We start from the raw sequence: 53,333 nt of genomic DNA, 5'->3' as shown, positions 1-53,333 counted from the left end.
CTCAGTGGCATGAAAGAGGTCTTTCTTAGCGGTAGTGAATGCGAGACTTCAGTCAGCTATTCAATGGTTTGTAAGCAGCTGTCCTTGCATGGGGCGCGTAACGCGTCTGCAGCAAATTTAGCTTGTTATCTGAAGGGAGTTCCTGTCCCCTTGATTAGACCTACGTTCCAGGTGCTTTCAAACAGCAGCTATGTTCTCCTCATTGGTGAAGACTGTTGTGGGATGCGAGCCGGAATGGTTTATGTTGTTTCGGTCTCTAAGATTGCTACATGCTGCGGGAACGTACTGTTTCCCCTACTAAAATAAAAGAGGTAGCAGACATTTGGCCTCACATTGCTACTTCTAATATGAATTTTGACAAGTTGAGCAGATTCAAGGCTTTATTGTTTCAAAAGCATGTGGCCCTTACATCTGCATGCGAGACCTCCGCACTTCAGGTGGCGAGCCCAGAGGTGCCCTCCCATGCCCCCAGGGACACCCCCTGCCACCCTTGCCCACCCCAGGAGGACGCCCAAGGATGGAGGGACCCATCCCAGGGAATTTATGGTAAGTTCAGGTAAGTATTTTTATTTTATTGTGGCATAGGGGGGCCTGATTTGTGCCCCCCTACATGCCACTATGCCCAATCACCATGCCCAGGGGACAGAGGTCCCCTGGGCATGGCCATTGGGAAAGGGGGCATGACTCCTGTCTTTGCTTTTTCAATCGTCTGTTTGAAAATGCCACTTTTAGAAAGTGAACATTTTCTTGCTTAAACCATTCTCTGACTCTGCCTGTTTGTGTATTCCCTGTCTGGGTCAGACTGGCAGTTGGGCAGTTTGTGAATCCCACTAGACAGTGACACAAAGGGAGCTTGGGTGTAGCATGCATATCCTGATGGGCCATCTGGGCTAGAGTGGAGGGAGGAGTGGTCACTTACACCTGAATGGGCTGTGCCTGCCCTCACACAATGCAGTCTCCAACCCCCTGGTGTGAGTCTGGAGCCAGGCCTGGGGAAGGCAGGATCTTATGAACAGCAGAGACTTTCCTTTGAAGTTTGCCTACTTCAAAGGCAGAAAAGGGTATAAGTATTGGATCCAAAACTCCAGATTTTGAGATTACTTCTGGAACTAAGAGGAACCTCTGCCAAGTAGAAGAGCTGGAGGAGGAGTACTGCCCCTTTGCCTGTGACTGTGCTTTGCTGGGTTGGCCTGCAGTTGCTGCTTCTGCCTGAAAGAGGACAAAGATTGGACTTTGTGGTATATTCCTGCTTGTGAAGAATCTCCAAGGGCTTGGACTGAGTTTGCCTCCTGTTTTGAAGTCTCAGGGCCATCAAAGACTTCCTCTGCCAGCACTTAGACTCTCTGCTGAGACTCCTGCCCTGCTAAGTGGTGTCCTATCCAGTCCCTGGGTCCTTAAAAGGTGAAGTTGGTAGAAAAAGGCTGAAATCCACACACAGGATGCCGTGCGTGGAAAATTTAGACGCACCAGCTGCAACGCAACTGTAAAAACGACGTGTCACCCGCCTCACAGCTGGAATTAACGCACCACCTGCATCGCGGTTTGGAAATTGACACCTCATCTGCATTGCAGCTGGAGAAATAACACAACACTGACTTTTTCTGAACTGGCATGGTGTCCATTTTGTACTGTTTTCACTGTGTTACTGTGTGTGTTGGTACAAATAATTTACACATTGCTTTTGAGATAAGGCTGACTGCTTGTGCCAAGGTACCAACGGGGTGAGCAGGGGTTATCTAAGTGTGTATCTCTATTGCCCTGACGAGAGTGAGGGTCCCTGCTTGGACAGCGTGCAAACTGACTGCCAACCAGAGACCACATTTCTAACAGAGAAGGTCAAGTTGTGCTCACAGTCTGAGAGGCACATCAGTGCTTGTTTCAATGTTACACCACTGTCTGGCACTGTTGTATAGCTGGTATTTCTGAAAGCTCTGTTGAATCCACAGAGCCATCAGGGTGAAGTAATGTGATGTCATATGTCCAGCAACTTACGATGGTGAGTTAGAGGTTTGGGGATTAATCATACTGAGGTGTCTGCATAAAATCAGGTCATGTGGTTAAAGGTTGAGCACAATCCAGAAGCAAGTAAACAGCAGCAGGATTGTGATGAGAATTGGCTCAGGGGGTGCGAGTGTAGTTAGTGTATAAAGAGCTACCTCAAGATGAAGGAGTCTGGTCTCGGGACGGGGGTGATTTTAAGAGGAAGATGTGTAATGTCAGGATGTGCTCAGAGAGAAAAGAAGTTTGGGCTCAGAGTTTTGTGTAGTTTTTTAATACAAAACAAATGATGCCCACTTTTACTAAAGTTTTGCTTGGGTGTTCAACCAACTCAATATGATGCAAAATATAGCGACAATTCACTTACCATGTGAAAGGCCTGCATGCTTAGTGCTAAGTTGCACAGCAGCACGCACATCTGTGAAAATGTTAGAGAATGAAAGGAGTATTATTTTATAGTTTATTTTTGCTTCATCTGGGAGATCACCTTCGTGGTTTGAGTATCTGTTCTGCAATCACTTGCAATTAGCCAGGATGTGCAGGGGTCCAACGATTTGGCACTTGTGTCAGGCTGTTGACTGCCAGAGTTTGCTAAATACCAAGGCTACCTAGTCTTGATTCCACCTCATGCCTCTTTTTTATTCCATCCTGCACTCTTTCTTCCCTTTAACCCTACTTTCTCTGTTTGACTTTGTTCCCATATCATTCTATTCCCCCACTCTTCTCCCTTTCTCTCTTTTCTGTCTGTTTCTTTTGCTGTGGGTCAAAGTATGATAGTGAAAAATAAATCCAGGGCCCCAAAATAAATGCTAGTGCCTACCACCTGCAGCCACTGGTACTGTGATTAACTATTACAAAATGGGGCCTTAAACCTCAGAAACACTGAGCAGCCAGGCTGCGCAAATCACTGCCTTTCCATGTTCTTCCGCCAATCAGCTGTTTATATATATATTTAGTAACAAAGACCGTTACTGCTGTCTCAAAATGCTTTGATTGGAGGGGAAGAGGGTGTGAAGGACAGGAGTACACAAACGAGCATGGGATACTCCAGGTTGGTTATGTAAGTTTCACTTCTAGCTTTTTCTTGTAATGTTTGATACTACAGGCTCAATGAGGGAAAATCATAGCAGTTAGTGTGTGACTGGCCAGACTTAGGCAGCTGACCAGGCAGTCATGAGAATGACAACTGATGGAGAAAGATGGGTCTGTAAACCCTCGAGCTGTGATCTCATTGTGGTTTTTGGACCTCCTGGTCTTACCCTGCTTTAAAGAGATGGGTTTTCAGTACACTGCTAACCTGTAGGAAATCTCCACACCTCAGCTCTATAGGAAGGGCACTCCTTACAGAGTAATATTGCATGAGAAGGGATATTTTGTCAGGTTTTTGGTTGGAGCTGGCTGCATGGCCTACAAGTCGTGGGTGGTTGGTTTCAGACATAATGATGATGTTAATGATGATGATGGGGGTGGTATAGAAAATACCTCAGAGAGGTACCCTTGAGTGTGGCCATGTAGATCTTTCTCAGGATTGATTTACTTAACTGGGTTGCTGCACTGCTTTTCTTAGACCTTTAAGCTGCCTTCAACCCAGTCACCTATGGCACTCTAGTCCAAAGATTCTACAAAGCCGGCATTTAGGGGACTGCTTTCGACTGGATCACATCCCACCTTCAAAACAGGACTAATGTCATCCACACTCCCCTTTCTCATCCAAACCATACATCACAAAAGCAGGGGTCCTTCAAGGCTTTATCATCTCACCCTTGCTTTTCAACATCTACATAAAGTCATTACTGGCAATGATCAATGAATTTCATCTCACATGCTATTACTATGCAGATGACACACACATACTTCTTAAACCGGAAAGCCCCGAAGACATTGGATATTCAGAACTCCGCTGCCTGACTACGCATAGATGTAAAGTCACAATCCCACATCTCCTCTCCCTTGAGGGCCCAACATTGGTTACTGGTTGCCAGAAGATCCACCTTCAAGCTGCTTTGCATCATCCATAAAGCAATACATGGAACAGGACTACTTTTTATCTAGAATAAAATTACAAAATACATACATCAGTGGAACCTCTGATGGACATTGGCACCTTAACTCTAAACCCCAATATATACAAGAAGAAAACCATGGGAGGTACATCTTTCTCTGTCCAAGCAGCAAAACTATGGAATTAATTACCCCCCAAACATAAGAGTGACAGATAACTATCATATCTTCAGAAGACTACTCAATAATTGGCTCTTTCCACATGACCACCACACTCAAACACAAATGTACAGCTTATGCCTGTGCATGTAAATATGTATAATTTAATTATATGTATGTATTTAGATATGTGCATTTCGTTTGCACAAATATATATACTACTTATGGTTTAAACATATAGATATTCTTTAGGTCTGCCTAACATCTATCTATCTATATATATATATGCAGTGACCTATATAATTGTTAAGCATAAAATAATATATAAATATATATATTAACCTTAAGTTATATATATATATATATGTATTATGCTTAACAATTATATAGGTCACTGCATAGTTTTCATATAAGTTATTTGATTAGATGCTTTTGGGTCTCTGTTTATTTTATTTATCTATCACAATATGTAAATATGATCATAACAATTGTATTTATAACTGCTTCACCATTTAAATACTGAGGAAAACATAAAAAGAAAACACATATATAAAAGACAATATATAAAAATACACAAATGATGTACAGCAACATCTGAAAGTCTGAATTTCAAACTATCTCTCCATACTTGACGATATGAAACTGCATGGAATACAATTTTATATCCCTTTATTATTCCTTATACAGGTATACCCTTTCTATGTAGTTATGTATCTGTGCATGAACTACTTTACTCCTACTGTGGAATGAAAAGGCCTTCAACTCCTTCCAATGCACTACTCTATGTCTCCTTCTATACTTCTCTCAATACATCCCAGTCCCCAACTCTCTGACCCATCCCAAACCTCATTCTATTACCATGATCTCCCTAAGATCCTTTCTTGACTCTTCCATTTTCTATCTTTCCTTGACTCACCCCAAACTTAATTCTAACACTATGATTTCCCATATAACCCTTTCTAGATCTTCCCTCCTACATCTCTCCGTGACTCACCTCAAACTTCATTTTATTGCAATGATGTCCCTAATAACTTTTATAGACTCTTCCCTCCTCTATCCCTCCTTTACCTCATCCCAAACCTCATTTAAATAATATTAACTCCCAAATAACACTATCTAGAATCTTCCTTCCTCTATCCCTACTGTATCCTATTCAATCAAACTAACAGACTCACATGACCAACCCTCAAATTAACAAGTTATATTTCCCTGTACTAATCCTTTGGGTTTCGGAGTAGTGTGCTACTCGTCGAAAAGTGTTTCAACTCCTCGTCAGCAAGTGCTATATAAATACAATTATAATCTTTCTGTTATGTAGAGCCGAGGATGAGGCTGTGGTGGGCCGGCAGGCCTGTAATTCAGGTTTCCTATAAATGCTTCAAGTGGTCACTTTGTACTACTCAGGTAGATGTGTCCAGCAGCACAGCTACTCTGTAACAACAATACTTTGGGGCATATTTATACTCTGTTTGCGCCGGAATTGCGTCGTTTTTTTTACGCAATTCCGACGCAAAACTAACTCCATATTTATACTTTGGCGTTAGACGCGTCTAGCGCCAAAGTCCATGGAGTTTGCGTCATTTTTTAGCGTGGACACCTACTTTGCGTTAATGATATGCAAGGTAGGCGTTCCCGTCTAAAAAAGTGACTCCGAGGCATGTGCGCCGTATTTACACTCCTGGGCAAAATTCACGCCCGGGAGTGGGCGGGTCAAAAAAAATGACGTCCAGCCGGTTTTGCGCTGTTTTTTAGTGCCTGGACAAGGCAGGCGTTAAGGGACCTGTGGGCTCGGAAGGAGCCCAGAGGTGCCCTCCCATGCCCCCAGGGACACCCCCTGCCACCCTTGCCCACCCCAGGAGGACACCCAAGGATGGAGGGACCCATCCCAGGGAACTTAAGGTAAGTTCAGGTAAGTATTTTTTTTTTTTTTTTTTGTGGCATAGGGGGGCCTGATTTGTGCCCCCCTACATGCCACTATGCCCAATGACCATGCCCAGGGGACAGAAGTCCCCTGGGCATGGTCATTGGGCAAGGGGGCATTACTCCTGTCTTTGCTAAGACAGGAGTCATTTCAATGGGGGTTGGGAGTCGAAAAAAATGGCGCAAATCGGGTTGAGGCGAAAAATTTGCCTCAGCCTGACTTGCCCCATTTTTTGGCGCCCAAGCTCCATATTCCCCTACGCCGGCGCTGCCTGGTGTACGTCATTTTTTTTCACGCACACCAGGCAGCGCCGGTGGCTAACGGCGGCTAACGTCATTGAATAAATACGGCGCCCGCATGGCGCTTCAGAATGGCGTTAGCCGGCGCTAATTTTTTTGACGCAAAACTAGCGCAGTTTTGCGTCAAAAAGTATAAATATGGCCCTTTATCTTTTACAGCACGATTAATCATTGAATCCAAATCCGAACACTGATTTTTTAAGTAAAATATTTAGTAGATTTTTATTGACATATCTAACAATTCCAACTTGTAGCTCACTTTAAAGGATATTTGCAAGAACAAAAAGTTGAGGCCAGATTTCCAAATGACTCTGTCAATCATTTTATTGTGTGCAGACATTGTCCATTCTCAAGGGCTCATTATAAATTTAATAAGTTAGAAAGATCACACATGGAACAAACACTCGCAAAATAAATTAAATAAATTAATTAGAAATATTTTTCCACTCTGCAAATTTCTGAATCGCACAATAAATACATTCGCAACATAAATCCAGCAGATGAGATTGTTACTCGGAGCACAAATTATATCACATCACACGTTCCCCACTCATATTTTACAACACACATTTAGCTGTTTCAGAAAACCCTTAATTTGGCTGATGTGCATTTTATTTCTACAAAATATTTGGCAGGCTCAAAATGAATGGAATGTTTTAGGTTAATGTAGCTTTGGTCTAGATGTCCCCTGTTTTGCTTCAGTCCTTTTAGTTAGATGCTTTTGGTTGGAGCTCATTCCACTAAGAAGCAAGACCCAGAGCCATAACATATAGCTCAGAAAAATTGGAAAATCTTAGGCCCATATGTATACTTTTTTAGCGCTACATTTGATCGGCGCAAACTTTCAAAATACAATTGTACTTTGTAAGTTTGCGCCGATTTTGCGTCAAAAAATGACGCAAATGCGGCGCTAAAAAGGTATAAATATGGGCCTTAGGGCCAGATGTAGCAAAGGGTTTTTCCCATTCTGTGTCAATGGGAAAATGTGTTCGTACATATGGCCCTTAGTTCGTTAAAAAAAACTTGCACGTTTTACCGTTTTAGACTGGTAATACTAATATTGGCAACGATAAATCGAGTCAAATCAGAGTTGCATTTTATCTTTAGATGGTTGTATAAAGTCTGAGCGACCAACAACTGACGTCAGATCATTACCGACACTGTCTCCAGTCATTGTTTATTATAAAGTAAAGTAAGATTGCAACATTCAGAACACATTAGGTGAGCACATGAATGTTCAGGACTGGAAACAGTGTCTGTAATGACGTATGAGGAGGGAGTTACCCTAGCGGAACCTGAGCCTAATCGAGCACTTCAGTGCGCCCTAGTACTCAGGCTTTCAGTCAAGTTTCGTCAGCTGCTTGGAGGGCCGCCCACAAATGTAAAGTTGGCCGCCCATTCAGCGGTCTTTTTTCTTCACAGTGGCTCCTGCCTTTGTGGTGAGAATAGCTTCAGTGAACAAAACACAGTGATGGCCGGTCCACCATGCCATGGTGCTCAAGATGGCTCTCTGTCCTCGGAAAATAAAAGAAATTAGTGTATCTGATGCACTCTGAGTTTTCCTTAGAGTGTGGAACACATTTTTGTGTTTTCGTTTGTCCAGGGCAGCTATACAATATATGGCAGACCCTGACAAAAAAATAACAGACATGGCATAGAAAGGCTCACCTTTAATAGGGCAGGCCTGAGTCACCAGCTTCACTGACTGTCACCCGCCAGAAATGGCAGAGCCACTGCAGTTCCACGGTCAGGAAAACCACAATCGCCCAATAAGAGTTGGGGGATGCAGGAACTTTCGGAATTTGAAAAGTTACTGAGTTTTGGCAGCTGCTTCACTTCCTCCCACCTTTAAATCATGTCCTAAGTCTTTTTGCTGTGACAAAACGTTCTTTTTGATCATTTTGGGGTAATGGACACTTGCTATTTTTTAAATTTTATAAAAATTCCTCTCACATTACAACATTATTCATGGTATGTCAATAGACATAACGCTGCTGGGCCAGATTGAACTTATCCCAGTGTGTAACAAAGGCCCCCGCGGTGCGGGGAGGGGCCCGAGCACACGTTTAGTCTATCTTTTTTTAAAATGTTCTTATATAAAACCTAAATTAATTTTTAATTATAATTTGCTACTTGCATAAGAAATTCCCTGTGTTTCACTTACTGCACATGCAATATTTTATATTGCTATCAATTCCACTCATGGGCTCCAATTTTTGAAGGCACAGCACATTTTACTTCAGTGATCTTTAGATCTACCAGGTCATTTGGTTAGTTAGTGGTCCCCCTGCTTGAGATTTCTCTAGTTTATCCGTGGTTGTTTTTACTGTGTTAAACAAATTTGAGAATTTTCCAAAGTTCGTTTTAAGAATCTGTGATAAGGTTAACTGATTACTTCTCCATTTTTATATAACCTAGTACTACATTTGCTGTTTGTGCTATTAAATTTCATTGGTGGCTCACATCTAGTTTAGTGACCGCGGTCACACCCTGATATTTCATTGAGGTAATTCATTTTAACTATCCATCACTCATTTTGGAATTACATTTTGATTTTGCAGCATTACTTATTAGTTGTTGTTTTCGTTCTCAAATCTTAGCCCAATTAAGGTCAACCGCATTTGGGTGATAAATTAGTTCGACACAGTTTATTTTTAGTACAGCCGTTTCAGTGCTTGCTGAATAGTGTAATTTCTAGCAGGGATTATTTATTTATTGTATAATTTTCTGATTAATAATTGATGGAGAGTCTAAATGTGAGGAGCAATATTTCTCCTCATCGCAAACAAACTGATAGCAATAAAATACTACTGGCTTTAAGAAAGGATCTGGCAACCTTAGAAAAAAGCAATTCAAGTTGCAGAAAAGGTGTAATGTGTAAATATCTGTGTGTAACTTCCAGGGAGGAGTTTGGAATATTGGCATGGCTGACACACCCTTATATCCACCCAAGATTATCATAAGAAGCATCTAGTATGCTTACTTAAACACCAAGGCCCAGATTTAAGAGGGCCTAGCACCTCATTGCACCACATTAGCCTCATTTTCTTTTTTACTCTAAAGTGGCCCAACGAGGCCAAAACCGCCGCACCAGATTAACACAAAGCATGCATGCATTGCGCCACTTTCAAACCCCTTGCGCCACATGATGCCCGCAACAGGCAAAGTGTATGCAAGGGGGACGTTCCCCTGTTGCGGGGCAGGAAAAAATGGCACAGAGAAGTCTAAACGATTTCTTTGTGCTATTTGTTGCGGCATTTTTAACACCTGCACAGAGCAGCCATCAAAAGGAGGCAAACCATTATTTATAACGGGCCTCAATGTGCTTACAGGATTAACGTCAACAAATTTTATGTTAATCCTGCAAAGCGCCAAACTAGCATCAAAAAGTCTTATGCTACCTCCCTAACTACTGCCATGGTGCGCCATATATTAAATATGGCGCACACATGGTGCCGTTAGGGCGGGGCGCTAAGGGGCACAAGAAAAGTGTGCTGCAGTGGATGCAGCACCACTTTTCTTAAATCAGGCCCTAAGTATTTAAGTGCCAAAAGACAATTGAGATTGTTTTTAGTGCTACATTATTCTTTCTATGCTATTTGGACAATGAGTGCAAGTCAAGAAAAGGTGCAGGGTGGTGTTCATAGACATCAGGGTGGATATTAGTGCCCATTTCATGCTCAAGCACCTTTTCACAGGGTTTGTGTCATTCTACATTACTAGAAGCAATCGTAGTCAGGATATCGTTATATGCCATCTGAATGGAACAACAGCATCAAAGACTTGAGTCATGAGGTGTGGTAAAGCAAGTTATGGTTCGCCTCTTAAGTGAAAAATAGCATACAGTGGGACTTGTCCCTCCTCTATTTAATATAAAGCTGTCTCTGTGGGCTTGTTCATTTACAGTGATTCCCTCTCGCTAAATCGAGAACACTGGCTATCCATCGAGGTTGTGGAGACAGAGAGTCAATCTCTCCCAGAGGTAAGGATTGACACCGTGCAGTCACACTGACATTAGGATCCCTGCAAATGTGGTCAATACAGCATCGGGCAATGCTCTGAATCAACCTTGGAAGGATCTCTCCAAGAGGAACATCATCAGTATCTACTAATGTATTGTTAGAAAAACTACAAATGTCATATAGCTTGAAAGTTGAGTTATTTGGGATTTGTTCTTTGGAAAAGACTGGTTGATGTTTCAACGTAGGCCTATTTTTACCTTCCTTAGGATCAACAGTAGACAATTACTCACCTTAGAGCAATAAGAAAGAAGAATTTGATTAAGCCTCTTTCTTCTGTAAACCTTAAAGGCTTTTTGTGTGAAGTGCACCACCTTATCAAGACAGAGCCTACAACTTCTGTCTAAGTATGATTATAGCTTTTGTCTTGACCTATTGGTTGCCCTGACAGATCATCAACTGCCAATTATTGTTATGTGTACTGTGTAGGTATTGTGCAATAAACAACTGCAGTCATCACAATAGTGCAGAAATAAAAATAATAAATAAGATCGCTAGCGACTAATATAACAAAGCTGGAACCAGAAATACACAAATAAAATGATGTATTCTGCATCCAGCACCTTTGGCAGTAGAGTGTGTGATCAAGGACCAGAAACACATATTACGACTGCACTCGGACTGTGGAAGGATCAGTGAAGCAGTGGAACCTTGTGTCTCACTTGTGATGAGGCGCTCATGCATAGTCCTTGTGCAAAAGGGCTCCCAAACCAGCCCTGGAAGAGCACCAGCAACATCACTATTCAGTCTGCCTCAAAAGCACCATTCTTTGCACCAAGATATCCCGCCTTCTTTTTGTGTCTCATCCACATTTTCTTCAGTATGCTTGACGTCCCACTGGGCATGCGCTCCAAGAGGAAAGACGCTTCTGTTCCCTCAGGCTGGGCCTGCTCTTCTGTAGTGTTTCGATGGCGACATTCAACAGGTCTACAGGTGGCAGGAAGAAAACGTGAATCATCATTTTTTGCAGTTCATGGTGTCTTATCCTGACCAGTACAACAAAAAATTACTAAAATGAATAAGTTGAAATAAAAGGGCATAGAAGGCGTCCCCTACAAGTATGGTAAAGTATGGTGCAAGAAGCCTCACTTATTCATATACTCCACTGATGGGTTTAACTATATTGACAGGTTGGTTTAGTTTTCAAGGCACTTTTTAAGTATAGTTTCCACTGTTAATCATATTTAAGAGAAAGAGATTAGTTCCAAAAATAGTTCTTCTAAACGTTGTTTATTTTAAATATTGTTTTACTGTTTTCTGTACATTATATTTAAATCATGCTTAAGATATAGTTCAAAAATTCTTCTAAACATTGTTTATTTTAAATATTGTTTTATGCTTTCTGTACGCTTCACATTTCAAAGGCCAAACACAAGAGGATCTACTCATTAATAACATAGACAGCTGATGTGTGTTTCGTGATTATACCACTGTATCGCAGCTCCTCATTTTTTAGGGTCGAGCCTGCGTTGCATGCGCTAGCGCATGCGTATCGCAGCGAGACGCTTTAGTTATTAGAAAAGGGCTCGGAGCCCTGTCGTCGTCACGTCAGTGTTTTTCATTGGTTTGTGGGCTTGCCTAGTAAAATCTGCTTGCTTTCATTAGTGGAAGGCATGTACATGTCATGCCTTTTCCGGTGGTTAGCCCTCCTCGAGCGCAGCGACCAAGTACAGAAAACATGCGAGGCTCGCTGTTTTCTGTCGGATCGTGGACTACTTTTTCTCTATTTTCCTAGCGCGATTTCGCTTGGCAGAAGTCGAGTGCTTTACACAGTTAATTTCACTTTTTCAGGTTACGTACATAAAAGCACTTTTGCCGATAGATGAAAAGTCGGGTTAGGAGTTTACAACACGATCAGCTCTAACATGAGCAAACGCGAGACCCGTTGCATTGCAAATGCTTGTTTTAAAATGCAGGGATGTGCTGTATTTAAAAGAATACGGCACACCCATGTGCTTCCCCCTGAGCCAGCGCTGTATTTGCTGCCGTATGCCAATGCAGCAACCCTTACAGCGTTGTACAGGAATGGCTGTGTTGAGGGGGAGATTGTTTTTGTGCAGGTGGAACACCTTCCTGCACAAAAACAATCTTAAGTGGCGATTCGCAAAAACAAGGAGAAATGAAAGCATTTCTCCTTCTTGCACCCTGCTAACGCCACCCCTTGCATCACGAAAAGTGACTGTCCAGTCACGCTAGGGGCTCATAAATATGCCACTCAGTGCTTTTGTTTCTCCTAACTTTTCCCGCTTTCATGTGTGCTGCACAGTGGAGAACACATCCGGAGAGGGAAAATTTGAAAGTGTAACTAGGCATAGTATTTTGTACTGGAAGGGTACCCTTCCAGTGCAAAACTTATGCTACACATCACACACACACCCTTGCACTATGGTGCAGATGGGTGCGTGGCACTGGCCAGCATGATTCTGCGCCTGCGCTAAGGAAAGAGCATGATAGTGCCTGTAGATATAGAGTTTTCCTGCTCTTTCCCTGTCAGGCAATGCAGTGCAGCACAGCAACTTTGGGTGCAGTGCTGCGTTCTGTGACATCTTACTAAGTCTGGGCCTTTATATATTCCTTGAACTCATTACCTAATTTTCTTTGGTAAAATGAGCACCCTGATATGGTCCTAACTCTAGGATGACAGCATCCCACTCAACATCACAGTATGAAGAAACGATGAATGGGATGATGCCATCATTACATTTTGGACCTTAACATGGGTACCTATGTTCGCTGAAAACTGTTTTTTTTCTCATGGTTTGTATAAATCTATAGTTTGAAGGAACTACCGGGCTCTCATGAATACTAAAAAAAAATGGCTATAAGTAAAAGCATTTTTAGTCTGCAAAGCACACATTCTCAAAGCAATCCCTGGTACTGAAGGGAACTACTTTGTGTGTGGAGGTGCTCATTGTGAAAGAGCAAAATTTTGTCAATCACAGTGAATTAGCCAATGGCAGAAGTGGGCTGACCCACTAACCGATGATGTAGTGGGTGGAATTAAAATGTGAATTACACAACAACACACCAATGGTTGGCTAAAAGCCTCTTTATGAAAGTGTATATATATTTATATATATATATATATATATATATATATATATATATATATATATATATATATATATATATATATATTTAAGTTTAGTCAAATCTAGACATCTTGGCTAACATCAGACGTAAAAAAGCAACAATGTTAGGCTATACTTTGTGCTAAATTTTTGACCCAAAGCAGAAAGCCTTTGTGCCATGAGAGACTTTCTTACAACGTACGTTTGTGTTTCTTCTTCAGCAAAGTTACATTAGTTGGGCCTGAAGAACAATGACACAAGTGGGGCATGCGAGGGCCGTGTGCAACTCTATTGTATTTGGTTTGGAGTTATGGGAGATGCTCTAGGTGATGGGAACTAGTCTGAGATTAGAAAAATACACTCTCTGCCATCGTTTCAAGGCAACAGAAAACGTGTGTGGTAAAATATGTTGAAAGGTAAGAGGATTTTGCTATGCACCTGGAAAAGTGATACAAATTCAAACATTGACTGCTACCTGTGTCATTTAGGCTCGTTTTCCTAAGTATAATTTGATGTATAAATAAATTAGTCACGAATCTAATTAGGTTTGCAGAAAGATAAGTGTTTTGGTGTGTATCTTAGATATATAAGACACCGGGGTCTTTCTTACGGTAAGGGTCCGGGGGACACAAATGGTGTTTGGCCCACGTATTGCACCTCTGGGACACTTTGATATTAGAGAAGGGGCTGCAGATACTTGCGCCGTCCTTCTCTAATAATGGTCACTCTGGCTGGATCAGGAGGGGCCGTACCCTCATCTGCATGCGGTTGTGGTCCCAACCAAATGAGGAACCACTTTGTCTCTGTGTGCAAGCACACGGACAGACACGGGCAGCGAGAAGGGGGCTCACCGATTGTGCGCCCTCAGAGCTCCTGTAGATTTATTGAATGCTACCTTGAATGAAAAAGTGGTGTCCTGATTATTACGTACACATTTATATTACACACAACTGTCGTTTGCATATATATGAGGTGCTTTGCATAAGCATTTCTGTCAAATGTCAAACACATTTGTAGTCCTCAAGTGTATGAACAACAGAGCACAACAATAAAATGATGTTTCAGGCGATTGAACCTGAAGTCCTGTGTTTGCACAGATTTGCTGACTTCATTGTAGGGAATGAAGACATTTTTCTCTTGCAGTTCATTGTGCCAAGGACGTGACCTCTGACCCGGGCCACCTGCTAGTTTTAATATTAGCGGCGGACTTCACAAGGCGCATGTGTATTCTTCTCAGAGACACTATTGCGGTGAGGGTACATCAGGCCCTTGGAAAAGTGCCAGGACAACAAACTAACTTACTGTTCCGTCAAAGGGCCGTCCTGCGGAGTCTCCTGAACTGGGGTGCGCTGCGTCATCATGTCAGGAATAGCTGAAGGAGCCTAGATCAAACAAGAAGCAATATTTGTTGAGTTTAATTTGTATTTAAAAATGTGTATGGCACCAATTGATGCGCAAAAAAACACCAAAAGGCAATCAACAACTAAATTATTTTGAACACAAACAAATTAACTTTTTGGCTAGCTATACAAAGCCTTACTCCCCTTGCGAAGTATTTCATATCATAAATACAACTAATTGGCTTGAAAACAAAAGCCAAAGCCAAAAGAGAATCAGACGTTGTGTTTGTAATATATTATCATTGTAAGGCGTGCATTGTAGAAAATGCCGCCCGGCATGGAGTGGTCAAGGCTTCACTAACTGCAACATCACATTGGCAGCTTTTAGACAGTCGCGTGTCTCCAGAGGTGCTCAGACGTGGCCAGGTCAGTTTTAGGGGTTTATTTGCAGGTTGGTGGGTATGATTCTCCTCCAAAAAATCGGCACAGTAAGCTGTCTGCCAAACTCACAGTTCTCCAGTGGCGTAACAAAACTTGAGAGGGCCCCCCATCAAAGTACATTAAATGTGATGGATTGGGGTTCAGGTGGCAAAGTCTTCCATAGCACTACATTGGGCTTCCTACAGACTGAAAGACGGAAATTTGACTTCACCAGCTGCAAATGGTTTCCACTAAAACTAATTGCAGGGTATTGCTTTTTAGACCTTGGACCATGTTTATTGTGTGGAAACATTCATTGAAATTTGATTGGTTAAATGAAATTACCAACCGAAAGCAATAGACCCCCTGAGACAGAAATTAGAGTTGTAGGATGAAAGTGAATTTAATTGGAATTTTTCTTTATAGCTGCTCAGTAGATAACCATAACCAATGTGTGAGCAGCTGGATCAAAGAAAGAGCATCTGTGACTGCTGAGCTAGTCACAAGGGCCACAGGGTATTACATTTTTCGAAAGAACAGTTGGAAAATATGATGTGATTTCAGAAGAGAATAAAAACTAACAACATACTAAAGTTAGCTGGTAGCATGGAGAATGGAAATAGAGATGAGGAGTATGGAAAAACTAGAGAATGATAAGCGGATTGGTGATTGGTCAGAGCACGCAAGAGTATTGACAGCCAGCACAGGCCCCAAGAACAAACACACTTTCTGAGCCCACCCACATCTGCGAGTATGAAGAGCAGGGGGGGAGGGTGGACGGGGTGCAAAACGCATCTTGAAATGGAGATGTTTAGGAGAACACACAGGTACAAAGGAAGAGTGTAACAGAGATGACCGGGTTAGTGAAAGCCCCAACAATAACAGGACTGCCTAAAATGGTTAAGATAAAGACACATTTTTTAATAAAACGCCACACACCGCGAATAAACAAATACTTTTGTGCTTACTTTAGATTCTGCAGAGTTTCCTTCGGAGTGATCGCCACGTGACTTTGCGATTCTTGTTTCTGATATGTCTCCTGCAACAAGAAGGCGTTAACATAGTTAGCCCACCATGTCACTATTACTCACGTTTTACAGCAAACGCCATACTCTCCCTATGTGGGTGGCTTATTGGTCAGGAACGGTTTGTCTTACAGGCAGCCCCCTTACTACACCTGTGACAGTTACACCAGGCAATATTACTCACTTAACCATTCCATTGATTTCAGGGTGGCACATATAAACCCAAATAAACATAAAGCTTGCATTTCCTTTTGGACCTATCTCTTATTGTTCAGTGTTTTGCTAATTTATAAGAGTATAGCGTGCTGCTTTATTTCTTTCAGATCCCTTATACACAATCCCAGATGTACTCTGTTGTCGAAGTTCCGAAGTACGCAGCTCCCCCCAGCACTTTCTGCAAGTCAGACACTGAAAGAGAAAAGGCATCAAGGGAGAACCCTGAGGGGTAGGACTCCGGAAATATAAAGGAGCTAAAGGGCAATCTCTGAGAACATGGTGTTAGGTAAAAAGGGACGACAAAGCGTTATACGAGGGATGTTATGTCTTTTGTTGAAAGCAATAAAGAGATTTTAAAAAATGTGAATCTTTTTTCATGGCACCGGGGTCACGTGTCTGGTGAGCAGGAGTAACACTGTTTCACAAAATTATGGGATTTAAAAACTACTGTACAGACAAAATTTGTAAGGGCATTCTCTCTGAATTGTTTTTTGGTACAAGCAGTGGTAGACTGTGCATTTGTGAGCAACTTACCCTCCCCATTGCTTATAATTTTACTGGACGTAAAAACTGCTTTATGATGGAAAAAATAAACCACCTGTTTTGGTTTTTATATGTGAGATTAACATGATCTGATGAGGTCATTTCATCAGCACTCTGATGCCCAAAGGGGAGCTTGGTGCTCCACCCACCTCCTACAGTGATGGGCAGGGAAAGAGGATATGTTAGACATGGCATCCTTGGTGTGGTTTCCCCTGTCTTTTTGCTTCTGCTTCCTGCATTTTTGACTGTGTTCGATTTCGTTTTCGCTGGTTTTCGTACTCTGGGCAATTTACCACTGCTGATCAGTGCTAAAGTGCAAGTGCTCCCTGTGTATATTGTGATTATGATTGGTTATCCATGCTTGGCCTATTTGATTTACTAATAAGTCCCTAGTATAGTGCACCATGTGTGCCCAGGGCCTTTAATCAAATGCTACTAGTGGGCCTGCAGCACTAATTGTGCCACCCACATGAGTAGCCCTGTAAGCATGTCTCAGACCTGCCACTGCAGTGTCTGTGCGCACTTTTAAACTGCCATGTCGACCTGGCAGGTGTATCCACTTGCCAGACCCAAAACCTTTCCTTTTAGTACATGTAAGACACCTCTTAGGTACCCCCAAGTTAGCTGCATGGGTAGGGTGCAGTGTATTTGAAAGGTAGGGCATGTACTGGTGTGTTTTACACATCCTGATAGTGAAATATTGCTGAATTCGTTTTTCACTATTGCAAGGCCTATCTCTCCTGTAGGTTAACATGGGGATTGCCTTGAAATATATTTTAAGTGCAATTTCCCATTGGGAGTAGATAGAGATATGGAGTTTGAGGTCGCTGAACTCAAAATTTAAAAATACATCTTTTGGTTAAGTTGTTTTTTAGATTGTAAGTTTGAAAATGCCACTTTTAGAAAGTGGGCATTTTCTTGCTTAACCATTCTGTGCCTATGCCTGTCTGCTGGAATGCACGTCTGGGTCAGGATGACAGTTGGGCTGCTTGTGAATTCACTCTAGACTGTAACACAAAGGGAGCTGAGGTGTGCCATGCATATCCTGATGGGTCGTCCTGGGCTGGAATGTTGGGAGGAGCTGACACTTGCACCTGAATAAGGGTGTGCCTGCCCTTACACAATGCAGTCTCCAACCCCCTAGAGGGTGTGGGGGCGGGAGCAGGGCAGGAAAGGCAAGGTCTTGTGAACTACAAAGACTTTCCATTGAAGTTTGCCTACTTCAAAGGCAGAAATGAGTGTAAGTATTGGACTGCTGACCCCACAACTTTCAAACACTTCTGGATCAAGAGGAGACTGCTAAGAAGAAGAGCTGAAGAGCTGTGAGGAGGAGTACTGCCCCTTTGCTCTGTGTGCTTTGCTGGGTTGGGCTGCAGTTGCTGCTTCTGTTTTGGAGAGGACAAACACTGGACTTTACTGTGCATCCGGCTTGTGAAGTTTCTCCAAGGGCTTGGACTGAGCTTACCTCCTTAAGAAGTCTCAGGGACATCAAAGACTTCACCTGCTAGCCCCTTGTTTTTTTGCTGAGGACCCTGACCTGCCAAGAGGTGCCCACTCCAGTTCCTGATCCTTTGGGAGTGAAGTCTGGCATAAAACAAGAAGAACCAGTTGCAACGACTCCGGACGACTCCATAATTGGCACCGCTGCCCGACTTTGCGCCGCTGCCTGCACCCAAAGCTGTGGTCCCCGCTGAAGTGAAATGACCGCGACCGATGCTGCAGGCCTGGTGCCACTGGCCTGAAGCTGACACAGCGCCTCTGAAGTCCCACAACATTGTGAGTCCCGAGTGCCATGTCACCAAGGTCCGTGACATACTACTCTGCCGCAGCGTCTCAGACCCCGTGGTGTGACCGTGACCCTGTAAAGTCGCCTCATCGAGTCTTGGCCCGCTGGATTCATTGACCCCGCCGGATCATCAGGAGCTACCGCCCCACCGCTGATTCTGCCTCACCTCCACTGTCTCCATAAGGAACTGATGCCTCACCTCCGTAAGGAACCACTGCCTAACCTCCTGTGTAACAGCACAGAACTGATGCCGCACTGGCTCCAGCAACTCCTCACATCCCCGACTCCATGCTACATCTTTGATTCTGCCTCGTTTCTGAGGTTCTGTACATGGGGTTCGTGTGACTTCGGGACTGGTGCGCACTCCCTCGAAAGTGGCGTTGGACTGTAGGAAACGACTCTGTCACAACACTGTGATATCATCAGGTATTGTTTTTCTAAGCACTTTATTGGGATTTAATCTTTAAAAATTCTTATCTTTGCTTGTGTAAGATGGATTTATTTCATTTTTGTTTTGTTTTACTTAGATAAATATTGCCCATTTTTCTAAACTGGTGTGGTGTCCATTTGTAGTGTTTTCACTGTGTTACTGCTTGTGGGTACAAATATTTAATATATTGCCTATGAGACAGCCTGACTACTCATGCCTAGCTACCAAGGGGGTAAGCAGGGGTTATCTTGAGAGTGTGACACCCTTACCCTGACTAGAGTGAGGGTCCCTACTTGACAGAGTGTAAACTGACTGCCAACCAGAGACCCTGGGTCAGGTGTATCAAAATCACATTTTGCATTCCCTAAATAGCGAATTTTAAGAAGTTGCTATTTAGGGAATGCAAAATGCTATGTATTTTAGGTATTTTAGTGTAGGTCGAAATGCATTTTAATGCATTTTTTAAAATTACACATGGTTACCATCAACTTGGAGTTGATGGTAATAGCATTTCCTCAATGCCAAGTTCGCATTTAGGGAATGCTTGTTACATGTGCATAGGGAATCCAAATGGCGATTCCCTATTTGCAATGTACTGGTTAGGGAATCGCAAAAAATTACAATTCCCTATTTTGAGTTGCAATTTTAAGGAATCACAAAAAATTTAGATTCCGTAAAATGGGACTGCAATACCTTTCATACATTGTGAAAGGCTATTTTGCATTCGCATATGGTGACATTTACCGATTCGCACCATTGGAGAATGCAAAATCTTTTGATAAATCTGGCCCCCCATTTCTAACAGGACATGATTGATTATGAAAGTGGAAGGGACTGAGCACGGTAAGGTTCAAGGGGCTGGAACAGTAGTAGATGGAGCACACTCTGGATCAACGCACGTACAGGCTGGGATTGTACGGCCACAGTTTTTCATTTCATTCCATGATTTTAGATTGCCCTAAATTGGTTGTGTAGCAATTGGCAAGCTGTGGGCTGAAAGAGCATTTCTAGAGGAAAATGTACTGCAATAATTTTTTTACATTCAGATTATAAATCCTCAAAGTTAACAGAAAATGCCACTGTACAATGGAAGAGAGGTATAAAGGGAAAAAAGTCATACATAAACGCACAAGTTACAATTAATACCCAAAATTGAGGAGCATGATTTCAGGAACTTTCCTTCTAGATGATTGAAGTGAATTATGAGATACACAAATTAAACTCGTTTTATCGCATTGTGCCTTCACTCTGAGATGGTTTGCTGTTTAGGCCACGGTCTACAGCCGAGCATTATTAACCTACGCATTTTCTGATGGACAATGAAAACTAGAATACTAATGCAGCGACAAACCACCAGAACAAAACTGTCTACCTCTCCATAAATATAAAAAAAAACAGTCTGAGCACCTACTTTTCTTAGCAGCACACTTGACAGGAAAGAGAACTTTTTGCCCGTTCTGCAGGCGTCCGAAGCGCCACACCTCATCGTCCCTGCAGAGGATGTCAATGAGCTCACTCGGGCAAGGCAGTAATTCGTCTGGCCAGAAGTGTATGACGTCAGATGCTGCTGCCACCTGCAGGGCGGAAGGAACACTGTAACTGTGAAACAGCGGAGTAGGCAGCAAAGCATGTATTTTACTGCTTTATATATATATATATATATATATATATATATATATACATATATACCAACAAAGCGGCTAATTCAATTAGCGCTGCGCTCCATTTACCTGTGCTCGTGCCGAGGGCAAGCCGTACCCTCAAATTAGATATTTGAAAGAAAGAAACGTCTAGCAAAGCACTCCACCAAGGACTCTGTATAAATTATTTATTTCACGACTGTGAGCAAACGAACAACGCGTTTCGACCGACACGGTCTTTGTCGAGTTCTAAAGTCCTGTAATCCATTCTTGTCTATTTATAGCTGATAACCTTATAACAAAAATAATGCATGTTGGGACTTATAGTCCAACTAAATAAAACAACAAATCATATTGACAGAACAAAGGGGATACTAATACGTGACAAATTTATGTTTATATTAATTTAGTTTTATTTTGATTTATATATTTTTTATTTTTTATTCAAATGAATCTTGACTTAACAACTTGCCTTCATGTAAAAATATTTTGCAAAAATATTTTGCGAACATAAAGGTAATCATTAATGTTAGCATTGAATGGGTTGTATGGAGTTCTGTCAATATGATTTGTTGTTTTATTTAGTTGGACTATAAGTCGCAACATGCATTATTTTTGTTATAAGGTTATCAGCTATAAATAGACAAGAATGGATTACAGGACTTTAGAACTCGACAAAGACCGTGTAGGTCGAAACGCGTTGTTCGTTTGCTCACAGTCGTGAAATAAATAATTTATACAGAGTCCTTGGTGGAGTGCTTTGCCAGATGTTTCTTTCATTCGAATATATATATATATATATATGGTAAAGTGCCCCATGCCATACATTTTAAGGATACTGAAAGTCACCAAGGGTTATGTGTGAACATAAAGAGTTCATGGAACTCCTAGATGACTTGCAATAACCTTTAAATATATGGCATATTTTTTATTATTCCTTATAATATATAGTCACACCATCAACATTCCCAAAAACTGCTTAAAACCTTGATATCTCGCTTTGTCACTTGAAGTAGATGGTATAATTGCAAGCATAAAGAATAAAAGAAGAACTATGTTGTGTGAAATTAAGCACACCAAAAAGCATTTAGTAATTTGTTGCACAAAAAACATTAGAGACAGTTTATTGCAAGCTAGAAAAAAATGGCATTGCTCTTAATGTGTAGAAACATGCAGAGAATCTATTTTTGCTGTAAAGATAGGTAGCATGCAAATAATAAATGTTTCCACAAATAGTGAGAGCCTGCCTGTTTCTAAGATAACAGGATGTGGCTCAGGTGAGGCACCTAGTCCTCCCTCCAGCTATCGAGTAACTATCACCATCTGCCACTTCAAACTATGCAATCATGATATTGCTCATATGAATGAGATATAATCCATCCAGTCTACTATCACTACCCACTCAATACAACTAGTATACGTATGTAATACTATATAGTATATGCCTGCAGTCTCAACCAGCTATATATTTTGACCATTACTTTATTCCCTGTAATTGAAAGCCTATAATACCAATAATAATCTATAATGATAATAACAATCATATAAATGATGATTGTAACCCAGTCCACCCTGGCAGATTCCTGTCTCTCGCCTCCCTCTTTATGCCCCAGCTTCCCCCAGATCCATAAGAACCCTGAGTGGGGGACCTTCTGCTGCAGTCCGCATATAAATGTGGACCCAGAACACAAAGAAATCATGAACATAGTAATGGGAAATGCAGAGCTGATACAGTGTGCATCTACCTCTCACAGCTGCTCATCCATCATACTGCTAAGCACAACATACCTACAGAAGATAGGAGCACCTCTCTGATTACTCACACACAACATAAAAATACTACTCACATAGGTTCCAAACAATGATAATACACTTCCAACCGCACACCCAGCAGTGTATGAGGCACCCATGTGATTAAGCATGTCAACATCCCACATAGGGATACTAAACGTTATATAAATGCTACCACACAATACACTACAATAAAGCCCATTAAAGGACAATAATTGGCAAAGCCAATAAGCTTGATGAGGATATTTGTCATGTACATGTTAAACAAATGGCATACCTAATGGCTTTGCCAATACTTGTTAGAGTATTGGGGAGTAAGCACAGACAAAAGCATCTGAAATATGCATGTGATAGAAAATATGGTAACTTTTTTTCTGTAGCATACATTTTTCAAATGCTCTTGCCAATGCTTACTCCCCTGCTACTAGGCCGTTTTTCAACTGACTTCTGTTGCAAAAGAGTTTAATACCATACGAGGCGGAAGGGCACGCCCAAACAGCTAATGGAAAAGCAGTGAGACTGAAGTACTCCTGTGGGATGATTCCAGATAAGATTGACAATATCTGATGCTGATGAGTGAAGGATCTGGAGGTACATAATGCAATGGCTGAAGAAGGCTGACTCAAAGCCCTTTGAAGTAAGTATACAATATGATTGCTATGAGTGGCACAAGCGCGGTACACGTCAAACCTAAAAATGTTTTTTCAAATAAAAACTGATGTAAAAAAGTAAAATATACTCCTCTCTGATAAACAATAAAAAGCAAACCATGTTAAATAGTAATGAAATAAGTGAGTTTAAACTGTAAATACTCAAACTAGAGTACAAACAATGACTTAACAATTTAAACTTACAAAGCTTCCAATATTTACAAAAAAATTGTAGTGTACGTTGCCTTTTAGCACAAAAATCCCCAAATTCTAGATGGGAAAGTTTCAAAAAGGGCTTATGTTTCACTTTGGGTTCGAGTGAAATATTGCCACTGTAAATATCGACCCATATGCTTTTCTAATCTCTGACATTGTACGTATCTCCCCTGTACTTTTTTTGGCAATACTTGTCAGACTAGTAATCCCAGTAAAGTTTTTTACTATGCTCTACTGAATCATGTAGAACATTAACCCCCCCAAACATCTATCAGTCAGAATTCTTTTACAATTTCCACTTTTCCTTTTTGCAGATACACTCCATGTATTGTTAATTGGAGTCTCACCAATACAAAGTAGTGCATCTCATTGCTGTGATCCTAATGAATGAAGAAGATGTGCAGCTAAGGATGCATTGACAACCTCATGGGAAGAAGAGCTAACTCACCCCTCCTCAAACATGGAAGAGTGCCCACTCTACTTAAAGTCATCCATCAAGCCCATGTCTTTCGGCTTCTGCATGTAGTGTGTAGGACTAGCACAAAGTAGTTGAAATCCCACAATGACTGCCTTGTTACACTTTCACCAATCCATACTGAAAGAAAATAATGTAGATATCTCTAAAATGATGAGGGCTGATCCAGAACATGTAGGACATCTCATAGAACCAAAGGATCAAGGGGCCTGCCCAAAAAAGTCTGATGGTTTAAGGGGTCTGACGTGTAACTCACTCTCTGCAAAACATTTACTAAAGTTACACAAACTAGTGCAAAATGTAGACTTGTGAATTACTTTCTAGCACTAAACTTGTTTTAGTGGAAAGTAGCCCTACAGTAACACAAATTAGTGCTTCTTTGCTTCAAGGGGGTCTACCATGGATTTTGATGCAAAGCTCCGAAAAGGTTGAAAAGACTGCACTCTTAAATATACACCTATTCAGGACAGGTGTACAATTGAAGAAGGGTTTTCTATTCTCCAGACTGTTCCCATGTTGCATGTGTCTAGGAATAGTACTTTGTACACAAAGGGTACCCTTCCAGTTAAAAAACCTCACACACACGCCCTTGCACTTTGATGCAAGGGTGTGTATGTGGTCCACTGTGTTTGATTTATTTGTTTGTCAATGTAAATAATATTTCCTCACTTGCCAATTTTTCACATCCTTCCAATGCTGTCTGTCTCATTCCCGGCATAGGATACCATCAAATAAAATAATTGACATACCGCTCAGGGGTTTGGAATTTAATAAAATGTCTACTTGCCCATGAGACAGGGTGATTCATAAATCTACTTGTCCTTTTAAAACATCCACCTGTCTCTTCTGTGCCATATAGTGCAGTGACAAATTATGGCATCAATCTCCTAATATAAGAAATCTGATAATAGCTTCTGATTATACCAGGGCTCATACCATAGAAGGGTTGGAATACCAGCAATTCCCTTATTTTGCCACTTTTCCACTAATCTACATACTTGGGCTGGAGGTAGCAGCAAGCAATAGTTCCAGGGTTGGAATGCCCTTTTCAATCTGTGCAAACCTAGGCCCATATTTATACTTTTTTAGCACCGCGTTTGCGTCATTTTTTGACGCAAAAGCGGCGCAAATTTACTAAATACAATTGTATTTTGTAAGTTTATGCCGTTTTTGCGTCAAAAAGCGGCACAAATGCGGCGCTAAAAAAGTATAAATACGGGCCCTACTATCTTGCATCTTAAAGGGTTTTTCACCAGCTCTTCTCTAAAGAACTGGGCCCCTAATTAGGCCTGGCATTAACCAGGAGTTGTTTTTTTGTTAAAATTCTATCTCGATCGGCTGGCTTCACTGTGAGTGACAGCTTTCTGCTCTTTTACATCAACACGCAAAGTACTTTTGTTCAGTGCCAGGGACTACTGTGGCAATGTGTGCCTTTTGAGACCAAAACATATTTTTTCTTTTGCCAGTGTTCATTTTATAATGGTACGGGTGTAGCAGCCTCACAACAATAACATTTTACAAAAACCATGTCAAAAGAAGACACAAGTTGACAAAACCAAAAGGATGACCACCAATGTCTGACCTACTAGCTTTGCCAATGTTTGTTTTTTATGTTTTCCATAATCTTGTTGAAACTGGTTACACATGGTTTCCATTATGAACATTGTTTTGTAAATATTAGCATGCCTCAACACAATTTGCTAAATGATGCTTCAGAGAAATGGTTTGTAAATGTAGTTGTATTTTAAATGCAAATATTCATCAATCTTGCTTTTAAGGTTCTGCAAATAGTTGCATCTATTCAGACAGCATTCTGGGAGCATTATACATAACCTCATATTTGTTAAGTTGCAAATGTGTGTACTTATTTTTATACTGTACAGTAGTGCAGTCTGAGCCTACAACATTTCCTTAGAGTGCTCAACCTAATAATAAAGCCTTTGCGTTAATGAACCATAAATATAAGTTCGAACAGCATTAACATGCTGACAATGCCCTTCCCTGTTTCCCTGATACATAATGTGGAACTGTAAACTGGCAGCCCAAGGACAAAATAAACATGAAAACTTGTTGTCCTTTACCCTAAACAAGATGTCCAAGGCGTACAGCTATAGGAATTGCACACCCCTGCAGTTGATGGTTTCCTCTTTCACAAGATGCAAAACATGACTTAAAAATATCCAAGAGATGGGTATTTTTAAGCCATGTGTTGCACCCTGTGAAAGAGGAGACCATCCTTAAAGGAAAATGGGATGCATTACAAAAAGAAAACAGAAACGTTTTCTTTTAATTTTTAAGAGTGGGCAGTGGTCCATGGGACGACTGCCTGCTCTTAAAAATGTTTTCACCCACATTCACAAAGGGGAAAGGGACCCCTTCCTGTTGGAGAATGGGTTACAACCAGCTTGAAGTTGGTGGTAATCTGCAAATGTTTTGCGACTGAATTCCCAGTCGCAAAACATTCCTACATACCAGTGCAACTTGCTATTAGAAAGGGACGCCCTTGGCATGACCCTTCCTAATAGCGTGTCACGAATCCTATTTGTGAGTCGGTAATAGGATACCGATTTGGAAAATAGAGTTGGTACATGCTAAAAAGCATTTTACCTTGCAAACGCTCCGATGGGCTATTTACAACCAGTAAAAGGCTTCATACACCTGGACCATACTCTCTATAGGCATGGTCTGCATTGATTCATGCCTAATCTCTTATCTAACCTCTCCCACCCAGAGCCTGCACTGCACCTCCTGCACCCAAAATATGCTCTCATGCCCCTTGTGCTGCGGCGGGAAGAACACCATTCACCATGGTCCTTATTCCACAAATGGTGACTATGGGGTTAAACATGGCTTCTTTTATAAAGTAACAGTTACTCCAGAGTTTTCAGTGGTTTACCTATTTTCAGCTTTGCTCACCTTTGTTTTTAAAAGGAACAATGATTCATGCCATTCACAGTGGAAAGAAGGGTGGGGTGAGAATAGAACCTGTAAACACTCGTGATTCAGAGAGCACAAGAGGGGTGCTCTTTCCAAAGCACTGCACACTCCACATCAGAGCTGTGCAGTTGTGATGTCATCAGAGGTTGCAGGTACCTCCTGATTGGCTTTACCCACTTATGTGCCCATCAAAAGGCAAACACCGTCCACTCAAAGCTACCTTTTAATTTACTAACAAACAGTGCTTAAATAGGGCTGGTATTGGCTGCTGGAAACAACATTCATTTTTGGGGACTGTGGGGTGCAAGATAGACAATTGTTATATTCCCAGATTAGAATGAGATGCCATATCAAGCGGTTTATGTTTTTCACTGCTGGTTTGCTATAATTTCATATCAGATGAGGTTTAAGAATACAACATAGATCTTGCTTTCCGCAGACACCTGCCACCTACACATCTTACATGTACTGCTGATACGTGTCTGCACAATGTGCACGTTCACCACTCCTTGTACCTTTTTGCATCCCAGTTCAAAGGAGGCTTTGAATAAATGTGTCCCTCTTGGGCTCTGAGAGCTGGTCGACAGAGACTTTGACCACTGCAAAGAAAATACTAATACTAGGGTAATGAACTAGAGTGCATGCAATGGCTGGAGCAAATAAGCAGCTTGCTGACCTTGGAGTGAGAGTAAGGGGGCTTTAGTTATAGGAAAACCCAGATGGCAAGTACCTACACGTACCTGCCCTTTAAAAAGAAGAGTGAAGATGTATTTTTTTAGAAATGTATAAGCTTTAGAATGATTTAAACTTTTCTACATTAGGCACTCACATAGAAATGAACTAATACAAAAATCCCCACAGATAGCCCTAGATTGTCAATGTGTGGTTCTCTATCCTGACTCTTTCAATGTAGGGAAATAAATTAGACTAGTTGGCCATTTTTGTAACTTAAAAATTGCAAATTTACTTAGAACGCCCTGTAGTGGCAAGCCACCTCGGACCCACTGATTTAGGGGAAACGTTTGCATTTATTTTGAGACAATGTGGCATTCTTTTAGGTCACTTGCTGTGGGTAATGATTACATAATGTAACGTTTCCGCATAACGATTAACAGAATGAACAAAAATAATCCTCTCAAATACTGTGCATTTAGTCAGCCGAATTCAAGGGTAGACAGATCTGGTGGGAAACAAGCACTGGGGTAAACAGATATTGCTAACACTATGCCCCCGCCGAATTCGTTTTGCTAACTTGCTGGCAGCAACACCGGCAGATGCTGGAAACGGCCTAACGTCAACCACGGCCCCACTACACCTTGTTGTACTTAGGTTTTACACTCCCGAGGCACTCTCTTACACGGGATAAACAAAACACAACGTATTTAAATGTTCAAATGCTCCTCCAAACCAAACTTCTAAATAGGAAGCACCCTCCTCCTGACCAAAGAAAATTCAAAACTAAAGCACATTTACAACTGAATCTGATTCACAACTGAAGACTGACAACTACAGCAGCATTTCAGCCAATGTGTATTTACAATTCAAGCACATTTACAACTCAGCTAAATTCACAATGGTAGCAGACTCTCGTCTGCAGTATAAGTGGAGGACATTTACAACCATAGCAACTTTATAAACGACGTATAATTTGAATCAAAATAGATTTACAACTCTTGCTTCTAGCACACTCAGTTAAGAAGATTTATAACTATAGTAGAGTCTTACCTGATGCAGATAAGCAACTCAAGATGCTGCTAGCGTTCGAAGAGCCATGTCTTGAGGAGTCTCCTGAAGGTGAGGAGGTCCTGGGTCTGGCGTAGTGAGGTGGGGAGAGAGTTCCAGGTCTTGGCGGCGAGGAAGGAGAAGGATCTGCCGCCAGAGGTCTTGCGCTGGATTCGGGGGACGATGGCGAGGGCGAGGTTGGCAGAGCGGAGTTGACGTGTGGGGACGTAGAAGTTGAGTCTGGTGTTCAGGTAGGTGGGTCCGGTGTTGTGTAGTGCCTTGTGTGCGTGGGTGAGGAGTTTGAAGGTGATCCTTTTATCCACAGGGTGGGGGGAGATGTGACATTGGCGGGGTATGTCGAGGATCAGGCGGGCGGATGCGTTCTGGATGCGTTGGAGTCGTTTGATGTCTTTCGTTGGGATGCCTGTGTAGAGTGCGTTGTCGTAGTCAAGTCTGCTACTGACGAGGGCTTGAGTCACCGTCTTCCTGGTTCCTGTTGGAATCCACTTGAAGACCCTGCGGAGCATGCGGAGGGTGTTGAAACAAGAAGAGGAGACGGCGTTGATCTGTTTGGACATGGTGAGAGCAGAGTCGAGGACGAAACCGAGGTTTCGTGCGTGGCTGGCTGGGGTGGGTGGGGGTCCGAGGGCGGTGGGCCACCAGGAGTCGTTCCAGGCCGAGGGGGTGCGTCCGAGGATGAGGACTTCCGTCTTGTCGGAGTTGAGCTTCAGGCGGCTGTTGCTCATCCACTCGGCGATGGATTTTAGTCCCTCGTGGAGGTTGGTTTTGGCGGTGAGCGGATCTTTGGTCAGGGAGAGGACGAGCTGGGTGTCGTCGGCGTAGGAGATGATGCTGAGGTTGTGATGACGGGCCAGTTGTGCGAGGGGGGCCATGTAGACATTGAACAACGTTGGGCTAAGAGAGGAGCCTTGGGGGACGCCGCAGATGAGGTTGGTGGCTTTGGAGCGGAAGGGTGAGAGTCGGACTCTCTGGGTTCTGTTGGAGAGGAAGGATGAGATCCAGTTGAGGGCTTTGTCTTGGATGCCGGCTTCGTGGAGACGGGTTAGCAGGGTGCGGTGGCAGACTGTGTCGAAAGCGGCTGATAGGTCGAGGAGGATGAGGGCTGAGGTTTTGCTGTTGTCCATTTGTTGTCTGATGTCATCTGTGGCGGCGAGGAGTGCGGTCTCAGTGCTGTGGTTTCGTCTGAATCCAGATTGTGAGGGGTCTAGGATGGAGTTGTCTTCTAGGAAGTGGGCGAGCTGTGCGTTGACGATCTTCTCGATGACCTTCGCTGGAAAAGGAAGGAGAGAGATCGGTCGGAAGTTTTTGAGATCGTTGGGGTCAGCCTTGGGTTTCTTGAGGAGGGGTTGGATTTCTGCGTGCTTCCAGCTGTCCGGGAAGGTGGCGGTGTTGAAGGAGAGGTTGATGATCTTGCGGAGTTTGGGGGCGATGGTGGCGTCGGCTTTGTTGAATACGTGATGTGGGCACGGGTCCGTGGGAGAGCCTGAGTGGATGGAATTCATGGTTGTTAGGGTTTCGGCGTCGTCTACTTGGGTCCAGGTGGTGAGGTGGCAGGCGTGGGAGGAGTCGTCGGGGGTGGGGTCTGGCGGAGGTGCGGTGTTGAAGCTGTCGTGGATGGCTGCGATTTTCTGGTGGAAGAAGGTGGAGAGATCGTCGCAGAGTTTCTGGGAGGGAGGGACGTCGTTGACGTTGGCGTTAGGGTTGGAGAGTTCCTTCACGATGCAGAAGAGTTCTTTGTAGTCGTGGGCGTTGTTGTTGAGGCGTTCTGTGAAGTGGGTGCGCTTGGCGAGTCGGATCCGTTGGTGGTGTTCACGGTTGGCGTCCTTGAGTGTAGCAAGGTTGTCGGGTGTGCGCTCGAAGATCCATTTCTTCTTGAGTTTCTGGCAGGTGCGTTTGGAGGTGGTCAGTTCGTCTGTGAACCAGGCTGGTTTTTTCTTTTCTTGGTTGGCGGTGGGTTTCTTGAGTGGGGCTAAGGTGTTGGCGCAGTTGAGGATCCATTGATGGAGGTTGATGGCGGCGGTGCTCGGGTCAGTGGGTTCGGGTGGTGGGTATTTGGCGAGTGTGCTGGTTAGTTGGTCTTCGGTGACTTTTCCCCAGCGGCGGTGAGGCGGTAGAGGGATGCGGTGGTGTTCGGTGTTTTTCTTGAAGGTGAAGTGGACGCAGTGATGGTCGGTCCAGTGGAGTTCGGAGGTGTGGCTGAAAGAGATGTGGTTGCTTGAGGTGAAGAGTGGGTCAAGTGTGTGTCCGGCGATGTGGGTGGGGGTGTTGACCAGTTGACGGAGTCCGAGGTTGAGGAGGTTGGTGGTCAGTGATGCGGTGTTGGCGTCGTTGTTGTTTTCCAGGTGGAAGTTTAGATCTTCCAGGAGGATGTAGTCTGGAGAGGCGAGGGCGTGGGTGCTTGCGAGGTTGGAGACGGTGTCGCTGAAGGGGGCTCTTGGTCCTGGAGGGCGGTATATGAGGGTTCCTCTGAGGGTAGTGTTGGGGTCCGTGTGAATCTGGAAGTGGAGGTGTTCGGCTGTCTTGAGGGTGTCGTCCGTGTGGGTGTGGAGCTTGAGGGTAGATTTGTGGGCGATGGCTATCCCTCCGCCGATTCCGTTGGTGCGATCTCTTCTGGTGATCTTGTATCCGTCAGGTATGGCGATGGCGATGTCAGGGGCCGAAGAGTCGTTCCACCAGGTTTCGGTCAGGAAGGCCACGTCTGGGGCGGTGGTGTCGAGCAAGTCGCAGAGCTCGATGGCGTGTTTTCGTGCGGAGCGTGTGTTGAGGAGGATGCAGTGCAGGTGGTTTGTGTTGGTTGTTGCTGACTTCGTTGTTCTGTTGCAGGAGAAGTTGCAGGTGCGGCAGGAAAAAGGTCCTTTGGTGTGCTTCGGGGTGGCCAGGAAGCACTCTGTGGAGGGGCCAGGGTTGAGGGCGAGGAGTTCACGGGCCGAGTATCGGAGGCAGGGGTTGCGGGGGACGTGAGGACCAGGGGGGTGGCGCTTGGCGCGGTCCAGGTGCGGACGGGCGCAGACGGGCTTGCCTCTGGCACGCCTCTGGCGCACCAGCGGCGTGGACGCGCAGCGCCAGCCATTAAGAAGGGAGGGGGGAGGGGGGAGGGGGAGGGAGGAGCAGCTGGGAGGCGGGAGGGAGCGGCGAATGGGGGCGTGAGGGGGGCGGGCCGCAGGGAGGCAGCGGCAGGGAGCGGAGAGCAAGGGGGAGCGCACAAGGGGCGAAAACACGAAGGCACAAAAAGTCGACTTATATGAGAACAATCAGAGAAATACACTAATGGCACAGTATACAATCGGGGAAACAGCAATCAGAGGGGCACAACGGGGGCAGAAGCGCAGGAGGCGAGGCGCTTGAAAAACAGTAAAAACGCACTGCAGGGCGGCGAAAAGTGGCACAATCAGAAGGGGCACGGCGGGGGCAGAAGCGCAAGAGGCAAGGCGCTGAAAATAGAAAAACACTTACAGGATGGCGGAAAAACGGCACACGGGTCAAGTGAAGCCTCGAACACGCTAGCAGCAGCGTGGGCAGGGGTCAGAGGCAGGAGACAGCAGGTTGGTGCTGCGGACGTGGGGGGCGAGCTCAGGACCTAAAACAGGTCAGAGGTCGCTCACTCGCGACGCGCAGCGCCAGCCATTAAGAAGGGAGGGGGGATGGAGGAGCAGCTGGGAGGCGGGAGGCGGGAGGGAGCGGCGAATGGGGGTGAGGGGGGTGGGGCCGCAGGGAGGCAGCGGCAGGGAGCGGAGAGCAAGGGGGAGCGCACAAGGGGCGAAAACACGAAGGCACAAAAAGTCGAGCAAAATACAGTCACAATATGAGAACAATCAGAGAAATACACTAATGGCACAGTATACAATCGGGGAAACAGCAATCAGAGGGGCACAACGGGGGCAGAAGCGCAGGAGGCGAGGCGCTTGAAAAACAGTAAAAACGCACTGCAGGGTGGCGAAAAGTGGCACAATCAGAAGGGGCACGGCGGGGGCAGAAGCGCAAGAGGCAAGGCGCTGAAAATAGAAAAACACTTACAGGACGGCGGAAAAACGGCACACGGGTCAAGTGAAGCCTCGAACACGCTAGCAGCAGCGTGGGCGGGGGTCAGAGGCAGGAGACAGCAGGTTGGTGCTGCGGACGTGGGGGGCGAGCTCAGGACCTAAAACAGGTCAGAGGTCGCTCACTAGCGACGCGCAGTGCCAGCCATTAAGAAGGGAGGGGGGAGGGAGGAGCAGCTGGGAGGCGGGAGGGAGCAGCGAATGGGGGCGCAAAGGGGGCGCGCCAGATGTACCAACTATCCGAGAATGGAGGAGGGGGTTGGACATCTATCTGGCAGTGGAAAAAGACACCTACCGCAGCAGGGGCAGCCTCTGCAAATTTCACAAGAAAGGGGAGTTTTGGATGGAGCATTATGGGATGAGGTGAGTGGAGGATGGCCTTGAACTTGTTTCCAACTCGGAGGCTGCATGGGCCCAGAGGAACTAGGGAGTGATGGGCTGTGAACTGTGTTCTTTTCTTACTGCTACACGATGGGTGCTTCACGAACTCTGTCTATTGATATGGGCACTGTTGTGTGCTCCCTTTGAGTTCTTACCGATATCGGCACATGTCGCGCTTTATTGTGTACTTTCCTTTTAGCTTTTGCAAAAAATAAAAAATATATTTAAAAAAAAACTATACTGGACTCAACACTGAAATATATATGGAACTTAAATAGACTTAGAAATGAAGCAGACCTACAACGTGAAGCTAATTTACAACTGCAGCAGATCCACAAATGACGTAGGTTTAAAACTACCGTGCATTGCTAATTTGGATGTGCAGGAACTACCTGAAGAAGGGGCTTATATCATCCTGAAAGCTGCAAGCAAAATATATTTTATCCACACAAAGGTATAATCCTTGTAAAATTTCTGCCTGGTTGTTTGCTTTTTTAAAAGGGGAAAATATGTTTCTTTCCACGCTAATGAAGTACTTCTGCCTAATTTATACATAGGAACCATCAGATTCATTTGTAATTCCACCTCCAAGCAATCCTCAGATTTGTGTGCAGATCGTGAACAATAGAGTACTTCGGTAAATCTTACCTAGTGCTTTGATTTCTTTTCATAATTGCTCAATGTTAATGATACCTGGGAAATTGTTCAGAGAATTGTCCATTTGTAAATCTTCAGTGCATTGAAATGCGTGAATATACACAATTTAGCTGGTGAAAAGTCTCCATCAATTGTGTAGCTCATTGACTCTTTTTTGGGCGAACACTTAGATGAATTATGTAAGTGAGCTGGAAGCTCATGAAAGTAGTGTGATGTATAATACACTAAGGGTTAAATATAGTTATGGCATGATAGTGTGTGTATGTGTGCAGCCACAGCAAACATCTCGATGAGGAAATTCTGTGTTCTGGTCGTCTGGAAAACTGCCTGACCTAACTACTGGTAATGTAAGCAAAGTAAAGGCTGCCATGGCAACAGGCAACCCATGCCAACATGGCTGCCAGAAACAATGTTCTTTCACACTTTTCAGTCTAACTAATAAAGGGTGCCATGAATAAAAGTAATGTGTCCAATTTAGGGAAAGCAAAATCGCAATGCTTTCCAGATCCAGGTCGCTAAGATTTTTGTCTTTAAGTTTTAAGGGGTGTTTCAATATTGTCAGAAAAAGGACCACTGCTTACAAGAAAGCATCAAACAAGACCACTGGGTTTCTGGGAGTATCTTAGACCCATCCCACTATGGGCCTCATTTACAAGAATCTGACGCATCGTCATTAATGCATCAGATTTCTTGCACCTGCTGCACATCCCCTAACGATGCCAAGGATGCTCTGTTTTTACAATACAGAGCTCTATAGTGAACGTTTTTACAGATGTTTCAGAATTTTTTATGCATCTGTTGGCGCTAAGCCCAGGCAGTCCTGGAGTAGCGTTTTTAATCTGACACAACTTCAGCAATGCGAGGAGCCTCTCATAGGAAAAAGCCCTATGTCAATTTTACGCCAGTTCTGAGAAGGCAGTAAAATGTTGACACTGTGAACTTGCAGAATGACACAGTGGAATGTAAATTTCTCTGCATCAGTTCTGTGTGGCTTTTCCAGTGGGAACACCTACCCTATATACAATATACCTAGTGCAGATATAATGTGACACAGGGCTTTACAAACTGACACATTGAGCTCCATGCGTCAGTTTGTAAGTATGGAGCAGTGTACTGTAATGCTAGCACCACTGCTGCGTAAAAAAATGATGCAGCAGTGGCTCAAAGGACTTGTAAATGAGGCCCTATGTTTCTTTATCTCTGTTTGCCAGCATATCAGCCCATTTCAGGCTAAGCAGTGTTGCCCGGCCTAAAGCGTGGGCAAGTCTCCTGCTCAATGGACTGCAATAAAATGTATAAAGCTAGAGCTCAGCTCTTTTGCGCCTAGGCAACAGAGTACACAGCGTCGCTTGCTGAAGTTGTTTATGCATGCACGAATTTCTGAATCCAAGAGTGGGGCAGAAATACTAAGGCCTATATTTGTACTTTTTTAGTGCTGCATTTGCGCCACTTTGTGATGCAAAACCGGCGCAAACTTACAAAATACAATCGTATTTTGTAAGTTTGCGCTGTTTTTGCGTAAAAAAATGACGCAAATGCAGCGCTAAAAAAGTATAAATATGGGCCTAAGGGCCTGATTTATTAAAAGGTAGCACCGCCTTTATGTCATTTGTTGATGCAAACTTACAAAATATAATTATATTTAGGTCCATGGTGATATGTTTATCACATTTGATGTACTGAACCAAAGCAAGAGTGTTCCTTGTACATGTCACACTTTCTCTACCCGAATAAATGAATTCATGTAAACTTTTATTGTATTGTTAAAAATATATATATTTTCAAAACGTTACAGGTACACACCAAGCTGCTATAGCTAGAGAAGTAAAGAGAGCATAAAATAAAGCAACGCTCTAAAATAAGACAAGGTTTAAAGGTCGTCCTCACTATGATCTAATTGTTATACTACTTGGACGTGTAGAAAAAACGAAGGGTGCAATGTAAACAAATGCTTCTTCTCTGACTTGGCAGCTAGTACTGCTGCTTGGGAGGTAATCACGATACCAGACCTTGTGAAATTTGCTATTCATTCAGCAGGCGACCGCTGACACGCACTCAGTCTGTGCTCAATAGCGGTTTCCCCATCGCCACTTTCATGAACTTTCCTATGCCTTTGACTACTTGTATATGTCAAATGTGTAGCCTTAGTCTTACTGCATTGGTGCACTTTCTAACCTGCAGGCGTCTGAAAATGCTAGTTTTAATAGTAACGCTTTCTCTTTATGGATGCTTCAGCGGTAGCGTAGTCTGTGTGCCAAGGCACAAGCCTACAACCCCCTTATGGCGTTGGCCACTGCTGTTCTATGTCACCAGTATCATACTAATCAAATTGTAGCCTGGCATTCTCCTTTTGTACACTGTGGAGGCAATATCTCTATAACATAAGGTACAAAAAATCCCAGAACACGTAAGACAAAGCCTGAGCGCTTTAAATGAGAACAAGCCTTAAAATTGGATTCAAAAGATATCACACAATTTCTTTTTAAACTGTTTTTTTAAAGAGTTAGGGTGTGTGAACTGTCCCAGGCTTCTCGCAATTGCAGTGAGCCAGTGACTGAAAAAGGGTAATGTGATAGCTATTTTTAGCATTATTGTCTCTCTTATAATATCTACCCCAGAAGTGCCTTTAGTGTTCCCTGATTGCATATGTGCAAGAATACCAAAAACTCAATATACTACTCAACCGACCGTAGAAAAGAAATTCAAGTGGATTTTAACCTAGGCTATAGATCAAGGGAGGGAAAGAAGATGTCTAAATAAATTGCTTTGAACTATATCCAGCTATTCTATTAGGCAGGCAGGCAAACCTCACACCCATAAGTAGTAAAGGCTTACATTTTGCTCTGGTAGAGTCTAAAAGTTGCTTTGAAGATGGTCGGGAAAGCTGCTTGGCAAGGAGAAACAAAGCATACATCAAGGAGTTTGCCTAGGGTTTCAGTGAGGCCAAATGCTACAGGAAATTTGCTTAAACCACACCCCAGGTTCTTATAAACTTCAACTATCTCTTTGGCATTCATAAGACATTTGCCCTTTTTTAAAAAAATTCTACCAATGATTAGCACATTCGTTTTTGTAGTGTTTGCTACATTATTAGATTATGGTTACAGTATTTTTCCAGGCCCTGGAGTGTGTGCTGTAGCCCAGTGACAGGTCGGTCCATGATAACTATGTCATCAGTGTACAAGAGCACTGGGACAGCCACAACCCCTATCTTTAAAGGGCAGGCACTGGCACCCATTCCAAATTTGAGAAATGCCCTAGGATGCGAGGCAAAATGTCTGCTGAAAGCAACATGACTTCTTTTTTCTGGGGGGGAGGGGTAAAGAGAATAACTGTGGTAGGGGAAGATGAAAGTATTTGACATGTCACTTCTCCACAGTACCTCAAAGTCTCCCCACTCCACCTATGATGGAGGACAATAGAATTTCAGAACATTCAATTATCAAATAGCCATGCGTTTAAATTAATTGTAAGGGTGTGCAGACAATGCTGTTCCACAGTTCAAAGGTATCAGGCTCTGCCATCTTGGGGCCTCTTTGTGAGTTTGGCGGTTGGACCACCAGACTGCCATGGTGGATGTATTTGGAACGGCGCCAGGCTGACGGTCTCAAGACCACTAGATTACGAGTTCCCCACAGGGCTCCCGTGACTGGCGGGGGAGGCAGGGGGAAGTATAAAGCAGTTACTGCTGGCCATGCTCCCCTACCTGTCAGCATGATGGGTGGACTGTGCCCATGCACCACGTCCTTCACGGGACACAGTGAGCCCCCGAACCCCAAATTGGGATCACCATTGAAGGCTTGGCGGTCCTGCAGGTTGTAATGGCCATGGAGGTCCCAATACCGGGATTTCCAACATCGGCCACTGCGGTCAGGACCTCTACAGTCCCCACCACACTGACTATCGCGGTGCCATTGGTCAGCTGGTGGTGTTCTGGTGGTCCGCCTGCCAAACTTGAAATCCCACGGTCCGACCGCCAAAGTTGCGGCGGTCGGACAGCCACCGGTACCATGGAGGTCCACAGACCGCCAAACTCGTAATGAGGCCCTTGATTGCACACCTACACATCTCTGAGACCTAGCATAAGTCATGACCAGCAGTCAGTAGACTGATGGATAAGACTGACTGAACAGTGAGGAACCGTGCACTCTTGGAATACCAACAATCGAATAGCATGTCAAAATGAAACACAGTATCTTCTATATGGTTAGGTCCCTAGGCACACTGGCCACTTTCCAGGCCACGCAAATTACATCTATATTAAGTGCTATAGGAAGAACGGAGACCAACGTTAAAAGGCCTATTAAGAGAAGGAAAAAGAGAGATCTCCTCATGCGTGAGAGTCAAGCACTAATTTCCTCAAAATGTGCAGGTTTTATTTTTGCAAGAATAAAGCAATAAAGCCAAGAACAAATCCAAGGCCAAGACTCTCTCTACCATGCTGCTCTTCTGATTGAACTTTACCAGGAGGCCCTGGAAACAGAATACTGACAGATAGCTAACCACGAATGTCCGACATCTTATATCGCACAGAATATTGAGGGTTTGGCTGATAAGAGAACTAACAAGGGCATAGTATAATTTGCCTGCAAATACATGGGCATATTTACAAGTCCCTTGCGCCACCGTAGCGCCACCATAGCGTAATTTATTGGATGATAAGGCGGCGCTAAGGTGGCTTTTTTGCTGCATCATATTTACAAAGTGGCTCAATGCTTGTATTGCGCCACTTTGCAACCCCTTGCGCCACATTATGCCTGCAATCAGCATAATGTATGCAAGGGGGGCGTTACGACGCAGGGAGGCCCCAAGTAATGGCGTAGTGAAATTTACAACATTTCACTGTGCCAGTTTGTTGCATCATTTTTAAGGCATGCTCAGAGCAGGTGTTAAAATGATGCATCAATTTCAAAAAAGGAGGGGCAGAACGGGAGATTTGGAGAAAAAACGAATATCTCCTGGTCCAGTGTGTATTTCTCCCAAATATATACTCCACAAAGTTTACACACAGTTCCAAAATCAGAGAAAAAAAGAGATCGAGGGTTATAGTGGTAAAGACAGGTTTCCAGTGACAAAAAAAGGGGGGGAAGCAATATGCTTGAAGCAAGAGGAAGGGGAAGGAGACGGCTCACAGGTGAACCAACGTTTGTGGTTCTATATCAATTCATAATGGAATTTAGAGCCTGCTACCTCCCTGAGGGAGCCCACCAGTAATACTTGGAGGGTTTTGAATAAATTAATGCACAAAGCAGTTTTCATAAAGGATTAGGTACGTAAATAGGTCCTGATGAATCGCATGAGATCAATTTCAACTCAATATAGCGAGAAACATGTTGACCCCTTGATTGAGTATCACAGTGATTCTGTATACTCTTTTTTGTACCCTTTTTTTACTTGAATTTCTAGTGAAAATTGTTATAATTTCAAGGGATTGTATACATTAATTTACTATATCCCTAACACGATGTTTTTAACTATGCCAGGGGTTTAAATATCTGAATAAATAAATTTTTTACCCTTAGTCATTTTTAATCTCTTCCATACCAATCCTCTTTCTTTTTTTCATCTGACCGGCTCTACACCAACTGCCTAAAAGATCTCCGGCAAAGAGCCCCTTTGTGGGGCCCGTCAGGCATTGCAGTGCCGGCCTGACGAGGAGCATAGCCCTATGATGAAGCATGTCACCGGACGGTGAGTGAGGGCTCTTGCTTCAAGCATATTGCTTCCCCCCCTTTTTTTGTCACTGGAAACCTGTCTTTACCACTATAACCCTCGATCTCTTTTTTTCTCTGATTTTGGAACTGTGTGTAAACTTTGTGGAGTTAAAATGATGCACTCATTATATTCAATGGGCCTCCCTGTGCTTTGCTGCACTAGTATCACATTTTTTTACGCTAGTGTAGCAAAGCGCCACAATAGCGTCAAATAATTTGATGCTATTGTGCTTGCGACCGCCATACTGCACTGTATTGTAAATATGGCGCAACCATGGTGTCATTCGGTGCGGGTAGAGGGGGCACAAGAAAAGTGGTGCATCTTCCATGATGCGCATTTTCTTGCAAATATGCCTCACAGTTTTGTCAAGAGGAGAAGCTGACAACTTAACTGCTTTCCTTAACCACCAAAGCATTTTAGACCACTCCATTCAAGATTCAGCTTGAATACACAGTTTTCATGAGAGGGCATGCAGCACCTAAACTAGATTTTCAAAATGATCTCAGGTTTAAAGTGAGCATTGGATTACCCATGAACAAGGATCCTCATGGTTCAAAAAAGCATTGGCGATGGATAAACAGTGTTTATAATATGGATTCAATATTACGTGTTCATGCATATTGAGTTTGTTGTTGATTTTACTTAATTATCAATAAGTATAAAAATATGCTTTGAATACAACAGATGAACTTAAATGAAATAAAAATAATGTGGAACAACAGCGTTTTACAAGCATATTGATAATTGTTGATATATTTGATATGAGCTGCTAGAACTCAAAAACCTAGCCCTCTCGCAAAGTCTTGGACTTCTGACAGGGCTCACCATTTATGACTCAGGCCCTGAAAATACCCTACCTGGAGGTACCTCTGCCAGTCCGCAACAGCCATAGTCCCTCCACATGCACACAGTCAGTCAGTTACTAAAATCTTATGACATTATCACTGCTAGACACCACTGACTGACACTTGTCAATCATCTCAGCCTGAGAGCTGCTAGTCCTCTCTGACTCACACATGCTTGTCATCTCGGACTGACATCTGCCAGCCAACACTATATAACAGGCCTTCTGCCATTGTCAACAACTTAAGTACTTAGTTCCTTTAGCTTGTAAGACATGGGTGACCTTGGCATTCACACTCAGATGTTTGCCTGACTATACTTCATCAAGGGCTATATTTATGGCCAAGTGGAGCAGTGCAGCAAGTCATCTTGTCTTGATAGTAAAATAGTAAAATAGTAAAATAGTCAGTAATAAGAGCTACTTATGATCCATGAAAACCTTCCTAAGCTACTAATAGTATTCGTGTTGTAATAGTGACCACATCAAACAAGATTACATTAGACACCACGCCATCCACGATTCCTAGACATTATCATCTCAGTGCATCAGGCAGGGTAGCCGCCCGTAATGTAAAAAAGGCTTTGTCAGTTTGGAATGCATTTACATAAGTAATATATAATAGCTATAGCTTGAATGGCCCTGACACCAAGGCGATGCTACTACTAAGCATTAAATATATGTTGGAGATCCAGCCATTTTTCTCCAAACATTAGCTTCTGAGTTCTGGATATACACTCATTTTCATCTTGAATATACAAGTTTCAATTTTGGTAGACATATATTAACTAATTAAAAGCTTCTAACTTAGAAGGCTGGTGCGCATGAAGAACTACTATGGGTAGCAGGACAGCTATCAGTAGCTCGCAAATTACTTGTTGGAGAAGCTTGGCCTAAAAATAATTTTAAGAACAAGCCAGTGTACTAAACTGTATAACATATTTTAGGCCCGGTCAAACGACATCTTTAGCTGTATCTCCTGCTGTGTGTGTGTGTGGTACAAGGTAAAGGCTGAGCGCGTTTAATGTGGGTTGAAGAGGCAAGTTTGAAAGAAGGTTGTGGCTTGAAGCCAAATCTTGTTGCAAAGAATCTGTGAGAAAAGCTGAAGCTTCTGTTCAGAATAGATTATTCATATTCACCAGTAGATTTCTGGGCACTGGCCTGTGTTGAATAGTTGTGATACAGTGCTATAGACAAATTCTGTGTAAGAAAGACATTTATAAGGTGTGGGACTTTATTTTCCAGAACTTCACTGAAGATGTTGGGGCATTGCAGATTGTTGAATAATGTAGAAGTGATCCACTTAGAGACGGTTTTACTCACAGTGTGGTTGTAAGAATGGGTTTAAGGTTGTGCTGTCCTCATCTTGGGAATGTGCATGGCGTAGTCTTCCAAACTATGGAGGTTTGTTTATGGGGCCTCGCTGAAGTTGTCTTATCAGTGGCCTCACATACTTGTCATCTTCTTCACTTAAATTTAGGTATCATATAAAGTCTTTAAGAGGGTGATCTCATTAAGGTAAACAGAGACATAGGGCCTTATTATGAGTACGGTGATCAATGGACCATGGTACTCACGGTGGTGGTTGGACCGCCGGAACCTTGGCGGTCCAACCACCACAGTACAATGCTGGTGGTTGGACCGCCAGCACACCACCGCCGCCACCAGGATCAGAGAGCCTGATGGGTTGGAGGTGGTGCAAGTCATGGTCAGCCACAGCTGTGCTGAGTTCAGTACCACCGTGCTGATTACGACTTGCCTTTACGCCATCCTTTCATGGTGGGGACCCCGCCATGTAAAGGCCGGTGGAAAGGCAGGGACGGGGCCACAGGAGGGGGACCAGCACTGTCCATGCCATGGCAGACAGTGGGCATTCCAGGGGTGCTGGCAACACCGTCTATGGGACAGCATTGGCCTCGCTGAGGTATATGCCTCTGCACTGTATACACTGGCCAGTGCCGCGCAAACATCATAATATAGCGATGGGGAGGCTGCTGGCTTGGCAGCCACCCCCCCACCGTCATATTGACAGTCCAGTGGTCGGACCGCCAAGATTGTAATCACCCCCAAACTCTTTCTGGAGGGTGTTCAAGGTTTAAAAAGTGAGAGACCCCATTAAAATCTATGGAGGTATTTTGTATGTTAGGGCGGTGAATCCTTGTAAAAAGATAGTAAAATGTGTTCAGCGTGTAGCCAAGTGGTATGTCCATTATCACTTGATAGATGATAGAAAATTGGGCACAGATGCAAATTGTTGAATTACTTTAAGTCGACAAAGCCCATGGGACACTGTCACAATGATTGGATGCTGAGATGCCATCAGTGATGTTATTGATGATGTTGTTCAACATGAGAGATCTAATATGTGAAGACCTAAGTAGTGTGTGAAGTGGGAACAACTTATAATTAGTTCACTAAAGTATATCTGTCAAATTTCCGTTTTTTTTCAGTTTTTAAACATTAGTTCTTATCTCATTTCAATACCTAAGTATAACCTCAGTTTAGCCTTTGTTTTTCAGTGAATTTCTGTTTTCTTTTGTTATATTATATCTTTAGAATATACCCAACCGCCTTGGGCATTCTGTGGCCAATTTCAGCCCTTCTTAACAACCACAGGTGGCCAACCGTCCAGCCAACCCTCAGCTAAGTACAGCATTCACCCATGTACAGCAGTGGGTTGGCCCTGCACCCAGTCTTCTGCAGGAGACAAGCTCCCACTGTGCACAGCCTATGACCTGCACAATGGTGGTTGGCCGCACGTCTTGTCTATGACCACACCCCTCTAATTATTTTTATTTTTTTTATTTTGGTAACACATTGGCACTGTGGTATCACATAGGAGGGCCTCACTTGGAAACACTGTTCCTGTGACCAAAACTATATTTTTAAATATAACTCAAGGAGAGATATCTTTGAGACCCCTCACATGGCCCTGTGGGTTAGGCTGTGCTCACCTTGCACCCTTATATGCCCTTTATTTATTTTTTTCAAGGACTTACGAACCAAAGGCCCCGAGTTCTGCCAAGCAGGCCACAATATTTGCTCAAATGTTGCATCTCACCAATCACATTGTTTAAGCTCTGATACTATACTGGTACAGCGGTATCAAAACTGCAGGCAGGAGAGACGGCTCCCGCAACCAATCAGAACGACTATTTTTTTTTTTTTTGGTACAACAGGAGTACTATAGAAACTTCTGTGGTACTAGCTGTCCCAACATCTCTAACCTGGGTCCCTATTTAAATGTTAATTTCTCAAAAATATCTGAATGGATTTAATACAAATCAGAAAAAAAAACTTTTTAAGTACAATTCAACTTTTTGCCAGATTTGGTGTAATTCTGCCCAGCCATTTTTTCTGTTTCAGAGAATAAATATTCCTATGGGAATTAAAGTAGGAAATCTCACTTTTTAGAAGCCCCGGTTTTTCTTGGCCATCACTTGACAGATGAGTGCAAACCATTTTAAGAAGGAGACAACTTTGTTTTTAACATTTTGTGCAGCCCGGTTCAGTTGTTGGCTTTCTTGCACTCTCAGTGATATAATTTCCCCTGATCAAATATGCCTATCCCCCATAAAACAAGTGCACTTCAGAGTCAGAGCTTGTGGACCAATCATTAACTTGGCCTATGCTTTTTCCTTGTCATTTTGTATCCTTTTTTATTTTTATTTTCTAAATCATTTTAAACTACGTTTTCAGTCTACACTGACTCAAAGCTAAGCGTACGTTTTATTGGCTCCAATAAGAGTCACATTTTCCTGTGATGCCAATTAAAATTAAAATGGTTTCTACACCTGCTCTACATACTTCTCCCATCTAGCAAACACTCCTTTTGGTCCAGATTGTTCTGACAGATTAGGGAAGTTGATGTGTTCTCAAAGTGTTTTCCAAACCTGTGACGCATGGAAATATATCCCTGTGTGTGCTCCCTCTTAGCACACGGCGAAGCTCGCCGAGCCGTCGCCTTCGGGGCTAGAGGTCATGACCTCGCGGACAAAGGAGGGCCGCGTGCAGGCCACCTGCTGACTGGACAGTGCGTCTCCTCGCGCCTGAGGTGTCAGTCAGGCCTCTTGTTACAGGAGCTCTGTGTCAATAGGGGGCAGGCAAATGTAATTTAAAAGAGGCCTGGGGAGTGTATAACCAGGCAGCTGTTGGAGGGAAGCCCTGGGGTGGAGAGGAGGGCGGGGACACAGATGACATCCTAGCGCTTTACACTGCTGGGGGAGAGGAGTTTAGGGTGGGGTGAGAGATAAAGAGAAGGCACGAATAGAAGAGATGTCTGGTTGCAGGGGGAAGGAAAAGAAAGGTGGGGGGTGAGGGAGCTGAAGTGGAAAATATGGCCAATACCAAAGCGAACACGTCAGGGTTACTCACGCTTTTTCTTAAGGTCTGTGGGGAACGGTGCGTCCTTCCTCTGGAGGCACGGCACACTGAAAGACAAAACATTACAAAGGTTACTTGTTTTACTATCGAATAATGCCGAATTGGCAGCCGACACATATGCCTTTCCTTAGCTGCGTTACTTTAAAATGATTTGTTCGGACTACACCTTACCTTAAAAGTGCGCCGCACCATAAAATATTAATCTCATCAATTGTCCCTACTTAAAGTACCACACGCTGCAAGCGGAGCCAAATGTTATTATTTTAGAATCGGGTCAGTTCTGTTTATGGAGGAATTGGCCCATTTCCTGTGGACCAAAAGCTGACGTGAACATCCTTAATTAGCATTCAGTGGGGGCTGTACACAAATTAATCTACTTTTCCACGAATCATTCCCTAAATTAGAAACATGCACTACTACTAGGGCATCTCCTTCACGCCCAATCCACTGTCAGTGTGTTAGTCATTCACTCTCACTTCACCATAAGCTTGATGCTCATTCATCTACAGTTCACCAGCGGCTAGTGCTTTATTCTCCACACTTCACCAGCCACTTTTTACTTGTGCACTGACACTTCACCAGCAACTTCTTACTCATTCACTCTCACTTAAACTTAAAAGTCCTCACGAATCCTCATTCTAGCCATCACTCATATTGACTCTGCCTGCTCATTCATCCAGAGTAACAATCACTCCTGCTGACTCACTCGATATTCAGGATGCTGCTCAAGCTCGCAAACATTCACCCTCAAGTCACCCAGCTCCACATGTTCACATCCTCAGATCACCAAGTCCATTGCGTCATCCATGTTTAAGGTTTCTCATCCCCTCTCAGTCATTCGGAAGCTCACTGTTACTCTGCCCCTACTCACCATTATTCACTCTACTGTCACCATTTCTCAAGCATACTTCCCAATTTATACTCACATCACTCAGCCACACTCACTTTTTCCATTAGTCCCTTCACAGATTCAGGCTGTCACTCTTGGGAGCTCACCTCACATGCTCTCACTCAACTAAGGGATAGATTTATTAAAAACTCATGCTACACAGCTCAGCAACCAAAGTTGCTACACTGCGTTGCGCGAGAGAGCGAGAGCAGGACAAAGTCATATCTACTGAGATATGGCACTATCCTGTTCTCTTCCTAGCGCTGGCACAAAATTAGGCTTCCGAGCGCCACGCAAATATCTTTGCTCCATAGCGCACAGCTGTCAAGGAGAGTCTAGAGTAGGTTTAGTTCTTGGAGGGTATCCTTCCAGTATAAAATAACGTCTGGACAAACTTTAAAACTGATCCCACTTTGGATGTGATCTGTATAGTGCAGCACACATGTGATGTTGGAAACGTTTGGAGAAATAAAAATACATGCATTTCTTTTTCTGACGCCTGCCTCAAAGGGCGTTATTTTTTGGTGCAGAATCCTGTCTACTATTGTTAGTAGATACAGCTTTGTGTCAAAAACCATAGGGCAAAGCATTGAACCGTCCATGTACCACCCACGGAACACCCCTTGACACAAAGTAAATAAAAGCAGCACAAAGCGCTGCTTTGCGTTACTTTCAGGCAACCTTTTAGTAGAAGTAAATTCCAAAAAACATTTTGCTCCAGTTTCAGTCACTATTGCAACACATACCTGGTGCAATGTCAATAAATGTGTCCCTAATTGTTGTGGTCATAAGTTTACCCTTAGGCAATCCAACATTTTTAACTATAAAACATGCACATTAAATACATTCGAAATACTTGGATGCTTAAAAATGCCTTTTAGGTCAGATGAATTTTTTTTTTTTATTAGCAAGTGTGTAAACGATCTTTTTGAAGCATTTCGAAAATACATAAGATACAAAGAAGACTGATAATGTGTTTTATTTATTTTTAAATCTATTGCTGCAGAACGTTGTCCTTAGTCTACAAACGTTTTATCTTAAGTGGGAAAAATCAAAAAGGGTTTTTTGTTGGAGCAGTTGCTTGTCAGGCCTAGGACATCGACCCTCTAAGACTGGATGTCGTGAAGGCTCTGACAGAAGTGGCTTTATGTTCATGCCATTGTCAACAGTAAACGAGCCCACGCCATGGTATTCTTTAGGACTCTATTCAATAAATACCTCATTCAATCAGTTACCATGAATTGGATGAGAGGAAACCTCTTGGGCAGATTTAAGACACGCGGGGGATTCCAGGGGGTTCACGTGGGCTTGAAACTCGCTTTAAATGACATCTCCACAGTAGAATAATCTGTGTAGCTTTCATTCAGCCCTTTATCGAGGGGATTTTACCCCATAACCAAGTCCCGGGCGTGCGCATTTTTAGACACAAAGACCCCATGAACGTCATGAACGTTAATTCACCATAATGCCAGGGGTAGCGAAAGTGACATCACACACCCTTTGAACTACGATGTTACTCACACTCACTTGCTTACAAAGTCACACACATTATACACTATATTAGTGTAATAAACTAAGGACCAGCTGCCTATGTGTTCCTAGCCCTGATTTTGCCAAGTCTGAGGCCAGGGCTCTCAAAATTAGTGCCAGGGGCCACAGGGGGCAAGTCAGGGGTCGCAGATGCGACCCCTGATTACCCCTAAATGGCGTCCATGAAAGACACTTTTTAGCTGAAAAGGGAGGAAAGGTGTGTCCGCTGCTGGGCTTTGTACTCCCAGAAGCCAAACGTATATATTGTGCATTAAATGCAATTACAATTACAATATAGCTATCGCAGTCACTTGTTAAAGCGCACAAAAAACAGAAGGACCACCAGTATATCGTGCTACATGTTTTCAAGATAACTACAGATGTAGTTAATTCATTTGTCCGTGCACCTTTTCTAGTACCAACATGCCTCGTTCTGGCACACAAGAGGGCTGTATGATATGTGAAACGCGCATGGGTCATTGTGTACAAACAAACTATAGCCATTAAAAACAGCTTGGGATAGTTTAGGATTTTGATCGGGCTCCTGCTATGTAGACCAAATGGTACAGATTGATTTTTGGCTTGAAACGCCGTTATTGAGCGCAAGAACGATGAATTAACAAACTGTATGCCCAGAAGGTGGCTCGTTGAGTTGATCAGTCGTCCCTGGCAAAGGGCGACGTCCTGGTGGTGGTCATGGGGTATAATCCTGGTAAAGCACACTCAGCCTTACATCCTTCCGAAGCGGGTAATTCAAGTCACATACGTTTTTTAAAAGTAACTACGAGTTTAGCCACCCCAGTGTCAGTGCAGGGCGTAGCACTGTTAGTGCTGCAGCCTGGAAAGCAGCACATCCCTTCCCGCGGACTGCACGTACACCGGGGTGTCCCACTGCCCAGACCGGCACACGCGCCCTTCCGACCAGACACAAGCCTTTGTCCCTCCCAGGTCCGAACTTCACTCACTCTTTGGTGACATTACGGTGGTGAAGACTTCCAGGTTGTCCTCGCCGCGGCTGTAGATCCTGTTCATGCCTGCAGCCCCGCGCCTTGCTGCTGCTGTGCTGGTCAGCTCGAGAGAGTGTTCCTGCCCGTCCTGACACTGCCTCTCGCCTTAAGAGCGTCTGTCAGTGCCTGGCTGATCAATGGCCAGGCCACAAAGGACGGGCGAGCTGTGACCTCCCCTTATTGACTATTCCGCGAGAGCACGGTGTCCCCGCTCCCATCTGGCCAGCTATGAATTCCATTAATGCAGAGATGTCATTAGTCCTCACACGTCGCATGTAAAACATTCATTGCATGGTCGTTGCTGAAGCGGCTGCTGTATTTAAAGCACGGGCACGAGAGCGCCTCAATCGTGCCCTCCTGCTCACCGAGCGCCTAGTACCTAAAAAGCACTGTACAAATGTGTATTAGGCAATTGTTTTCACAATATGGCACCATTCACTCATTTCATAATATCTTTGAGCTTGAGTTTCTTTCAAAAACTAAAACTTTATATATCAGTGGTCGAAGTGTGGGGGGGGGGGGGGGGTATGAGGTGCAGGACGTTCCCATACTTTTTTAATTACTTTTACATTTTTGTGAGAAGTGTAAGGCAGGGAGCCTCATGTGCTGTGAAACCGAAGGAAGGACAGGCAGCTAAACAAGCCTTCTTGCCCGGCGCCTGCTTGCGTAAAATAAATATAACTGTGCGCAACTGTCAATCTGCAAATGTGAAAGGAGCTTGGAAGCCGGTATTGGCTTTAATTGATGGATTCACTTGAACCTTCATGATGCCAACCATTTATGCTTTTTGCGAAGTATTAGAAGGGAGTTAACAGTATATCTGTAAAGTGTGTGCTTTTTAGGGTCAGTTATGAAAAAAGGCACTATGTACAGCCTGGGTACTATTAAAATCTATATTTTGGAACCACTTTTTTTTATCTTAAACCTTTTGTGCATTTTGTGTTAGCCTATCTTATACTGTGAGTAATGCAAGTTGAAAATAATGACTTACATATTTACATTGCTTTCTGTCACCGACTGGGACCATGTAGCACTAAACATACATGTAGGAGGCTGGCCTGGCTTATAGTGGGTACCTTGTGGTACTTATACCTTGTGCCAGGTCCAGTTATCCCTCATTTGTAGAATAGAGGTGTTTCTAGCAGCTTAGGCTGATAGAAGGTAGCTATGGCAAAGCAGCTTAGGCTGAACTAGGAGACATGCAAAGCTCCTACTATACCACTTATATCATATAGCACAATATCATAAGAAAACACAATACTCAGAGTTACTAAAAATAAAGGTACTTTATTTTAGTGATAATATGCCAAAAGTATCTCAGAGGATACCCTCACTTAGGAGGTAAGTAATATACACAAATTATATGTACACAAACCAAAAACAGGTAAGTAACAGTAAGACAAGTAGTGCAAACAATCTAGAATCACAATAGGATGCAATAGGTAGACATAGGCCTAGGGGCAACCCAAACCATATACTCCAAAAGTGGAATGCGAATCACAAATGGACCCAAGGCCTATGGGAGGTTGTAGAGGGTCACTGGGACTGTGAGAAAACAGTAAGGGTGTCCAAAATACCCCACCCCAAGACCCTGAAAAGTAGGAGTAAAGTTACCCTACTAGCCCAGAAAGACACAATAGTCGTGATAGGGGATTCTGCAAGAACCACAAGCACCAGCCAAACACTGAAGACGGATTCCTGGACCTGAGGACCTGTAAAGGAAGGGGGCCAAGTCCAAGAGTCACAAAAGTGTCCAGGGGAGGCAGATGCCCACTAAACCCCGGATGAAGGTGCAAAAGGACTGCCTCCGGGTGGAAGAAGCCGAAGATTCTGCAACAACGAAAAGGGCTAGGAACTTCTCCTTTGGATGGAAGATGTCCCACGGCATGCTGGATGTTGCAGAAGTGTTTCCAGGCAAACAAGTCTTGCTAGCTGCAAGACTCGTGGTTGAGGTTTTTGGGTGCCGCTGGGGCCAAGGAAAGACCAGGATGTCGTCCCTTGGAGGAGGAGACAGAGGGGGTGCTCAAAGAGCCCCCGCAGAAGCAGGCAGCACCCGCAGAAGTACCGGAACAGGCACTCAGAAGATCTGAGGACAGCAGTTGACTTAGAGTCACAAAGGAGGGTCCCAAGACATCGGAGTCCAACTCAGCGAGTTGGGCAATGCACAACGGAGTGCTGGGGACCCATGCTAGTCTGTGCACAAAGGAAGTCTTGGAAAAGTGCACATAAGCCGGAGCAGCTGCAAATCACGCAGTACACAGGTTTGCTGTCTGGAGTGGGGAGGCAAGGACTTACCTTCACCAAATTTGGACAGAAGGGCCACTGGACTATGGGAGACACTTGGACCCAGCTCCTGTACCAGGGACCACGCTCGTCAGGATGAGAGGGGACCCAGAGGACCGGTGATGCAGAAGTTTGGTGCCTGTGTTGGCAGATTGGAAGATTCTATCGACCCACGGGAGATTTCTTCTTGGCTTCCAGTGCAGGGTGAAGGCAGACAGCCCTCAGAGCATGCACCACCATGAAACAGTCAAGAAAGCCAGCAGGATGAGGTGCTACAATGTTGCTGGTAGTCATCTTGCTACTTTGTTGCGGTTTTGCAGGTGTCCTGGAGGAGTCAGCGGTCGATCCTTGGCAGAAGTCGAAGAGGAAAGTGGAGAGGAACTCTGGTGAGCTCTTGCATTCGTTATCTGAGGAATAGCCCAGAGAGACCCTAAATAGCCAGAAAAGAAGGTTTGGCTACTAAGAAAGGAGGCTTGGCTACTGAAAGAGGTAAGCACCTATCAGGAGGGGTCTCTGATGTCACCTGCTGGCACTGGCCACTCAGAGCAGTCCATTGTGCTCCAACACCTCTGAATCCAAGATGGCAGAGGTCTGGGACACATTGGAGGAGCTCTGGGCACCTCCCCTGGGAGGTACTGGTCAGGGGAGTGGTTACTCCCCTTACCTTTGTCCAGTTTCGCACCAGAGCAGGGCTGGGGGATCCCTGAACCGGTGTAGACTGGCTTATGCAGAGATGGGCACCATCTGTGCCCATCAAAGCATTTCCAGAGGCTGGGGGAGGCTACTCCTCCCCAACCCTTCACACCTATTTCCAAAGGGAAAGGGTGTAACACCCTCTCTCAGAGGAAATCATTTGTTCTGCCTTCCTGGGACTGGGCTGCCCAGGCCCCAGGGGGGCAGAAACCTGTCTGAGGGGTTGGCAGCGGTAGCAGCTGCAGTGGAAACCCTGGAAAGGCAGTTTGGCAGTACCCGGGTTCTGTGCTAGAGACCCAGGGGATCATGGAATTGTTCCCCCAATACCAGAATGGTATTGGGGTGACAATTCCATGATCTTAGACATGTTACATGGCCATGTTTGGAGTTACCATTGTGACGCTACACATAGGTAGAGACCTATGTGTAGTGCACGTGTGTAATGGTGTCCCCGCACTCACAAAGTTCGGGGATTTGCCCTGAACGATTTGGGGGCACCTTGGCTAGTGCCAGGGTGCCCACACACTAAGGGCTAGATGTAGCAAAAATATATTTTGTGACTTGCAATTTGCGAGTCATAGCAACTCGCAAATTGCAACTCGCAAAATATTATGCAGAAAGGTGTCTCAGACACCTTCTGCGACTCGCTATGGGGTCGCAAAGACCCACCTCATGAATATTAATGAGGTGGGTCGCAGTTTACGACCCCATAGCGAGTCTAGGCACTCACAGGGATGGTGGCCTGCTGGAGACAGCAGACCACCATGTCCGTGTCTGCTTTTTGAATAAAGCAGTTTTTTTTTTTCTTTTTGCAGCCCGTTTTCCTTAAAGGAAAACGAGCTGCAAAAAGAAAAAATTCCGAAACCATTTGGTTTCGTTTTTTTCAGAGAAGCAGTGGTCCATAGGACCACTGCCTGCTCTGAAAAAATATTTTTTTTGGCATTCACAAAGGGGAAGGGGTCCCATGGGGACCCCTTCCCTTTTGCGAATGAGTTACCATCCACTTCAAGTGGATGGTAACTGCGAGTTGGTTTGCGACCGCATTCGCGGTCCCAAAGCAACTCTGCATGGCGATGCGGTCGCAAATAGGAAGGGAACACCCCTTCCTATTTGCAAGTCGCAGCCTCAAATTGCGAGTCGGTACCGACTCGCAATTTTCGGTTGTGCATCGCGTTAGGCCTTTTGCGCCTCGCAAACTGCATTTTTTGCAGTTTGCGAGGCACAAAAGGCTTGCTACATCTGGCCCTAAGTAACTTGGCACCTAAACTTCACCAAGTGAGGGTTAGACATATAGGTGACTTATAAGTTACTTATGTGCAGTGAAAAATGGCTGTGAAATAACATGGACTTTATTTCACTCAGGCTGTAGTGGCAGTCCTGTGTAAGAATTGTCCGAACTCCCTATGAGTGGCAAAAGAAATGCTGCAGCCCATAGGGATCTCCTGGAACCCCAATACCCTGGGTACTTAGGTACCATATACAAGGGAATTATATGGGTGTTCCAGTGTGCCAATGAGAATTGGTAAAATTAGTCACTAGCCTGCAGTGATAATTTTAGAAAGCAGAGAGAGCATAAACACTGGGGTTCTGGTTAGCAGAGCCTCAGTGATACAGTTAGGCACCACACAGGGAACACCTACAGGGCATACATTATGAGCATTGGGGTCCTGCGTAGCAGGATCCCAGTGACACATGGGCAAAAACAAACATACGTACAGTGAAAATGTGGGTAACCTGCCAGGCAAGATGGTATTTTCCTACAATACACAAGTCACTATTCTCCACTGCCCGACTAGAGTTCAGTTCCATGGCTCTCTGGGGCAGTGCATTAACTAATAGAAGTTTCCTAATTTACGATAGTGCATTTTTCACTGATTAACATAACTTGCGTTTAAATTTCATTTAATTTGGGCTGTATTTTATATGTAGTTGCCAAGGGATGAAAGACTGAAAAAGGTTACAGAATATTTTGTGTTTTTTTTTAAGCCATGGCCACAGTGACCACACCTCCACGGTCACTCACCTCACCCACAATGTGTGTATCATAACAGGTCAAATACTTCTTTTAATGCACTTTGACCACTGTATATATACATTCACTAAAAAAAACAAAGGGTAAAGTGAAATTATATGTGAGTAAGGTAATCCCCCCCGGGTGGAAGCGGAAGGAGGGGGCAGTAAACTTTACGTTGGCCCAGTGGGGGCCACGGCATTCTTTAAATTCCCCTAGCATGCCC

General features: G+C 43.9%; 1 protein-coding gene across 1 annotated transcript; it reads right to left on the bottom strand.

The window, feature by feature from the left end:
• Window positions 1–6,684: 6,684 nt before the first annotated feature.
• VXN (vexin) lies at window positions 6,685–48,441 on the bottom strand. Its single transcript, XM_069220272.1, has 6 exons — window positions 48,079–48,441; window positions 44,686–44,741; window positions 20,640–20,802; window positions 16,197–16,267; window positions 14,771–14,850; window positions 6,685–11,324 (listed from the first exon to the last, which is right to left on the bottom strand). Exons 1-6 carry the CDS (start codon window positions 48,143–48,145, stop codon window positions 11,141–11,143), a joined length of 621 nt encoding a protein of 206 aa, XP_069076373.1. The 5' UTR covers window positions 48,146–48,441; the 3' UTR covers window positions 6,685–11,140.
• Window positions 48,442–53,333: the final 4,892 nt, after the last annotated feature.

This window comes from Pleurodeles waltl, chromosome 2_2 (genome assembly GCF_031143425.1).
Source record: "Pleurodeles waltl isolate 20211129_DDA chromosome 2_2, aPleWal1.hap1.20221129, whole genome shotgun sequence".
Classification (NCBI taxonomy): Eukaryota; Metazoa; Chordata; class Amphibia; order Caudata; family Salamandridae; genus Pleurodeles; species Pleurodeles waltl.
This window is presented reverse-complemented; position numbering and strand designations above follow the sequence as displayed.

Bases quoted from the DNA above. Each gene is read 5' to 3' on its own strand.
- VXN (XM_069220272.1), bottom strand. From the start codon at position 48,145: ATGAACAGGATCTACAGCCGCGGCGAGGACAACCTGGAAGTCTTCACC. The intron at 14,851-16,196 runs GTAAGCACAAAA...TGTTTGATCTAG, and splicing joins GAAACTCTGCAGAATCTAAA to GCTCCTTCAGCTATTCCTGA. The intron at 11,325-14,770 runs GTAAGTTAGTTT...TGCCACCTGTAG, and splicing joins GACGGCCCTTTGACGGAACA to ACCTGTTGAATGTCGCCATC.